Below are 72,089 nucleotides of genomic sequence, written 5' to 3'. Positions count from 1 at the left end.
AATATGCAGTGTAGGAATGGAAGAAAATCCCATGATTCTTGCATTGATTATAGAGGTACATAATTCGTCAAAGAGCACTCCAATCATCGTCCCAATCCAGATGACAAAATCTGTAACTCAAAATAAGCATAAATTTTTCCCACTAGTTTTCCTGTAAAAGGTTAATATCCAAAGTTCAGATGCATATCTGGCCCAGAAGTATGCAAAATTGTGAGAGACCTCATCTCGCAGACATCCCGATGTGCGTGATATTTTGGTTGGCAGGCGTGAGTGCGAAATGGATTTGAACATCAATTAGCCTGGATTTTATACAATCTTTAGGTCAGCACACAGACAAGTAACAATCTGTTTTTGCCAATTTAGCACCCAAGAGTGGCGGCCATGGAGGGAGTGGTCGCACAAGGGGAGCTCCGGCTTGAAGGTGTTGGTTTGAGCACTAGGCCAAGGGGAAAAGGTTTTTCTTCACATTTGGCATGCCTGCTGGCTACCCCACCCAGCTAAAGGCAGTTTAAAGACCTGGCTAAGGAGTTGGAGGAGACCAGTGATGCAGCAGCAATTTCGACAATGAAAGAGGGGGATGGATTGTCGTCGGTGGGAAAACCTCAGGTGGAGCAATTTCACCATCAAAGAAAGGAGATGCACAGTGGCTGGTCAAAAGCGATTGAGAGGGAAGTGCACCTCTGCAAGGGTTGCTGGACCGGATAGAGAAGCGCCTCGAGGCTCAAGGGCGACGATGCGTGAGGTGAAGAAGGTGGTGTCCGGCCGGAGCGATCTTTGGAGGTGGGATCCTCGGGGATATATGCAAGTCACTGCGGGTGAAGGTGGAAGAACAGGTAGCAGAATGCGCAAATTGTGGGTCTGCCAGAGGGTGTGGAAGGAACGAGCGCCACAAAGTTTGTGTCGAAGATATTGGACGGGTTGTTGGAGGAGAAGGTGTTGAACAAGGCCCCAGAGGTGGATTGAGACAGAAACCGAGAGTGCGAGTGCCGCCGCGAACGGTGATTGTGCAGTTGCACGAGTTCATGGTTAAGGAGAACATTTTGAGGTAGGCCAGGGCGAAGCGAGACTGCGAACGGGAGCGGAATTGTGTCCGGATATATCAGGACATCAACGCGGAGCTAGCGAAGAGGCCTGTGGGATTCAACAGGGCCAAGGCTATGTTGTATCAGTGGAAGATTCATTTTGGGATGCTGTACCCAGCGAGACTTTGGGTCGCACTCGACGACCGGGAGTACTAGGCATGCTTTCCTTCATCGGAAGGGGTATTGAGTACAAGAGTTGGCAGGCCATGTTACAGTTGTATAAGACTTTGGTTTGGCCACATTTGGAATACTGCGTGCAGTTCTGGCCACCACATTACCAAAAGAATGTGGATGCTTTGGAGAAGGTGCAGAGGAGGTTCACCAGGGTGTTGCCTGGTATGGAGGGTGCTAGCTATGAAGAGAGATTGAGTAGATTAAGATTATTTTCATTAGAAAGACAGAAGTTGAGGGGGGACTTCATTGAGATCTACAAAATCATGAGAGGTATAGACAGAGTGGATAGCAAGAAGCTTTTTCCCAGAGTGGGGGACTCGATTACTAGAGGTCACGAGTTCAAGGTGAGAGGGGAAAAGTTTAAGGGAGATATGCGTGGAAGGTTCTTTACGCAGAAGGTGGTGGGTGTCTGGAACGCATGGCCGGCGGAGGTGATAGAGGCGGGCACGATAGCATCATTTAAGATGTATCTAGATGGATACCTGAATGGGCAGGGAGCAGAGGGATACAGATCCTTAGAAAATAGACGACAGTTTTAGATAGAGGATCTGGATCGGTGCAGGCTTGGAGGGCCGAAGGGCCTGTTCCTGTGCTGTAATTTTTCTTTGTTCTTTGAGATGGTAGAAGAGGCGAATTACTTTGTAAGGGACCACAAACTGGGAGAGAACTGAGAGTTGATGTGAGATGGAGGAGTTAAGTCCACAACAATTGGGTGTTATGGCTGTTTTATGTTACCGGAGCATGGGAGTTTTTTTTTGACAGGAGTTGTAAGTTTATAAGAGGGTTGATCACCACCCCTACCCAATCCATCCTGCCTTCTGCTATTTGGGAGGAGGTAATTTGTGAATTTGAGTGCTTCCTGTTTCAGGTAAAGGGTGTGTATGATGTGGCCCTTCAGGTGGGGTTAGTGGTTAGGTCGGTATTCAAGGAGGTTAGGGGTCAGTTGCGCAAGCGGAGTTACTGGTGGTGTGGAGGGGTGTGCAAGGAGGGACATAGGACAGGAATTGCCACGCTACCGAGCAATACTAGTGAATGGAGTAAGGTGGGGGAAGAGGTTGCAATAGGTGGCCAGTTTTTTGAGGGGGGGATTGCGACGTGGCAGAGGTGGAGGCTGGGCATGGGTGGAGAGGGCGCCATCTTGGATGGGCTTGATTCAGGGCAGGATTAAGTGAGGCAGAATTGGTGGAGGATGATGGCAGACGGTAAAGGGAACGGAGGCATAAGCAGTGACGTGGAACATCCAGGGTCTGAATGGACTGGTTAAGAGGTTGTGTGTTAATAAGGCGTTAACAAACCTTATTGAGTTCTTTGAGAAGGTGACTGAACAGGTAGATGAGGGTAGAGCAGTTGATGTGTATATGGATTTCAGCAAAGCGTTTGATAAGGTTCCCCACGGTAGGCTATTGCAGAAAATACGGAGGCTGGGGATTGAGGGTGATTTAGAGATGTGGATCAGAAATTGGCTAGCTGAAAGAAGACAGAGGGTGGTGGTTGATGGGAAATGTTCAGAATGGAGTACAGTCACAAGTGGCGTACCACAAGGATCTGTTCTGGGGCCGTTGCTGTTTGTCATTTTTATCAATGACCTAGAGGAAGGCACAGAAGGGTGGGTGAGTAAATTTGCAGACAATACTAAAGTCGGTGGTGTTGTCGATAGTGTGGAAGGATGTAGCAGGTTACAGAGGGATATAGATAAGCTGCAGAGCTGGGCTGAGAGGTGGCAAATGGAGTTTAATGTAGAGAAGTGTGAGGTGATTCACTTTGGAAGGAATAACAGGAATGCAGAATATTTGGCTAATGGTAAAGTTCTTGAAAGTGTGAATGAGCAGAGGGATCTAGGTGTCCAGGTACATAGATCCCTGAAAGTTGCCACCCAGGTTGATAGGGTTGTGAAGAAGGCCTATGGAGTGTTGGCCTTTATTGGTAGAGGGATTGAGTTCCGGAGTCGGGAGGTCATATTGCAGCTGTACAGAACTCTGGTACGGCCTCATTTGGAGTATTGCGTACCGTTCTGGCCACCGCATTATAGGAAGGACGTGGAGGCTTTGGAGCGGGTGCAGAGGAGATTTACCAGGATGTTGCCTGGTATGGAGGGAAAATCTTATGAGGAAAGGCTGATGGACTTGAGGTTGTTTTCGTTGGAGAGAAGAAGGTTAAGAGGAGACTTAATAGAGGCATACAAAATGGTCAGGGGGTTGGATAGGGTGGACAGTGAGAGCCTTCTCCCGCGGATGGAAATGGCTGGCACGAGGGGACATAACTTTAAACTGAGGGGTAATAGATATAGGACAGAGGTCAGAGGTAGGTTCTTTACGCAAAGAGTAGTAAGGCCGTGGAATGCCCTACCTGCTACAGTAGTGAACTCGCCAACATTGAGGGCATTTAAAAGTTTATTGGATAAACATATGGATGATAACGGCATAGTGTAGGTTAGATGGCTTTTGTTTCGGTGCAACATCGTGGGCCGAAGGGCCTGTACTGTGCTGTATTGTTCTATGTTCTAAGTATTTTTATAGTAGGCTGTATGGGTTGGAACCCCCACCGGGGCCAGAGGGGATGAGGCACTTCCTAGGGGGGCTGAATTTCCTGAAGTGGACGGGGAGCTGGTAGAAGGGCTGGGGGCCCCAATTGGGATCAAAGAGATAGTAGAACAAAGAAAATTACAGCACAGGAACAGGCCCTTCGGCCCTCCAAGCCTGCGCCGATCCAGATCCTTTATCTAAACCTATCATCTATTTTCCAAGGACCTACTTCCCCCTGTACCCCGCCCATTCATATATCTGTCTAGATGCATCTTAAATGATGCTATTGTGCCCACCTCTACCACCACCGCTGGCAAAGCGTTCCAGGCACCCACCACCCTCTGCATAAAAAAACTTTCCACGCACATCTCCCTTAAACTTTTCCCCTCTCACCTTGAAATCGTGACCCCCTTCTAATTGACACCCCCACTCTTGGAAAAAGCTTGTTGCTATCCACCCTGTCCATACATAAGAACTAGGAGCAGGAGTAGGCCACCTGGACCCTCGAGCCTGCTCCGCCATTCAATGAGATCATGGCTGATCCTTTGTGGACTCAACTCCATTTTCCGGCCCGAACACCATAATCCTTAATCCCTTTATTCTTCAAAAAACTATCTTTTTCTTAAAAACATTTAATGAAGGAGCCTCTACTGCTTCACTGGACAAGGAATTCCATAGATTCACAACCGTTTAGGTGAAGAAGTTCCTCCTAAACTCAGTCCTAAATCTACTTCCCCTTAATTTGAGGCTATGCCCCCTAGTTCTGCTTTCACCCGCCAGTGGAAACAACCTGCCTGCATATATCCTATCTATTCCCTTCATAATTTTATATGTTTCCATAAGATCCCCCCTCATCCTTCTAAATTCCAATGAGTACAGTCCCAGTCTACTCAACCTCTACTCGTAATCCAACCCCTTCAGCTCTGGGATTAACCTAGTGAATCTCCTCTGCACACCCTCCAATGCCAGTACGTCCTTTCTCAAGTAAGAAGACCAAAACTGAACACAATACTGCAGGTGTAGCCTCACCAACACCCTATACAATTGCAGCATAACCTTCCTAGTCTTAAACTCCATCCCTCTAACTTCCCCCTGTACCCCGCCCATTCATATATCTGTCTAGATGCATCTTAAATGTAAACTTTATTGCATTTGATAAAGTTCCCCATGGTAGGCTTATGCAGAAAGTAAGGAGGCATGGGATAGTGGGAAATTTGGCCAGTTGGATAACGAACTGGCTAACCGATAGAAGTCAGAGAGTGGTGGTGGATGGCAAATATTCAGCCTGGATCCCAGTTACCAGTGGCGTACCGCAGGGATCAGTTCTGGGTCCTCTGCTGTTTGTGATTTTCATTAATGACTTGGATGAGGGAGTTGAAGGGTGGGTCAGTAAATTTGCAGACGATACGAAGATTGGTGGAGTTGTGGATAGTAAGGAGGGCTGTTGTCGGCTGCAAAGAGACATAGATAGGATGCAGAGCTGGGCTGAGAAGTGGCAGATGGAGTTTAACCCTGAAAAGTGTGAGGTTGTCCATTTTGGAAGGACAAACATGAATGCGGAATATAGGGTTAACGGTAGAGTTCTTGGCAATGTTGAGGAGCAGAGAGATCTTGGGGTCTATGTTCATACATCTTTGAAAGTTGCCACTCAAGTGGATAGAGCTGTGAAGAAGGCCTATGGTGTGCTCGCGTTCATTAACAGAGGGATTGAATTTAAGAGCCGTGAGGTGATGATGCAGCTGTACAAAACTTTGGTAAGGCCACATTTGGAGTACTGTGTACAGTTCTGGTCGCCTCATTTTAGGAAGGATGTGGAAGCTCTGGAAAAGGTGCAAAGAAGAAGATTTACCAGGATGTTGCCTGGAATGGAGAGTAGGTCTTACGAGGAAAGGTTGAGGGTGCTAGGCCTTTTCTCATTAGAGCGGAGAAGGATGAGGGGCGACTTGATAGAGGTTTATAAGATGATCAGGGGAATAGATATAGTAGACAGTCAGAGACTTTTTCCCCGGATGGAACACACCATTACAAGGGGACATAAATTTAAGGTGAAAGGTGGAAGATATAGGAGGGATATCAGAGGTAGGTTCTTTACCCAGAGAGTAGTGGGGGCATGGAATGCACTGCCTGTGGAAGTAGTTGAGTCGGAAACATTAGGGACCTTCAAGCAGCTATTGGATAGGTACATGGATGACGGTAAAATGATATAGTGTAGATTTATTTGTTCTTAAGGGCAGCACGGTAGCATTGTGGATAGCGCAATTGCTTCACAGCTCCATGGTCCCAGGTTCGATTCCGGCTTGGGTCATTGTCTGTGCGGAGTCTGCACGTCCTCCCCGTGTCTGCGTGGGTTTCCTCCGGGTGCTCCGGTTTCCTCCCACAGTCCAAAGATATGCGGGTTAGGTGAATTGGCCAATGATAAATTGCCCTTAATGTCCAAATTGCCCTTGGTGTTGGGTGGAGGTGTTGAGTTTGGGTATGGTGCTCTTTTCAAGAGCCGGTGCAGATTCAAAGGGCCGAATGGCCTCCTTCTGCACAGTAAATTCAATGATAATCTATGATTAATCTAGGACAAAGGTCCGGCACAACATCGTGGGCCGAAGGGCCTGTTCTGTGCTGTATTTTCTATGTTCTATGTTCTCTAGCAATGAAGGACAAAATTCCATTTGCCTTCTTAAACACCTGTTGCACCTGTAAACCAACTTTTTGCGACTCATGCACTAGCACATAAGACCATAAGACATAGGAGTGGAAGTAAGGCCATTCGGCCCATCGAGTCCACTCCACCATTCAATCATGGCTGATTTCAACTCCATTTACCCGCTCTTTCTCCATAGCCCTTAATTCCTCGAGAAATCAAGAATTTATCAACTTCTGTCTTAAAGACACTCAACGTCCCGGCCTCCACTGTCCTCTGTGGCAATGAATTCCACAGACCCACCACTCTCTGGCTGAAGAAATTTCTCCTCATCTCTGTTCTAAAGTGACTCCCTTTTATTCTAAGGCTGTGCCCCCGGGTCCTAGTCTCCCCTGCTAATGGAAACAACTTCCCTACATCCACCCTATCTAAGCCATTCATTATCTTGTAAGTTTCTATTAGATCTCCCCTCAACCTCCTAAACTCCAATGAATATAATCCCAGGATCCTCAGACGTTCATCGTATGTTAGGCCTACCATTCCTGGGATCATCCGTGTGAATCTCCGCTGGACCCGCTCCAGTGCCAGTATGTCCTTCCTGAGGTGTGGGGCCCAAAATTGCTCACAGTATTCTAAATGGGGCCTAACTAATGCTTTATAAAGCTTCAGGAGTACATCCCTGCTTTTATATTCCAAGCCTCTTGAGATGAATGACAACATTGCATTTGCTTTCTTAATTAAGGACTCAATCTGCAAGTTTACCTTTAGAGAATCCAGGACTAGGATCCAAGTCCCTTTGCACTTCAGCATTATGAATTTTGTCACCGTTTAGAAAATAGTCCACGCCTTTATTCTTTTTTCCAAAGTGCAAGACCTCGCACTTGCCCACGTTGAATTTCATCAGCCATTTCTTGGACCACTCTCCTAAACTGTCTAAATTTTTCTGAAGCCTCCCCACCTCCCAGGTTTCTCTGCACAGCAGCATGTTTTAATATTTTATCATTTAAAAAATAATCCCTTTTGCTGTTATTCCTACCAAAATGGATAACCTCACATTTGTCAACATTGTATTCCATCTGCCAGACCCTAGCCCATTCACTTAGCCTATCCAAATCCCTCTGCAGACTTCCAGTATCCTCTGCACCTTTTGCTTTACCACTCATTTCGGTGTCGATTGCAAACTTGGACACATTGCCCTTGGTCCCCAACTCCAAATCATCTATGCAAATTGTGAACAATTGTGCGCCCAACACTGATCCCTGAGGGACACCATCAGCTACTGATTGCCAACCAGAGAAACACCCATTAATCCCCACTCTTTGCTTTCTATTAATTAACCAGTCCTCTATCCATTCTACTACTTTACCCATGCATCTTTATCTTATGCAGCAACCTTTTGTGTGGCACCTTGTCAAAGGCTTTCTGGAAATCCAGATATACCACATCCATTGGCTCCCCGTTATCTACTGCACTGGTAATGTCCTCAAAAAATTCCACTAAATTAGTAAGGCACGACCTGCCCTTTATGAACCCATGCTGCGTCTGCCCAATGGAATAATTTCCATCCAGATGCCTCGATGATGGATTCCAGCATCTTCCCTACTACCGAAGTTAAGCTCACTGGCCTATAATTACCCGCTTTCTGCCTACCTCCTTTTTTAAACCGTGGTGTCACGTTTGCTAATTTCCAATCCGCCGGGACCACCCCAGAGTCTAGTGAATTTTGGTAAATTATCACTGCATTTGCAATTTCCCTAGCCATCTCTTTTAGCACTCTAGGGTGCATTCCATCAGGGCCAGGAGACTTGTCTACCTTTAGCCCCATTAGCTTGCTCATCACTACCTCCTTAGTGATAACAATCATCTCAAGGTCCTCACCTGTCATAGCCTCATTTCTATCAGTCACTGGCATGTTATTTGTGTCTTCCACTGTGAAGACCGACCCAAAAAGCCTGTTCAGTTCCTCAACCATTTCCTCATCTCCCATTATTAAATCTCCCTTCTCATCCTCTAAAGGACCAATATTTACCTTAGCCACTCTTTTTTGTTTTATAGGTTTGTAGAAACTTTAACTATCTGTTTTTATATTCTGAGCAAGTTTACTCTCATAATCTATCTTGCTCTTTATTGCTTTTTTTAGTCGCTTTCTGTTGCCCCCTAAAGATTTCCCAGTCCTCTAGTCTCCCACTAAATTTTGCCACTTTGTATGCATTTTTCTTCAATTTGATACTCTTATTTCCTTAGATATCCACGGTCGATTTTCCCTCTTTCTACCTCTCATAATTTTGTAGACCTCAATCTCCCCTCAACCTCCGTCTTTCCAACGAAAACAATCCTAATCTACTCAACCTTTCTTCATAGCTAACACCCTCCATATCAGGCAACATCCTGGTGAACTTCCTCTGCACCCTCTCTAAAGCATCCACATCCTTCTGGTAATGTGACCAGAACTGCACGCAGTATTCCAAATGTGGCCTAACCAAAGTCATACAACTAACATGACCTGCCGACTTGTACTCAATAACCAGTCCGATGAAGGCAAGCATTCTGTATGCCTTCTTGACCACTCTATCGACCTGCGTTGCCACCTTCAGGGTACAATGGACCTGAACTCCCAGATCTCTCTGTACATCAATATTCCCCAGGAGTCTTCCATTGACCGTATAGTCCGCTCTTGAATTAGATCTTCCAAAATGCATCACCTCGCATTTGCCTGGATTGAACCCCATCTGCCATTTTTCTGCCCAACTCTCCAATCTAGTGGAGGGTCTGAAGACCATGCATCTAGGAAAGCCCCGGGGCCGGATGGGTACCCAGCGGAGTTCTACAAAATGTTCTCTGGGATATTGGGGCCATTGTTGATGAGGACATTGAATGAGGCAAGGGAGAGAGGGGTGCTGCCCCCGACGATGTCACAGGCCATGTTCTCGCTGATTCTGAAGCGGGATAAGGATCCAGAGCTGTGTGGGTCCTACAGGCCAATATCCCCATTGAATGTGGACGCCGAACTGCTGGCCAAAATGTTGTCCTCTGGGATTGAAGATTGTGTTCCGGGCATGATTGAGGAGGACCAGACGGGGTTCGTTAAGGGAAGGCAGTTGGTGTCCAATGTAAGAAGGTTGCTAAATGCGATCATGATGCCCCCAAAAGGTTGGGAGGTGAAGGTAGTGGTTGCAATGGACGCAGAGAAGGCTATTGATCGAGTAGAATGGGAATATGTGTGGGAGGTGCTGGGACAGTTTGGATTTGGACAGGGCTTTATTGACTGGGTCGGGTTGCTGTATCAGGCTTCTGTGGCGAGCCTACGGACGAATAGGACGACATCGGACTATTTTAGGCTACACCGGGGGACGAGGCAGGGGTGCCCCCTTTCCCCACTGTTGTTTGCGCTAGCTATAGACCCTCAATAGGCTGGTTGGGGGGGGGGGGGGGGCGGGGTGGAGTGGAACACAGCGTCTCACTACGCAGCCGACCTGCTCCTGTATGTATCGGACCCAGTCGGGGGAATGGAAGAAATCATGAGGATTCTGGGGGAATTTGGCTGGTTTTCGGGGTACAAACTAAATATGGGGAAAAGCGAGATGTTCGCAATCCAGGCAAGAGGACAGGAGAGACGACTGGGGGAACTACCGTTTAAGGTGGTAGGAGGAGGTTTTAGGTATCTAAGCATCCAAGTGGCGCGGGAATGGGAACGGTTACACAAACTTAATCTGGCCCGTCTGGTGGACCAAATGAAGGATGATTTTCGGAGGTGGGGTGTGCTCCCGCTGTCACTAGCTGGGAGGGTCCAGACGGTGAAGATGACGGTCCTTCCAAGATTCCTGTTTGTGTTCCAGTGTCTCCCCATCTTTATTCCGCGCTCCTTTAAACGGGTTAACAAAGTTATCACGGGCTTTGTATGGGCGGGCAAGACCCCGCGAGTAAAAAAGGGGATGATTCAGCGGAACCGGGGAGAGGGCGAGCTGGTGCTGCCAAACTTCAGTAACTATTATTGGGTGGCGAATATAGCCATGATCAGGAAGTGAGTGGTGGGAGGGTCGGCATGGGATCATATGGAGGCGGCTTCAGGTAAGGGCACCATTTTGGGGGCGCTGATAACGGCGCCTCTGCAATTCCCGCTGGCACGGTATTCCACCAGGCCTGTGTTGGTGGCATCCCTGAGAGTCGGAGGGCAATGGAGGAAGCATGTGGGAGCGGAGGGAGCATCGGTCTGGTCCCCAATTTGTAATAACCACCGATTTGCCCCGGGAAAGATGGACGGGGGATTTCGGAGATGGCAGAGGGCAGGAATTGATAGGATGGGGGATATGTTTATAGAAGGGAGCTTTCCTAGCTTGAGGGAGCTGAAGGAGAAATTCTGATTGGCGAGAGGAAATGAATTTAGGTACCTGCAGGTGCTGGACTTCCTACGAAGACAGATCTCAACCTTCCCCCTCCTATCACCAAGGAAGATTCAGGATAGGGTAGTTTCCAGAGTGAGGCTGGGAGAAGGGAAGGTCTCCAACATCTATAAGGAGCTCATGAGGTCAAGAGGACATGCAGACTGGGGAGCTGAAGCACAAATGGGAAGAGGAGTTAGGAGGAGAGATAGAGGATGGTCTCTGGGCGGATGAGTAGAATCAACATGTCCAAAACATGTGCCAGGCTCAGTCTGATACAGTTCAAGGTTGTTCACCAAGCTCACATGTCAGTGGCCCGGATGAGCAAGTTCTTTGGTGCAGAAGATAAGTGTGCGGGAGGGGGAGGGGGAGGGGGACAGCAAACTATGTCCATATGTTCTGGGCATGCCCAAAGCTCGGGGGATTCTGGCAGGGGTTTGCAGATGTTAAGAAAACAAAAAGGGACGGTCAATAGAGAATTAAAGGTGCTATATTGAAATGCGCTCAGTGCACGGAACAAGGTAGATGAGTTTGTGGCCCAGATTGTGACTGGCAGGTATGATGTGGTCGGCATCACAGAGACATGGTTGCAGGGGGTTCAGGACTGGCATTTGAACATCCAGGAATTCACAACCTATCGAAAAGACAGAGAGGGGGGCGGGGTTGCCTTGTTAATTAGGAATGAAATTAAATCAATAGCACTAAACGACATAGGGTCAGATGATGTGGAGTCTGTGTGGGTAGAGTTGAGGAACCACAAAGGCAAAAAAACCATAATGGGAGTTATGTACAGGCCTCCTAACAGTGGTCAGGACCGGGGGCACAAAATGCACCACGAAAGAGAAAGTGCATGTCAGAAAGGCAAGGTCACAGTGATCATGGGGGACTTCAATATGCAGGTGGACTGGGTAAATAATGCTGCCAGTGGACCCAAGGAAAGGGAATTCATTGAATGGTTACAGGAGGGCTTTTTGGAACAGCTTGTGATGGAGCCCACGAGGGAACAGGCCATTCTGGACTTCGTGTTATGTAATGCCATACTTGATTAAAGATCTTAAAGTAAGGGAGCACTTAGGAGGCAGTGATCATAATATGGTCGAATTCAATCTCCAATTTGAAAGAAAGAAGGTAGAATCAGATGTAAAGGTGTTACAGTTAAATAAAGGTAACTACAGGGGCATGAGGGAGGAACTGACGAAAATCGACTGGGAGCAGAGCCTAGTGGGAAAGACAGTAGAACAGCAATGGCAGGAGTTTCTGGGAGTAATTGAGGACACAGTACAGAGGTTCATCCCAAAGAAAAGAAAGGTTATCAGAGGGGGGATTAGGCAGCCATGGCTGACAAAGGAAGTTAGGGAATGCATCAAAGCAAAAGAGAAAGCCTAGAATGTGGCAAATAGTAGTGGGAAGTCAGAAGACTGGGAAGACTGCAAAAACAAGCAGAGGATAACAAAGAGAGAAATAAGGAAAGAGAGGATCAATTATGAAGGTAGGCTAGCCAGTAACATTAGGAATGATAGTAAAAGTTTCTTTAAATACATTAAAAACAAACGGGAGGCAAAAGTTGACATTGGGCCGCTCCAAAATGACGCTGGTAATTTTGTGATGGGAGACGAGGAAATAGCTGAGGAACTGAATATATACTTTGCGTCAGTCTTCACAGTAGAAGACATGAGTAATATCCCAACAATTCCAGAGAGTCAGGGGGCAGAGTTGAATATGGTAGCCATCACAAAGGAGAAAGTGCTAGAGAAACTAAGAGGTCTAAAAATTGATAAATCTCCGGGCCCAGATGGGCTACATCCTAGAGTTCTAAAGGAGATAGCTGAAGAAATAGTGGAGGCGTTAGTTATGATCTTTCAAAAGTCACTGGAGTCAGGGAAAGTCCCAGAGGATTGGAAAATCGCTGTTGTAACCCCCCCTGTTCAAGAAGGGAACAAGGAAAAGATGGAAAATTATAGGCCAATTAGCCTAACCTCGGTTGTTGGCAAGATTCTAGAATCCATTGTTAAGGATGAGATTTCTAAATTCTTGGAAGTGCAGGGTCGGATTAGGACAAGTCAGCATGGATTTATTAAGGGGAGGTCGTGCCTGACAAACCTGTTAGAGTTCTTTGAAGAGATAACAAATAGGTTAGACCAAGGAGAGCCAATGGATGTTATCTATCTTGACTTCCAAAAGGCCTTTGATAAGGTGCCTCACGGGAGACTGCTGAGTAAAATAAGGGCCCATGGTATTCGAGGCAAGGTATTAACATGGATTGACGATTGGCTGTCAGGCAGAAGGCAGAGAGTTGGGATAAAAGGTTCTTTTTCGGAATGGCAACCGGTGACGAGTGGTGTCCCGCAGGGTTCAGTGTTGGGGCCACAGCTGTTCTCTTTATATATTAACGATCTAGATGACGGGACTGGGGGCATTCAGGCTAAGTTTGCCGATGATACAAAGATAGGTGGAGGGGCTGCAGAAAGATTTAGACAGTTTAGGAGAGTGGTCCAAGAAATGGCTGGTAATTCAACGTGGGCAAGTGAGAGGTCTTGCACTTTGGAAAAAAGAATAGAGGCATGGACTATTTTCTAAACGGTGACAAAATTCATAATGCTGAAGTGCAAAGGGACTTGGGAGTCCTAGTCCAGGATTCTCTAAAGGTAAACTTGCAGGTTGAGTCCGTAATTAAGAAAGCAAATGCAATGTTGTCATTCATCTCGAGGCTTGGAATATAAAAGCAGGGATGTACTTCTGAAGCTTTATAAAGCATTAATTAGGCCCCATTTAGAATACTGTGAGCAATTTTGGGCCCCACACCTCAGGAAGGACATACTGGCACTGGAGCGGGTCCAGCGGAGATTCACACGGATGATCCCAGGAATGGTAGGCCTAACATACGATGAACTTCTGAGGATCCTGGGATTATATTCATTGGAGTTTAGGAGGTTGAGGGGAGATCTAATAGAAACTTACAAGATAATGAATGGCTTAGATAGGGTGGATGTAGGGAAGTTGTTTCCATTAGCAGGGGAGACCGGGGGCACAGCCTTAAAATAAAAGGGAGTCACTTTAGAACAGAGATGAGGAGAAATTTCTTCAGCCAGAGAGTGGTGGGTCTGTGGAATTCATTGCCACAGAGGGCGGTGGAGTTCGGGACGTTGAGTGTCTTTAAGACAGAAGTTGATAAATTCTTGATTTCTCGAGGAATTAAGGGCTATGGAGAGAGAGCAGGTAAATGGAGTTGAAATCAGCCATGATTGAATGGTGGAGTGGACTCGATGGGCCGAATGGCCTTACTTCCGCTCCTATCTCTTATGGTCTTATGTCATGTCCACGGTGTTAAAAACAAGTGTGGCACCGAGTCCGGAGGTGACGATTTTCGGGGTGTCGGAAGATCCGGGAATCCAGAAGGAGAAAGAGGCAGACGTTCTGGCCTTTGATTCCCTGGTAGCCTGGAGACTGATATTATTAGCTTGGAGGGACTCAAAGTCGGAGTCCTGGCTTACTGACATGGCTAGCTTTCTCTGTCTGGAGAAAATCAAGTTCACCTTGAGAGGGTCACTGTTAGGGTTCACCCGGAGGTGGCAACCGTTCGTCGACGTCTTCGCGGAAAATTAATCGTCAGCAGAAGGGGGGTGGCTTAGTTTAGTTTAGAGTAGGGGGTTAATAAAGGTGGGACCTGCAAGGGTGGTAGCAGGCTTTTTTTTTTGCACTATGTTTATAGACATATATATATTGTTTATTTTGTCATTGTTGTAAAACCAAAATATACCTCAATAAAAAGAGGTCCTGGGTTTTTGCGCACCTGAGGGGTTTGAAAGTGGAGGTGATTTTTCTCCAGGAGATCGATCTCTGGGTGAAGTATCAGGTTAGGTTGAGGAAGGGGTGGGTGGGGCAAATATTTCACTTGAGGTTTGATTCGAAGTTGAGGATGAGTGGATATTTTGTTGAAAATGAGGACGGGGTTTGTGGGGACCAGGGAAGTGTGGAAGCCGGAGGGGAAGGAATATAATATTGAATGGGCTGCTGGAGGGGACGCTGGTGGTGCGAGTCAACGTATATGCGCGTAATTGGAACAATGCTGGGTTTGTAAAGGGGTTATTGGAACGATCCCTGACTTGGATGCGCACCAGCTGATTGTGGGCAGAGATTTTAATTGTGTAATGGAGCTGAAGGTGGACAGGTCGAGCCCCAAGTCAGTGGGAAGGTAGAGGATGGTGAAGGGGTGAAGAAGGTGCTGCTGTAACGGGGTCGAAGGGGGGGGTGGGTTAGCACTCCTAAATTTGATGAATTAGTAATGGGTGGCGAATATAGCCATGGTTAGGAAGTGGGTGGTGGGAGAGGGGTCGGTGCGCGAACGGATGGAGGCAGCCTCTTGTAAAGACACAAGATTGGGGGCACTGTTGACGGCGCCTTTACCGTTCTTGCCGGCCACATACTCCACAAGCCTGATAGTGGCCGCCGCCCTGAGGGTGTGGGGACAGTGGCAGCAGCAACTGTGGCTGGAGGGGGCCTTGGTTTGAGCACCGATTTGCAGAAATCCTAGATTTGCTCTGGGTGGGGGTGTGGCTAGGCAGAGGGTAGCAACGGATGGGGATTGAATGGTTTGGGGACCTATTCGTTGGGGGCAGTTTTCTGAGCTTGAGGGGTTGGTGGAGGAATTTGAGTTGACCGTCGGGAATGGGTTCCATATTTGAGTTGACCGTCGGGAGTGGATATTTGTCGGTGAGAGATTTTGTCCGGAAGCAGGTACCATCCTTTCCTCACCTGCCGCCCCAGGAGCTGCAGTGCAAGGTTAGGGTAAAAATAAAGGAGGTTGAGGATGGGGGCGGGATGGTGGGGTGTTAGGTATTTAGTTGGTTTGATTATTTGCGGTCCTGTTGGCTTGTTTTGTTTTATGGTTGGGTTTGATGTGTAAATAAATAAATGCCTCAAAATATTTTTCAGAAAAAAAGAGGATGGCAAAGGAGTTGGGGGGGAACTTATGGAATGGATGGGAATGGTCGATTAGTGGAGGTTCAGGAACCAGGGGAGTGAGTACTACTCCTTCTCGCATGTGTATAACGTGTAATCTAGAATTGATTTCTTTGTGGTGAGTCGGGTGGTGCTGATGGGTGTATGTGGGAATCAGATCATGTGCTGCATTGGCTGGAGGTAAGGCTTTGTTCGGGGCAGGTGCAGAGGCCAGGGTGGAAGCTAGATTCAGGTTTCCTGGGGCAGGGCTTTTCAAACTCAGGGTCACGACCTATGGGTGGGTCATGGGCACGTGTCACAAAGTGGTTGGTTGTGGCATTCCCAATAGCGGGAAGATGACCCCAACTGCCGTGACCGGCTCTTAAGAATGCTGGTTACGGGCAGTCCCCAATTGTTTGAGAGGGCGGGATGGCATGAGGCTGGGATGTGTGCTGGTCGCCATGCGTGGGGATGGTGGGGACTGGCTGAAGGATGCCCACGTCGGTGCACTATGCTAACAGAGGACGAGCCCAAGCTTGGCGCTCCGCTCTGTGATTCGTCCCCACCGAGGTCCAGTGCTGCAGGCGCTCAGCTTCTCGAGGGAAATAGTATTGTCCATTTACCAGATAATTGGGCCAGAGATAATCTCCAATTGTGTGCGGACACCAAATGCCGTGAAGATCATTGTGACCCTTAACGTTTATTACTCTGGATCATTCCAGAGGTCAGTAGGTGATCTTTGCGGAGTCTCCCAATCAACTGTGCATAACTATGTCAAGGTGGTGGGTGACACTCGGGTGGAAAAGCAGGTTCATCCATTTCAGTACAGACCAAGTCAGCTTGGCTGAGTGAGCCAGAAGCTTTGCCGCTATTGCAGGGTTTCCCCCGCATCCAGAGTGCCATTGATTGTATGTATGTAGCCATCAAGATGCCAACCGGGCAATAGGAAGTGGTATCACTCTATGCATGTTCAAATCATGTGGAAATACAGGACTCAGATTCTGCAGGTTTATGCAAGGTACTCTGGCAGCTCGACGATGCCTACATACTCTGCCACCCGAGTGCCGTGGATGTTCGCGGTTCCAGCTTGCTTCAACAGATGGTTGTTGGCAAGGGATATCCCTTGAAAAGGTGGCTGATGACACCACAGGCACCATAATAATAATCATAATAATCGCTTATGGTCACAAGTAGGCTTCAATGAAGTTACTGTGAAAAGCCCCTAGTCGCCACATTCCGGCGCCTGTTCGGGGAGGCTGGAACAGGAATTGAACCGTGCTGCTGGTCTTGTTCTGTATTACAAGTCAGCTGTTTAGCCCACTGTGCTAAACCAGCCCCAGAGGACACAGTTGTGCCTCCATAAGGATGGTGGTGGAGAGGACAATAGGTCCGCTTTAAATATGGTTCCAATGCCTGGGCCGCACCAGGGGGTGCCCTGCAATATTCGCCAGAGCAAGTGTTGCTCTTCATCTTTGTGTGCTGTGGGCTGCATAATGTTCCTCTTTCAAGGGAAGAACCACTGGACCAGGAGGACATGGAGACAGGTGCACATGCCTCAGAGGAGGAATCCAATGATGACTTAGATGGAGAATCCAGGCAGGCACATGGTGAGGACAAGGAACCAAAAATGAGGAACCTCAGGGAGGCTTTGATTCAACACTCCTTCAGCTCAGCAGCCAAGGCTAGCCTTCCATCCGAGCCCAAGGGAACCGCTTCCTTTGCTAACATTTCAGAAAACCATGCAATGAACCCAGTGTCATCTTGCTGCCTGTGGTGGTATGTATTAGGGGTAATACGGTACACCACGTGTCGACAGGTTATTGGTGGAGGGATGCCAGGTCTTGATAGGATCTGCCACCTACTGGACTCCACCCAGAAATGCCGGTATAAGAACCCAGTTTTTCCCTCCATTTCCCTCAGCAGCTGCATTCTGTAACCACGCTGCTGGGGATAAAGTTCTGCTTAATAAAGCCTTCAATTGACATTACCTCAACCTGCCTCGCATCATATTGACGGTGCTACACTGTCCCAACCATATTTTCATCTGGTGTTGATGAGGCCAAAACCCATCACATAGAGGACACTCTGGACATGTGACCAAAGTAGTCATTTATCTTTGAGAAACAAAAAAAAGCGTTAGCTGATAAATACATTATCCTGGGGGAAAAAACAAAAGGCACCTGCATAAAGCCATTGCTGCACTAACTGCTTAAGTTTATGTTTGTGATTGCTACATCTTGGTGCCTTCCCCTTTGCTGACAACAGCATTAGAAGAAGGTTGCTGATTGTGATGTCTAGTTGGCCCCGATGACCTTGGCGGTCGTCCTCTGGCTGAAGGAGTTCTGAACACATTCCAACTGAGAGGGTACGCTCAACGACATGGCTGGGTACCCTTCAGTCATCCTGGATTATGAGGATGACACAGTGACTAGCAGAGAGAGGGAGAAGCTTCCACCCTTATCTGGGGTATCGTGAAGGGACCCCAGAGACAACGTGCAGCTTGCCCGGCAGTGTGAGTTATTCCTGTATCTCCCTGCTCATCATTGATGGATGGGCACCTAGCTCAGAGATTGGGTGCCTCATCCATCTCACACACTGGCAGTGACCTCCTGAGTCATTGCCTGTGTGAGGACTTGCAGGTCAGACAGCAACCCTGGGAATCCCTGATTCTGCCCCTCCAGCTGCCTCACCATGAGAGTTGCCACTCCCTCAATGGAGGAGGTTGTGCGCTCGGTGCTTAGGGTCAGCACAATTATGAGGCCCCACATGAACTCGTCCATGACAGGGATCATGGCACGCAGACCCTCTGAGATCTCCGGCAGATTCCCCCCTTGCATCCTGCTGGACATCCAGCATTTGCCACCTGATTGATGACTCTAGAGGCTCGCCGTTTGCCTTGGACTCAGCATGGTCCTGGTCTCCAGCAATCCTCCGACTGCTGGCACCCTGGGAACACTCTGCCTCCACCATCTGCCCATGTAAGTGTGATGTGTTCTCCCCTCTGTGCACTGCCAACTGAGCACTTTTGCCCACTGACACACCAGTATCTGCGCTGGTACTTGTGTATCTCTTGTCCACGCCTGCTTTGGTGTTGATGCGGAGTTTCCGGCTGGTACCAGATATTGGCTCATCTGAGGGAGGAAAACAATTGATTAGGACTGTTGGTCATCGGACAGTCAAATCCGAGGGAGAGCTGCATCATGGCAGCAGCAACTGGCAGACACTCCAGGCGGGAGTTGGGCAACAAGCCTACTGTTTCTCGGATGATTCCATGCTCCTGTGTTTGTCCTTTGTTCATCTCGCAAATAAAGGCACCCGGGTAAAACATTTTCGTAATAAACTGGTTGAAGTTACAGACAACAGGAACAGCTTGGCCAGGTCCTGGAGCTCAAGTCTTCAGAACTATTGCTGGAATATTATCAGGACCCATAACATTTGCACTATCCAGTGCTTTCAGCCGTTTTTTAACGTCACGTGGAATGAATCGAATTGGCTGCAGACTAGTATCTGTGATGTTGGGAACCTCCGGAGGAGGCCGAGATTGATCATCTACTCGGCACTTCTAGCTGAAACTGTTTCAGCCTTGTCTTTTGCACAGATGTGTTTGTCTCTTCCGTCATTGAAGAAGGGGATATTTGTAGAGCCTCCTCCTCCAATGAGTTGTTGAATTGTCCACCACCATTTGCAGTCGGATGTGGCAGGTCTGCAGAGTTTAGATCTGATCCGTTGGTTGTGGGATCTCTTAGCTCTGTCCATTACATGCTGCTTATGTTGTTTGGCATGCAAGTAGTCCTGTGTTGTAGCTTCTCCAGGTTGACACCTCATTTTTCGGTATCCCTGGTACTGCTGCTGGCATGCTCTCCGGCACTCTCCATTGAACCAGGGTTGATCTCCTGGCTTGGTGGTAATGGCAGAGTGGAGGATATGCCGTCCATGCGGTTACAGAGTGTGGCTGAGTACAATTCTGCTGCTGCTGATGGCCCATAGTGCCTCATGGATGCCCAGGCTTGAGTTGCTAGATTTGTTTAACGTTTATCCCATTTCACACGGCCGTAGTGCCACACAACACGATGGAGGGTATCCTAAATGTGAAAACGGGACTTTGTCTCCACGATAACTGTGCAGTGGTCACTCCTACCGACTGACATGGACTTATACATCTGCGCCAGGCAGGTTTGTGTCATATGTCTTTGTTGCTGCAAAGAGAAAAGGTATGGAGGTGCCCAAACTCTGGATTCTTTCAAAATATGATTATATGTTTATTAAGAGGTGCTGCTTATACAAACTAAGATTGGAAGCTCTGCAAATCCCGCGCAACACTCTGCTGACATCATTATACATCAAGTGACACTTTAACAGGAGGGTGTTTCTCTAATACACAACACCCCTCCTCCTTTACTTCATCAGTGCACTGACAACAATAAACATTTATACGACAGATTAATTCTGCATTATTCTGTATATATTTACAATTCATCCTTTTTGATTGAACTTGGTATTGGAGAACTTGGCTACTCGATGCCTTGGAAGTGTCTTCGTCCCCTTCAGTAAATAGTATTCCCTGGGTAGTTTCTCCAGTATCTGTAACGATAGGCATTGGAAAGTCCACAGAAACAGAATCTGAACTTGTCTCTGTGTCAGGCTAGTGTTCCGAAGTATCGCTCTCTAGATTTCCCAACGGAAAAACCTTTTGAAGTTTTGGTGACTTCACTTCTTGAAGCAAGTAACTGAGCATGACGTCTCCAAACTCTTTCATCATTTCCCTGTACAGTGTATGATATTGGACCTGTCTTTGCTAATATCGCAGCAGTTACCCATTTCTCATTGGTGGTGTACCTCCTAACTGACACTCTTTGTTCCTGGTTGAATATTTGTTTTTTTAGAGATTTTCTCCACTAATATTTTGTGCTTGTTGTTGTCATTTCAGAAATCTCCGAAGTCTGGTGGATCATACTTGAGTTCATAGTTTCCTTTTGAACAACAACATTGCCAGTGAACTCTGCATTTTAACATGTACAGTGTTTCTCTAAGATATTAGGAATTTGTTTACTCTTCTTGCCAATGTCCCTTGGTCCTTCAACGCTTCATCAGATTGCTTTAATGATTGCACAAAACGTTTGGCCAATCCATTGGTTGCAAGATGATACGGAGCTGACTTGATATGATGTATACCATTTCCCTTCAAGTAGACTTCAAACCTTTGAAGTAAATTGAGTACCCTTGTCACAAAAGATCTGTTCTGGTATTCCAAAGCTTGTGAATATTTTGTCTAGTTTCTCAATGGTCTGCTCAGTCATTGTTGACTTTATTATTGTGACTTCTGGCCATTCGAGTATGTGTCCACAATCACTAAGCACAGGGGCGAGATTCTCCGACCCCCCGCCAGGTCGGAGAATCGCCGGGGGCTGGCGTGAATCCCGCCCCCGCCGGTTGCCGAAGTCTCCGGCACCGGAGATTCAGCGGGGCGGGAACGCGCCGCGCCGGTTGGCGCCCCCCCCCCCCCCCCCCCCCCCCGCTCAATTCTCCGGTTCGGACGCGCCAAAGTCCCGCCGCTAAAATGCCTGTCCCGCCGGCGTAAATTAAACCACCTACCTTACCGGCGGGACAAGGCGCGGGCGGGCTCCGGGGTCCTCGGGGGGGGGGGGCGATCTGGCCCCGGGGGGTGCCCCCACGGTGGCCTGGCCCGCGATCGGGGCCCACCGATCCGCGGGCGGGCCTGTGCTGTGGGGGCACTCTTTCCCTTCCGTCTCCGCCACGGTCTCCACCATGGCGGAGGCAGAAGAGACTCCCTCCACAGCGCATGCGTGGGGAGCTGTCAGCGGCCGCTGACGCTCCCGCGCATGCGCCGCCCGGAGATGTCATTTCCGCGCCAGCTGGCGGGGCACCAAAGGCCTTTTCCGCCAACTGGCGGGGCGGAAATTCGTCCGGCGCCGACCTAGCCCCTCAAGGTTGGGGCTCGGCCCCCAAAGATGCGGAGCGTTCCGCACCTTTGGGGCGGCGCGATGCCCGTCTGATTTGCGCCATTTTGGGTGCCAGTCGGCGGACATCACGCCGTTTCCGGAGAATTTCGCCCCATGTGTTCCTCCAGTGGACTGGCAGAATCGATGTGTATTCTCTGCCATGGCTGTTTTGGCCATTTATCAAGGATGTAATGGTTGTAATGGGGTGCGTTCCTTAGATTTTCACAGGATTGACATTACCCTCCTATCTCTTCAATTTGAACATCTAATCCTGGCCTCTAAAAATAACTGCATGCTAATTCCTTCACCCTCACAACACCAGGATGTCCCTCTAGCAGTTGGTCAAGGAATCTATTACGTAAGCACGGAGGAATAATCACACAGATTCCCCATAATAGCACTGCCACTGATTCTGCACTGCCAACTCAAGTAGGGCTTGAAGTCTGGATTTTTCCTATGAACGTCTAACAGCGTCCACCACCTTGCCTATCACTGGATCAATTCTTGTTCTCCCTTTGAATTTGGGAAGAAATCACAAATACATTATCCAAGAGTGAGAAATATAAAATATTGTAAATGTTCTTCAGGATCATGCTTAACTTGTGACAGCAATGGTGATAAAGCATCAGCATTCGCATGCTGCCCTGACTTGAGATATTGGATATCGTACATGTGTGCCAACGATATCAATGACCATCTTTGTAATCCATTAGCTGCTAAATTGGCTGTACCTTTATATGGCCCAAAGATTGTAATCAATGGTTGATGATCCGTCAAAACAGTGAAATGACGTACATAAAGGTAATCGTGCAACCTTCTTACCCCGAAAATGATGCTTAAAGTCTCTTTTTCTAGCTGGGCGTAATTTGTTTCTGTGCCAGGAAGAAGCAAATGCAATTGGTCCTTCCTCTTCTGAAGGCAGTGTGTGAGACAAATGCACCAACCGCATAGGGAGAGGCATCACAAGCAGGTTGTAACTTCAGCTTGGGGTTGTAGTGAATCAACAATTCTGACTCCAGTATGGCATCTTTTACCTCATTGAATGCATCTTCGCATTCATCTGACACATAGCAAAGTGTGTAAAGTCTTCAATCGTGTTGCTAAATTCAACACAAATATATCATAATAATTGATCAATCTCAAAAACGACCTTAATTTTGTCACATTTTAAGGACATGTTGTTTCTAAGATTGCTGACATTTTCCTCGCCTCCTTGTATAAGCCATTTTTTTCGATGATATGACGTAGGTAATTTATGGTGACTTGAAAAATTTGCACTTTTCCTTTTTAACTCTCAGATTGTGGCTCTGTGAACGCTTTGGAGTAGCTTCCAAATTCTCCATATACTCCTGTTCATTCGAAAAGGTGATGAGAATGTTATCTAAATAACAGCACACTTAGAATTTGATCCATGGACCTTTGAAAAAGAGCAGGAGCAGATGTTATTCCGAAAGGAAGTACTCTGTAATGATAATTAATGGTGAGTAGTGGCTTTGATTCAGCAGCCGCATTCATCTGCAGATATCCCTATGAAAAATGAATTTTACTGAATTTCTGTCCTCCAGAAGGTCCAGCAGTGGACCAGAACCAATCTTCAATCAGCAGCAGTGAATAATGATCTGCGCACAATATTGGGTTGATCATTGTTTTAAAAGCTCTTGATTCTCCCTGAGCTATCACATTTCAATACAGGAACAATTGATGTTGCTCAATCACTTGTCGCAACAGGTTCAATGATTCCTATCTTATTAGTGTTTCTAGTTCTTCTTCAACATTTGACCTCATGGCGTATGATACAATTCTAGCTTTGAGACATTTGGGTGTGCTGTCTGGTTTGATTTTTAGGTGCACCTCAACTCCAGTCATTGAACTTAGAAATCTTCAAACACTTTCTCATATTGCATCAGAAGTTGTTGCAAGTTGCTCTTTGAATCCACTAATTGATCTACTGCTTAAAATTAAACGTAGCCAACCATGCTCTATCAAATAGAGCAGAAACATTTCCACGGACAACACGAAGGGGCAACTACACTATCTGTCCATTTACTTCTACTTTCACCATAATGCACCTTTTTAATGGTATGACCTTTGGACAGCACGGTAGCACAGTTGTTAGCGCAGTTGCTTCACAGCTCCAGGCTCTCAGATTCGATTCCCCGCTGGGTCACTGTCTGTGCGGAGTCTGCACATCCTCCCCGTGTCTGCGTAGGTTTCCTCCGCGTGCTCCGGTTTCCTCCCACAGTCCAAAGATGTGCAGGTTAGGTGGATTGGCCATGCTAAATTGCCCTTAGTGTCCAAAAAAGGTTTGGTGGGGTAACTGTGTTACCGGGATAGGGTGGAGGTGTGGGCTTGGGTAGGGTTCTCTTTCCAAGGGCTGGTGCAGACTCAATGGGTCGAATGGCCTCCTTCTGCACTGTAAAATCTATGATGACCTCCTCCGTGCACTTCCTTAGCGTCATAGTTAATGGTTGTAAAAGCAGATGCTTCAGCTTTGGATAAATTGTCTCAAGCATTAATGATAAGCTCCACCCGTAACTACTTCCATTTTAATTTCATAACATTCGAGTTTTGGATATGACCAAAAACGTTGATCACCCTGCATTGACAAGCCTCCAAGCTTCAGCTTCTGCAGTAGCTCTGTTCTTTGGAGTGATCTTCAACTTCGTCTACCAGATGACAGACAAAACTAATATGTTTAGATGGGCTTTTTTTCATGTGCAGGAGAGATTTTCTGAACCCAACATGCCTTGGTGATGTGGTACTTCTTGCCAAAGTTCTGCATGCATTTGTTTTACTCCAGCATTCCCCGGCCAAGTGTCCAAATGGTGTACACCGGTGACATGGATTCACTTTTGCAGCCTTGTTCCTTGGGATATGCATTTAGTGGATCTTCGCTTCAGCCAATATCTGAGAATCTTCTCTTGTTGCTAATTCCATAGATGTGGCAACTTATGTAGCAGCCTTTAGAGTTAAATCACGTAGAGTAGGCAGCTTCCTCTGAATACCTTCAGTGCAAAGTCCACAAACCAGCCTATCACGAAGAGTGTCATCAATTGTTGCAACAAATTCACAATATAGATAAGGAATGAGAGTCTACACATCTGTACTGTACACGCCCCTGTCAGCATCAATGGGGCCAAGATGGAAATGGTTAGCAGTTTCAAATTCCTAGGGGTGCACATCTTCAAAAATCTGTCCTGGTCCACCTACGTCGATGCTACCACCAAGAAAGCACAACAGCGCCTATACTTCCTCAGGAAACTAAGGAAATTTGGCATGTCCACATTAACCCTTACCAACTTTTACAGATGCACCATAGAAAGCATCTTATCTGGCTGCTTCACAGCCTGGTATGGTAACTGCTTAGCCCAGGACCGCAAGAAACTTCAGAGAGTCGTGAACACCGCCCAGTCCATCACACAAACCTGCCTCCCATCCATTGACTCCATCTACACCTCCCACTGCCTTGGGAAAGTGGGCAGCATAATCAAAGACCCCTCCCACCTGGCTTACTCACTCTTCCAACTTCTTCCATCGGGCAGGCGATACAGAAGTCTGAGAACAGGCACGAACAGACTCAAAAACAGCTTTTCCCCCGCTGTTACCAGACTCCTAAATGACCCTCTTATGGACTGACCTTATTAACACTGCACCCTTTATGCTTCATCCGATGCCGGTGCTTATGTAGTTACATTGTATACCTTGTGTTGCCCTATTATGTATTTTCTTTTATTCCCTTTTCTTTCCATGTACTTAATGATCTGTTGAGCTGCTCGCAGAAAAATACTTTGCACTGTACCTCGGTACACGTGACAATAAACAAATCCAATCCAATCCAACATCTTAACTCGCTCAGAAGGAAGAAAAATTTAGGCTAGCACTTTAAATAGCAAGGCAAAGTGGGTTTGAGTGTTAAATTTCCCCTTGACTCTTGGTCTTTTTACTTATAGTTGTAGTCAAATTTCTTCTTAAAAAACCTTCAGTATCACTTGCAGTGCTTTGCCCAACGTGTGTGGTGGGGTTAGGAACATACAAATCCATCTACCTATCTATCAAATAAAATGCCGGTGAGACAGAAATGCCAACATGATCCAGTTCATTTCCACATTTTACTGGAGCATGTTCATACCTGGAGGTGTCACGTCTGTAATTTACATATGTTGAGAGACAATTAATTCAGACTTTACCCCAGCCTCCTTATCTTAAATCTATGCCCCCTGGTTTTCACCCCTTTACTCATGGGAGAGATTTTTTCCTTGTACCCTGTCTATATCCTTCATACTTTTGTACACCTCATTGAGGTCCCCTCTCAGTCTTCTCTGCTCTAAGGAAAATTACTCCAGCCTATCCAGCCTCTCGTCATAGCTGCAACTCTACAGCCCAGGCAAGATCCTGGTGAATTCCCCTGCATCCTTTCTACTGCAAACACACCCTTCCTATAAAGTGGTGACCGGAACTGCACACACTATAAACTGTCGCCTAACGAGTGTTTTATTCAGCTCCATCATAACTTCCCTGCCCTTGTATTCTATGCTTTGGCCAATAAAGGCCAGGATTCAATATGCCTTCTTAGACACCTTATCCACCTGCCCAGCTGCCTTCAGGGAAATCAGCACCAGTTGTCTTTAAATGTCTTGAGGAGATGGTTAAATTCTGTCCATCTGAATGTGGTCATTGCCTGACACTTGTCAGGCAATGATAGTGTGAATGTTACCAGCCACTTAAATCAGTCTGAACGTGAACATTGTCCAGGTCTTGATACATGTGGGCATAGACTGTTTCAGTGTCTGAGCATTGCAAATGGTACTGAAAATAATGTGCAGTCAACAGTGGACCACCCCACTTCTGACCTTATGTTCAAGGGAAGGTCATTGATGAAGTTGCTGAAGCTGGTTGAGCCTACAACACTACCCTGATGAACTCCTATAGCAATGTCCTTCAACTGAGGTGATTGGCTTCCAACTACTACAGCTCTTTTTCCTTTGTGCTAATTATAACTCCAATCAGAGGAGAGTTTTTCCGGTGATTTACATTGACTTCAATGTTGCTAGAGCTCCTTGATACTATACCTTCAGTCAAATACTGCCTTGATGTTAAGGGCAGTCATTCTCAACTCACCTCCTGAGCTGATAAAACAACAATTCCTCAGGAGGTCCAGGCTTTCACGGCAGGTGGCCGCTGTATCCCCCTGGAAGTAAACCTGCTTCCTAGTAGACAAGATGAACACACATTGCTATTGACCTTAAAAGACACCATGGCCTTGAATTTCTTCACTTCTTGCTCCTTCCAGGGGTCTGATGGTGATATTTCCAGCATTTAACAACCAATTGCCCAAAATGCATCTGGATGTGATCGACGCCATGTTTGCTAAAGCTGCTATTTACGTTCACTTGCTACTGATGAAACCATTCATAACCAGAGGGCTATTGCTTTGCTGCAGTGGCTGGATTCCCGCAGGTACAGGTCGTTATAGTCTGCACACATAGGTAAAATATGTCGGCCGGGTAACCTACTGCTTTCCCTTCAACCCAATCCACGGGATGGGTAAGGCACCCATTAGCCCGTCTATCTGTAGGCATATTGGAGCTCTTAAATGGCCAATTATTCGGCCTCCATTGCCATAATACACTGGACAGAAGGCAGGCAAGAGTAGGAAGTATAGCTATCCCCGTTGGTGAAAAGGTGAGAAAGACGGTGGGGGAACATCCTCCAGAGGGGTGCTCAATGCCCATCAGGGACACTTCCCATCCCCAAGATCATGCTCCACCTGGCTTCCTGGCTGCCCCTGTAAAATTCAGCTCCAGGTATCTTTGAGATGCCCATCTCTCCATCGCTAATGACCATGCACTCCAGAACCCTGGTGCTCTCCAAGGCCTCCTTTCCCGCAGTGGTTAAGGTGGCTATCACTGGAGGGTGACACTCGGCTCGCCGCCTCTCCCTGGATTACTGCCCACTCTTCCTCTGCAAGGAGATAAAGAAGAGATATGAGTGTGAGAAATGGAGGGCGGATTCTCCCTTTCAGAAGTGGGACTGAATGTGTGCACTTCCACGGCAACTAAATTGGCGCCGGTCCAAGAGCAATTCAATAACCGTTAATGGGCTGGTACCGTCGCCATGTGGAACACAATCGATTCCAATGAAAAATTAATGACAACACTCGAGAGGCTGACAAGCTGCAGTACATATTACTCCACTCCCCACACACATTCATTCCAGCCAAGAAAATGGCAACATGGAGAGTGGTACCCCGGTTTGCAGATGCCGAGCTGGAGACTCTGTTGGACGCGGTGGAGGAGAAGGGGGCTACCCCATACTCTGGGGTGGGAAGGAAGCTGCCACTCACTGCCATACACCGAGCTTGGATGCAAGTGGCAGAGGTAGTGAGCGCCATGGGCCCCACCCCAGGACCAGCCAGCAGTGACACAAAAAGCTGCATGACCTCCTCAGCGCGGCCATGGGTGAGTAGGCAGCACTGTGCCCCTGACAGTAATTCCCTTCCCACACACCCGTAACACCCCCCACCCCCCTACCCCCCCCCCTCTTCCTCACGCAGATGGCAACTGGACCCCACCCACCGGCAGTGTGCACGCACCCATCCTGCACCACATGCCATGGTGCCATGGCCGGGTGCTCTGGCCACGTAGGCTATCAGCTGCCCAACCCCTGTGCTGCATGCATCCGACTGCCTAAGACTGCTCTTTCTGTCTCTCTCCTCCGCCCCCAGGAGAAAGTGGTGCATAACCGCCGGGCAAGAGAGAAGACCAGAGGGGACCGCCAGATCTATGGCACCTCACCATAGTGGAGCAGCAGGCACTAGACCTGGTTGGTGTGCCAACGCCACACGGGTGGCGTTCGCAGTGGAGGTGTTGGGGGTGAAGACTTCGGCTATGGGTCAGGATGTCCAAGGCCAGGGGCATTCTGTGCTGGCAGTGACCAAGGCACAGGACAGGGCTGACCTGTCACAGGCAGCCATGTACCAGGGCCATCTGTAGCAGCGCTTCGTAATGTGGCCCAGTCATAGCGGGTCATGGCTGAGAGTGTTGGCGGCATTGCCCAGGCCCTGGCTGACCTGAACCAGTCCCAGAGGGAGGTGGCACAGTCACTGGATGATGTGGCATAGTCCCAGAGGGAGGTGGTCCACTCCCTATGCTCATGGCTGTGACCATTGAGACTCTGATCGAGATGGGAGCAGGCCTCCAGGACTGGCAGCATCAGGTGGCAGGGGAGCCCCAGGGGTTAGCTTCGGTCGCACCCCACCCCGAGGGGTAGCCCCGGGAACCCTGAGGGAGGATGAGGTGATGGTGCCGGTGATTCCCGAAAGGGTGGCGCTCCCCTCCCACCCACCCCCCAGTCCCTAGCTCATCTGATGGGCAGTGGGCTGAACAGAGTGGCACCGCTACCTGGGACAGCTGAGTCACTGCCAGGCCCATTCAGGCCCAGTTGCTCCAGAGAAGCAGCCAAAAGAGACCAAGGACACAGGGCGGGAATTGCAGCAGCCCGTCACCACCCCTGTTGTACCGCCTGGGGTTCTACCTAAATGTGGCCTCAGGGCCGGAAGGCCAGAAAGGTAGACACTAGTTAAATTTGCACAGAGTATAGTGATATAGGGGCTAGAGCACAAACCTGTACAAAAATATTCACCTTTTCAAAATAAACACGTGTTCATAACATTTCAATCTGCTTTGATGCTCTGTCAGAAGGGTGTGAGGGATGGGCTCTGCTGGGCTGGCTGCAGAGGGAACGCTGGGAGGGGCGGGGGTAGATAGGAGAACGCTGGAGGTGGGCTTGTGCCAGGGACCCCAGTTCAGCCACCGCTCACCGCTCTGGTGTCCCCCCTATATCCCCGTCCCTCTCCACCCCAAAGCCCTCCCCCCCTCTGTCCTCACCTCCACCAACCCAAGGGTTTGGTAGGAAAGTGTGACGGAATGGCCAACTCGCATGCAGAGATTACCGAGGTCGAAGGTGGAATGTGGTACCGTGTGCAGGAGTCATATGTTGTCAAACAATGCGAAGCACCATAGCTCATCACAGTGTGGGTCTTCATCATCCTCCATCCCATGGACCAGTCCCACTGATGCTGCCAACCGAGGGCCCGTGCCCCATAGTAACGCAGGTAGGAAACACGGGGGGGTTGCAAGGAGGGAGATGGTGCAGGGGAGGCGGTCATGGGAGTTGGTGATCGACTGGTGGGGTGGGGGTGGGGGTGGGGGGGGCGGCGGTGTCCGTGTCGCTGGCCAGGCCTCCTAGTCAGTGAACCTGGAGGTGATTAGAGCATGTGCGTCCACCCAGGCACACACATTGTGTGGCCTCCTGTGACTGCCCAGGCCCCTCCACAGAAGGGTCTCCATCGAGCAACCCCTGGCTACGGCGGCAGGATGATATGCCAACGGCATTTACTGCACGTGTGGAGTAGAATGCGTTGACGCTGCTGTCGAGGCCTCAGTGCATGGCATTCTGTTGGGCGTCTGGTGCCGGCCATGCTTTTCACCTCATACTCGATTCCCTGCTCACTCACGTTTCACAATTCCGATGCCGCTGGCCGGAGAAACCCGTCCGGATGGTATGGGGAGCATGCAATGTGCCTGTGAGGGACAGGTGTGAGATGTCAATAAGTGTCAGTGTTGGCTGTTCCGATGGGAGATGTGAGGAGGTTCCCTGAGAGAGAGGAATGAGTGGAGCTGCAAGGTGCATTGGTCTGAAGAGTGCGCCGCAAGAGAACGCTGTCAGAATCCGAGCGTGAGAGCTGGCACATGAAAATAGTATGACCATCTTCCCTTTCCTTCGGAGTTTCTTGTACCTTTTGTGGCACAAGATTCAATTGCAAGGGACCACACTCCTACTGTTCATTCACTACATTTGGCTCTTCATCCCTGCCTACTGGCCCTGTGAAGCTGGCCTCTTCTTCCTGTCCATGGGAATTCTACTGGGGGCTCTTACAGCCAGCAACACTAGACAGTGGGGTCGAGACAGCCTTCCCAAATTTGCCTCAATAAAAGATATAGAATGCAGTCACTCTGGCCCCTGTTGGAGTTCCTTTAACTGGGCAGATGCAGTTATCATCACAGTCACAGTCCTTGATTGATCAGACAACCTGGAGGCAGGATGTCATGGGTAAATTGAACTGCTGTGGGGCGGCATGAACTGCTGTGGTTAGCACTGCTGCCTCATGCCGCTGAGGTCCCGGGTTCAATCCCATCCTTGGGTCACTGTCCGTGTGGAGTTTGCACATTCTCCCCGTGTCTGCGTGAGTCTCACCCCCACAACCCAAAGATGTGCAGGCCATGCTAAATTGTCCCTTAATTGGAAAGAAAAATTAAATAGCCATGGCAGAATCCACTCCACAAAAGATTGGTATTCCTGACTCACTGTTAGTGCACACCACCCTGAGTCTGTATGGTGAAAATTCTGGCCTAAAGTTTCCATACCACCCGTCAAAGCACCCAACCTTTCTTGGGTCAATTGACCTTGACTTTTCCTTCTTCTCCTTGAAGTTGACCTTTTCAGATTTGTGTTCATGGCTGTTGAATACTGTATCAAATTGAACTTCATAATTGAGAAGGCTAATGCTATTTATAACTTGATGAATAGTGAATGCTTTATAGATAAATGTGCTGTCAATGAAAGTCTTTCCGGATAAATGCGTAGGATGTCAACAGTTGACAATAATGGCCAGAATCCGTGAACCTGAAGCGAAACAGTTTTGCTCATTTTAGTGACAGGAGGTAAAAAGTCCTGTTGTTTGCAATTAATCTTTGCTTTAGGGGGGGAAAAAAGTACTTTTAATGGCACATAGCCAGAAAAATGGTGTGATTGACTGAGTTTGTTTAAAGTTGTTGTGATCACAAGGAAATCAAATTCCATTAGTTACGTAAATGGAATATTGTCCAGTCATGCCCCATATCTAAAAGAATTTTGACTGAAGAAACTAATGTTGATCTTTCATAATGGCCGACTGAACAATTGCAGAGTTATTGAAAGAGCAGCACCACCAGTATGTCTCGAGATTGGAAGGTTTCTTGAACTTAGCAGATTGAAGGGTGATTAAAATGGTGAAAAAGGATTTGAGTAGTTAGAGAAACTATTTCCTCTACTGGGGATACCCAGTATAACAGAGCACAACTCTAATATTAGAACTTGGTCATGTAGGGGTGAAATCAGTCGTGCTTTTCATACAGAGTGTGGAAATGTGGAATTTCGCCCCTCAGAAGGCAATTGAAATGTCTAAGCCTGAGATTGACATAATTTTGTTGGGTAAGGGTACTGAGGGACAGAGAACGATATAAATACTGATATAAAACAACGTACCCCACATGTGCCTGCTGTTTGGAAAAGCAGTTAGTTCCACCCCACTCTTTCCCCATAACCTACATATTTATATCCTTCAGCTTTTAATCAATTCTTTTTTGCAAGTTCATATTGAATCTACTTCCATCACTTTTGCAGACAGCACATTAAATTTGTGCCCTTTCGTTACTGACGCTTCTGCTGCCGGAAACAATTTCCCCTTATTGAATCTATTAAACTCTTCATGGTTCTGCGAATATCCATTAAATCTCTCTTCCCATGTTCCTCCCCGAAGGAGAACAACCCCAGGTGTTCATATAACTGAAGTCCCCCCCACCCTAACTACCATTCCAGTAAATCTCTGCACTCTTGTCAGTATTTGACGTCCTTCCTAAATCCTGGTGGTCTGAATAGGATTGATTCTCCAGCTGGGTCCTAACCAGGATTTTGTAACGATTGAGGGCGGGATTCTCCGTCGGCTGATGCCAGTATCGAGAAACACGATTGGGCGGAGAATTCGTTGTCAGCCAGAAAATCGAGGTTGGGGCCAGACACCAAATGGAGTGCCACACCCCAGTCCCTCGACAGCGGTGTGAATGCGTTCAAACGCCCGCATGCCATGAACGCTTCCCCATGGTAGGCTACTGCAGAAAATACGGAGGCATGGGAATCAGGATGATTTAGCAGTTTGGATCAGAAATTGGTTAGCTGGAGGAAGACAAAGGGTGGTGGTTGATGGGAAGTGTTCAGACTGGAGTCCAGTTACTAGTGGTGTACCACAAGGATCTGTTTTGGGTCACTGCTGTTTGTCATTTTTATAAATGACCTGGAGAAGAGCGTAGAAGGATGGGTGAGTAAATTTGCAGATGACACTAAAGTCGGTGGAGTTGTGGACAGTGCGGAAGGCTGTTACAAGTTACAGAGGGACATAGATAAGCTGCAGCACTGGGCTGAGAGGTGGCAAATGGAGTTTAATGCAGAAAAGTGTGAGGTGATTCATTTTGGAAGGAATAACAGGAAGACAGAGTACTGGGCAAATGGTAAGATTCTTGGCAGTGTGGATGAGCAGAGAGATCTCGGTTTCCATGTACATAGATCCCTGAAAGTTGCCATCCAGGTTGAGAGGGTTGTTAAGAAGGCGTACGGTGTGTTAGCTTTTATTGGTAGAGGGATTGAGTTTCGGAGCCATGCGGTCATGTTGTAGCTGTACAAAACTCTGGTGCGGCCGCATTTGGAGTATTGCGTGTAATTCTGGTCGCCGCATTATAGGAAGGATGTGGAAGCATTGGAAAGGGTGCAGAGGAGATTTGCCAGAAAGTTGCCTGGTATGGAGGGAAGGTCTTATGATGAAAGGCTGAGGGACTTGAGGCTGTTTTCGTTAGAGAGAAGAAGGTTAAGAGGTGACTAAATTGAGGCATACAAAATGATCAGAGGATTGGATAGGGTGGACAGTGAGAGCCTTTTTCCTCGGATGGTGATGTCTAGCACGAGGGGACATAGCTTCAAATTGAGGGGAGATAGATAAAGGACAGATGTCAGAGGTAGGTTCTTTACTCAGAGAATAGTAAGGGCGTGGAATGCCCTGCCTGCAACAGTAGTGGACTCGCCAACACTAAGGGCATTCAAATGGTCATTGGATGGACATATGAATGATAAGGGAATAGTGTAGATGGGCTTTAGAGTGGTTTCACAGGTCGGCGCAACATCGAGGGCCGAAGGCCCTGTACTGCGCTGTAATGTTCTATGTTCTATGAATAGTACAGTGAAGGCTGTTGGGATATCATTAACGGGCCCGACCAGGCATTTTCCGAGCTTTCCGCCATGCTCCTCCTCCTCCAAGAGGAATTACCGATTTCAAGGTTCACTTCTGGTATTTCAAATTGGGAAACAGGTGCCATGGCTGTTGAGGGTGCGGGAGGGGGACAGTGGCCAACATCGCTATAGAGTGCTGATGGTTGTGCCGCTGGCCGAAGGCATACTCCCGGGGGGAGTAGCGGGGAGTGGATAGGAGGTAGGCTGTCGGGTCAGGGTGGCTGGGCATGGACTTCCATTGCTGCAGCCTGCAAAGCAGCCATGCGGCTGCACGCGCCCCCGACTGCCCACTGGGAACTTAGTGTCACGGGTCATAAGGGTCACCCCCCTCTGGTCCCAACCGACCCATCAATGGGATAAGCATGCACCAGCACAACAAGTGTCGTCATCTTCGCTGGAATGAGGGTTGGCATGCATTGGAATTGCATGAGTTCTAAGTGGCTACGGTTTTAGCCCATAAACAGGACCTGAATCGCTGCAGTACTGGCACCACATTCGTCCACGTAGAACACTCGCGATTCAGTCCTGGCATCACCACTCAGCCTCTCAAACAGAGAATTCACCCCGAGCTATATTGTTTCGTCTCATTCTTCCTCCCACAATGAATCACTTCATATTTCTCTGTACAGTCAAATGCAGCAGTCATATTTCCATTCAGTTCATCTGCCTGCCCATGGCATCCTATCAGTATTATTATCATTTCATGATTGTTATCCTATCACTATTGTTATACTATTGCATTTCAGGTCAAACTTTAAAATGATCCCCCGTATCTTCAAGTCCAGATCATTAATATATATCCATAAATAAAATGTACGTAATACTTTACCCCAGTCTGAAAAACAGCCATTCACTACTGCTCTCCACTTTCTATTCCTTGGCCAATTTCCTTTCTATGCAGCCGTTGCCCCGTTAATCGCATAGGTGTCAATGGAACAACTGCAGGCATCTGGAGTTGAATTACATGTCAGTCATAATCTAATTAAATAGTGGAACAAGCTCGAGGGGTGAGGTGTTCCAATATTCCTCGGCGTGCATCCCCTATAATGTTACTTGAAAAATGAATAGATTTAATTAGCAAAAAAGCCATCACAAAGAAAGAGTAATGACACACACAATGTTTTTAGAGTCAAAATTAATGGTTACACCGACCCCTGCACATTGTTTTGGCTAGTATTGCAGTTATTGAGATAAAAGACCTCTCTTTAAACATTTTGGGGAATATTTTTGTGTGAGGGATGACAACTGGAGATCAGAAAATTATTCCCTATTAGGTTCACATTTTGCACCTCCAGTCCCAGCGTAGCCTGGATCAGATAAAGCTCTTATTCTATGCCAACAATACACTGAGAAAAATGTAAGGGAAGGCAGAAATAAAAACAAAGGTCATTTGGCCCTTGACAGCTTTTCATTCTGATGCTTTAACTCCCCATCATGATGTCAGTCTTGGTTGACTTTGATAGGTTTTATCTATAACCCACTCATTTTTAAGCTTTCGGAATGCATTTTTAAACATTGGGTTGACACACAAGGTTCAGCTTGACGAGGCTGCATTGCGATATCGAGAAATGAGGTTCCAATCCCAGCAGCACCAGTGTGAGACATTCATTTCCTACACTGTCCATCCTTCTGGATCTGAGTGACATTTCCAATTCATTAACAATTATCGTTCAACTGTGTTTCAATTTATATTATGGACTCAGACTGACTAGAAACTGAGTTGAAACTGCCTAAGATATTTTTGCTTCGGACTCGTACAGAAAAGGGAAACCTCGGGGATTTGAATTCAAACCATTCCAGAGCGAGCGTTTTTATCCCATCAATCAACCATTTGATCAACTCCAGCCTTCATTCCATTCCTAAGTGCATATTTAGCTAGCTTCCTATTAAGGAATTGGCTGAGAGCATTAAATATATTTGTAGGTCATCCATTCCACTTATCAAATAATCTATGGGGAATCTTCTAGTTTTATTATTGCTTTAAACACATTAATTTTGTGCTTTTGACTGACAGATGTGCAATGCCCAAGTTGAATAATCTGCTTTTGTTTCCATGTCCATCAGTCTTTCCATGTTCCCATTGAGGAGGGATGCTTTGCTGCAATTGTACAGGGCCTTGGTGAGACCACACCAGGAATAGTGTGTGCAGTTTTGGACTCCTTATCTGACAAAGGATGTTTTTGCTACAAGACCATAAGACATAGGAGCAGAATTAGGCCACTTGGCCCATTGAGTCTGCTCCGCCATTCAATCATGGCTGATATTTTTCTCATCCCCATTCTCCTGCCTTCTCCCAAAAACCCCTGATCCCCTTATTAATCAAGAACCTATCTATCTCTGCCTTAAAGACACTCAGTGAATTGGCCTCCACAGCCTTCTGTGGCAAAGAGTTCCACAGATTCACCACCCTCTAGCTGAAAAAAATCCTCCTCATCTCTGTTTTAAAGGATCGTCCCTTTAATCTGAGATGGTGTCCTCTGGTTCTAGTTTTTCCTACAAGTGGACACATCATCTCCATGTCCACTCTATCCAGGCCCCGCAGTATCTTGAACGTTTCAATAAGTTCCCCACGCATCCTTCTAAACTCCAACGAGTACAGACCCAGAGTTCTCAAACGTTCCTCATACGACAAGTTCTTCATTCCAGGGATCATTCTTGTGAACCTCCTCTAGACCCTTTCCAAGGCCAGCACATCCTTCCTTAGATATGGGACCTAAAACTGCACACAATACTCCAAATGGGGTCTGACCAGAGCCTTATACAGCCTCAGAAGTACATCCCTGGTCTTGTATTCTAACCCTCTTGACATGAATGCTAACATTGCATTTGCCTTCTTAACTGCCGACTGAACCTGCACATTAACCTTAAGAGAATCGTGAACAAGGAGCCCCAAGTCCTTTTGTGCTTCTGCTTCCCGAAGCATTTCCCCATTTAGAAAATAGTCTATGCCTAGATTGCTCCTTCCAAAGTGCATTATCTCACACTTTTCCACATTGTATTTCATTTGCCACTTCATTGCCGACTCTCCTAGCTTGTCCAAGCCCTTCTGCAGCCCCCTTGCTTCCTCAATACTACCTGTCCCTCTACAGATCTTTGTATCATCTGCAAACTTAGCAAAGTGCCTTCAGTACCTTCTTCCAGATCATCAATGTATATTGTAAAAAGTTGTGGTCCCAGCACAGATCCCTGAGGCACACCACTAGTCACCGGCTGCTATCCTGAAAAATACCCCTTTATCCCCACTCTTTGCCTTCTGCCAGTCAGCCAATCCTCTATCCATGCCAGGATCTTACCCTTAACACCATGGGCTTTTAACTTATTTAACAGTCTGCTATGCGGCACCTTGTCAAAGGCTTTCTGGAAATCTAAATAAATCATGTCCACTGATTACCCTTTGTCTAACTTCCTTGTTGCCTCCTCAAGGAACTCGAACAGATTTTTCAGACATGACCTCCCTTTGACAAAGCCATGCTGACTCAGTCCTATTTTACCATGCACTTCCAAGTGCTTCGCAATCTCATCTTTAATAACAGACTCTAAAATCTTACTAATGACCAAAGTCAGGCTAACCAGCCTATAATTTCTCGTCGCCTCCCTCCCTCCCTTCTTAAACAGTAGTGTTACATTAGCCACCTTCCAGTCCTCTGGGACCCTTCCTGCCTCCAGTGATTCCTGAAAGATCATCACGAATGCCTCCACAATTTCCTCAGCTATCTCTTTTAGGACCCTGGGGTGTAATCCATCCGGTCCAGGTGACTTATCCACCTTCAGACCTTTCAGCTTTCCCAGAACCTTCTCCTTAGTAATGGTCACTGCACTCACCTCTGCCCCCTGGTTCTCCTGGAGCTCTGACACCCCACTGGTGTCTTCCACCGTGAAGACTAATGCAAAGTAATTATTCAGTTTGTCTGCCATTTCTTTAATTCCTATTATTACTTCTCCAGCCACATTTTCTAGTGGTCCAATGTCTATTTTTGCCTCTCTCTTACCTTTTATATATTGAAAAAAATATCTTCCTATCTTCCTTTATATTACTAGCTAGCTTGCACTCATACTTCATCTTCTCCCCCATTATTGCTTTTTTAGTTGTCCTCTGCTTGCTTTTAAAGGCTTCCCAATCCTCTGGTTTCCCATTAATCCTCGCCACTTTGTATGCTTTTTCCTTAGCCTTTATGCTGTCCTTGACATCCCTCGTCAGCCATGGATGCCTTGTCCTCCCCTTAGCATGTTTCCTCCTCCTTGGGATGAATTTCTGTTGTGCCTCCCTAATAACCCCCAAAAACTCCTGCCATTGCTGTTCCACTGTCTTCCCTGCTAGGCTCCTTCTCCAATCAACTCTGGCCAGCCCATCCCTCACGTCTTTGTAGTTACCCTTATTTAATTGTAATACTGTTACATCTGATTGCAGCTTCTCCCTCTCAAACTGCAGGGTAAATTCTATCACTGCTTCCTAAGAGTTCCTTCACCTTAAGTTCCCTAATCAAGTCTGCCTCATTACACATCACCAACTCCAGAATTGCCTGTTCCCTAGTAGGCTCTGTCACAAGCTGCTCCAAAAAAAACATCTCTCAGACATTCCACAAATTCCATTTATTAGGATCCCCTACCAACCTGATTTTCCCAGTCCACCTGCATATTGAAGTCCCCCATGATTATTGTAATATTGCCTTTTTTACAAACCTTTTCTATCTCCTGATTTATTTTCTGCCCCACATCCTGACTACTGCTAGGGGGCGTGTACATAACTCCCATCAGTCTTTTTACCTTTGCAATTCCTCAACTCTACCCACAGAGATTCTATGCCTTATGATCCTATATCGCTCCTTGCTATAGAGGGTGTGCAGTGAAGGTTTACCAGACTGATTCCTGGGATGGCAGAACTGATATATGAGGAGCGATGAGCTGGTCAGGATTCTATTCTCGGGTTTGAAGAATGAGGGGGGATCGCATAGAAACCTACAAAATTCTGACAGGCTCGACAGGGTAGATGCAGGAAGGATGTCTCCGTAGGTGGGGGAATCCAGAACCAGGGTGCACAGTCTGAGGATACCGGGTAAACCATTTAGGACAGAGATGAGTTGAAATGTCTTCACCCAGAGAGTGGTGAGTCTGTGGAGTTTTCTACCACCGAAAGCAGTTGAGGTCAAAACATCTTTTCAAGAAGAAGTTAGATGTAGCTCTTGGGCTAAAGGAATCAAAGGATCGCGCGGGGGAGGCGGAGGGGGGGGGGGGGGGGGGGGGGGCAGTGGGAACAGGTTACAGTGTTGGACGATCAGCCATGATCAGAATGAATGGCAGAACAGGCTCTGGAAGGGCTGATGGGCCTACTCCTGCTCCTATTTTCTATGTTTCAAAATGGTGTGAGTTGCTAGCGCAAAACAAAGCAAACTTTGGCAATGAAGTGTATCGCTGCCTCAATATCTTCCTGCCACCACTGGAACATGCGACATGATGTGGAGGGGAAGGGCCTCGTAGCATCCTCCCTTCTCTCCACTCTGGCCCCCTTTACATTTCTATCGCTGCCTCAATCTCAGGCAATAACTACTAAGCTGCTGAATCCATGATCTTTGATCACTTCAATATCCACTGCCTCTTCTGCTACAGGAATAGTTGTCCAACTGCAGTATTGTTTAGATTTTAGGACTGGAAACTAGTGTTCCCTCTTGCTGGTGGCAATTCAGCTGTGTGTGACTGCATCTCCATTGGCCACCGATTGTGGGAACTCAACCCTGAAGAGGACCATCCCCCCCCCCCCCCTCCCCCCACACACACACACACACTTTCTTTCTGCAATGAAACAACCCTTGGGATAAAGTCTATTACCAGCTTTAACAAAATATTCATTGGCAGCAAAACAAATGATATTTACATTTTCCATTATTCCTATTTATTATTAATGCAAACATTTGTATGAACATATGAAGCTTTGTTGATCTAAACTTGCAATTACATGCCCCGTAAGATATCTGAATTTGTACATTCATTCTTTACTCATCAGCTCGCATGTTGGCAGTGAAACTACTGCCAGGTTCCTTTGTCATTCAATAGCATTACATCACTGAATCCTCCACTATCAACATTCTGGGAGTTACCATTGACCACAGAATGAACTGGACCAGGCATATAAACACTGGTTACATGAGCAGGTCAGAGACTAGGAATCCTGCAGTGAGTAACTCATCTCCTGACTCCCCAAAGCCTGTCCACCATCTGCAAGATACAGCCCTGGAGTCTGATGAGTGCAGCTCCAGCAACTCTCAAGAACCTTGACACCATCTAGGACAAAGCAGCCCACTTGATTGGTACCCCATCCACTGCTGCCTCACAGTGCCATCGACCGGGGTTCGAATCTGGCCTTGGGCGACTATGGGGAGTTTGAATGTTCTCCCTGTGCCTGCGTGTGTTTCCTCCTGGTGCTCCGGTCTTCTCCCACACTCCAAAGACATGCAGGTTAGGTGGATTGGCATGCTAAATTGCCCTTAGTGTCCAAAGAAGGCAGGTTAGGTGGGGTTATGGGGATAGGGTGGGGGAGTGGGACTAGGTAAAATGCCCCTTTAGACGGTTGGTGCATATTCAATGGGCTGAATGGACTCATTCTGCACTGTAGGAATTCTATTCAATATTTACTCCCTCTGCAGCGGTTCAAGAAGACACCTTCTCAGGAAAATTAGGGATTCACAAAAAATGCTGGCCTAGTCAGCGAAGTCCGCATCCCTTGAATGAATAAAAAAGGGTTTCTACTCATGCTACATACATGACTTGTGTCAATGTTACCCCAATCTTTACAGTTTCACACAGTTCCAATCTTTATTAGTTGGAAGGTTAAAAGCTGCACTGTTAAGTGAGCTGGTTGTTCAGTTTGAAGGTCAAATTCCAATCAAGCTGGGTAATTTCCTGTAAGCTGCGATTGGAATAAAATAAGTAAAGGTGGCATATTCATTATTTTTTAGGGGGCAGCTAGGCATTGTTCAACATTTTTCTGCCAACTCACATACCAGAAGACTTGTACAGCATTTGAACCCACTATCTAAACCAAATAATGAGTCAAAGCTTTCGAGCAGCCATTGACCAGTCTAAGCCCCAAGTAACAACAACATGAATTTATATAAGCGCCTTTAATGTGGAGATATAATATCCCAAGCAGTTTCGCAGAGGTATAAGGAAAGAAATGACTGTAAAGTGAAGAAAAGCTTGGTCAAAATGGTGAGTCTTTAAGAGAATTTTAAAGAAACAGTAGTCAAAGAGTTCAGAAAAGGAGTTCCAGAGCATTGTACTTCAGCAGCTGGAGATAGGGCTGGCAATTGTAGAATTAGGGCGAGGAAGCTGCAGAGAGTCTGTGGAATGGTGAGTGTGGTAGATGGGGGCTTTAGGGTTGAAAAGATAAGGGGAATTTAATAAGGACATTGGGATCCCATACCGGGTAAGAAGGAAGAACAGTTACATTATTTACAGTTACATTCTAAACAACCCCGGCAAATCCCTACCAGGTCTCTCCACAGTCAGTGCCTTACTGGCCAGTCTTTTATACATAGCTGAATGGAGTTCCCCCGCCTCTCAGCTGGGGAGTTCGTACTCTGTGAGAACCACGGGGAAGTTAAATCATTCCCACCCTGCAAGTCCTGTGCGGGATATGACAGGGAACAGTGTGCAGGAATTTGCTGTTATAACCCACATGAGACCTATGGGGTGGGAGCAATAACTTTCCCCATGAGTCTCGCCGAATATGAGCACCCACACTAAGGGGGAGGGGAGCCCTAGATCATTCATGGTTAAGTTCAATATAAAGTCGGCCGAGGATCGAACCGGCAGGACAGGCCTAGTTAGGATCTGATGTCTGTTGTAAATATCTTTGTGTTGGTCCCTGTCCGTGTGGAGTTTGCACATTCTCCCCGTGTCTGTGTGGATCTCACCCCCGCAACCCAAAAGATGCGCAGGGTCGGTGGATCAGCCGCACTAAATTGCCCCTTAATTTGGAAAAAAAAATAATTGGGTACTCTAAATTTGTAAAAATAAAACATTTTTGCATTGCAAAAAAGCAACCTTCATTTTCTACCAACTTGGTTCGTACTCATTTCTGGTCTACACAACTGGCGACGAGGATAAAACTGGATTACTGTCGTTCACTGTCAGGGGAACCATCTCCTTTTTCTCTGCTGGACTAAGGTTGGGAAATATTTTTTTCAATATGCCTCTTGGGAAGGCTGGATGTGTTTAATGCAAGCTTGGAGGATTGGACACAGTACGCATGCGGTACTTTTTCTGGGTGAATAATATCACTGAGAATGAGCGACAGACAGTAATACTGCTGACTGACTGCGGTGCACATGCTTACGGAGTGAGGTGCTACCTTGGGGAGTAGCAGTGGCTCCGTGGAGCATAAGTCTGCTGCGCTTTCTCATGAGAAGAGTGTTTGTGTTCCCACCGCTGTTACTCCAACAGTGACCTTGCTATTTTCTGTCAGCCAGTCAATCCCCATGCTGAGCTGGTGCAATCTGAAACCAGGCCCTGAGCTGCTTGATGTTCTCCTACCAGGCCGTCTGCATTCCCCCAATGAAAGCTGCAACAACTGGGATAGCACTATGTAAGAACACAAGGTCCGATAAAGGCAGTGACTAAGGAAACACACAATGAGTTTGATTTGTATTTAATATTGGAAATGTTGTTGGGTGAAGCAGTTAAGGAATAATTTTGTGGGGGGGCCGTCTTTTATTTCAGGGTGTTGGCCAGGATGTGATGGCCCTTAGCAGAGGGATGAATAGGTGGGGAATTGCAGATCAGTGGTAAAGATGGATGATGGTTTTCTCCACGACACTCCTGGGGGCTACCTGCCTCTCCTAAATGCATTGTTGAAGTGTGGGGGTTGATGGTGTGGGGGAATCATGAGCCAGATTGTAGAATGGTGACCCCTTCTCACCAAACAGGCAGTCTCTAGTTCATCATTGTGGCTCAGCTACAACAGGAACGACTGACTGGTACAGGATGAAAGCATTGTAGCTGGGCCAGGATAGTGGGCATTCACTGACTTTATGGTCTGTGCATTGTTTTACACCAAGTGCGCATTAAGAGAATGGCCCATTGCAGTTCTGTTACATTTCCTGTTGAGATATTGTGCCCACAAAGTCACGTGGATGAGGTGGATGACTCTCTGCTCCTTTGAAAATCCAACTTTTCTGGTAAAGCCAAATGCCTGCACTTCCTGCTTCTCTTTGTGCCAGGCTTTTCCCTCAGTGTTGCTAGTGCTCCAAGGAGCGCTGAAACTATAATGTCCCTGAGTGAGAACAGCCTTTCTGCTGACAGGCCTTCAAAATCCTCCAACTCCTTGGAAATGTCCAACGCCATTTCCTTCTGACTCGATCAACTTTCCAGAACACCAACAAGGACACAGCGGGCAGGATTCTCTGGCTGTTCATTGGCAGCGGAATTCTCTGGTCCCGCTGGCAGTGCACCCCCCGTCCGTGGGTTTACTAGTGGCATGGGGTGACTTCAATGGGAAATCCCATTGAAAAGCGGCGGGAATAGAGAACCCTGCCACCAGTGAACAGCGTGGCAACATTCTCCGTCCTCGCTAGCAGCGATAGCGGGAGGACTTGCTACGGAGAATCCCGGCCAATATTTCCACTACCTCTGCAGCAGCAGATGAAAATCACAAACCAACCTTTCCTGAAAATCCCATGCTAACCACTTTAAATAATACTTGTCAGGAGACCCAATGTGGTTTTCATTCTGTAAAATCAAACAAAATAAGGACTTATATGGTGCAGGGAGTAGTACATTATGATGGATAGCAGATTGGTTCGTTAACAGGAAGCAGAGAGAAGATACACATGGGTCATTTTTGGTTTGGCACGCTGTACCTAGTGAAGAGCCATAGGGATCAGTGTTGGGGCCTCAACTATTTACAATCTGTGTTTTTTTTAATGTGCCCTAGAGTCTGAGACTGAGCCAGCACAACTTCGCTCTCACTTAATATGCAGATAAATTATTTTCGTCGGAAAAGATCTGAAGTAGTGGATGGATAATTGACTGACAGAAACAACATCATTGGCGAACTGTGATGCCCTCTTTGAAGATGATTTTTCTGACACTGCAACACTGAATGGGAAAGTGGCTATGTAAGGGGCTGGATTCTCTGTGCGGTGATGCCAAAATCGCGAAACGCAATAAGCCGGAGAATCGGCTCTGACGCTGAAAGCGGGCTTGACACCAGTTTCGCGCCGATTCGGAAATCTCCGGACCCCCCAACTCGAAGAAATTGCGGTGACCGCCGGGCAGCCCGGAAGTGCAGTATGCATCTCATTATGTGCCCTGACGACCAATTCTACGATTCTGCGCCCCAGGTGGGCCGATTTCCCGACGGCGTGTTTCTAACATCCTTTTTAAAATTGTGAAGGCGGCGTGATGGCTGAGATAGCTGCGAGAGGAGGTAGGAGTTGGCGTGGGGGGGACTGCAGGCCCCCTTATAGGATACCGGCTGTGCTTCCTGCGGGAGGGGGAAGGTTCTGCCAGGGCCGGGGGAGGGGAGGGAAAGGTGGGGGGGGGGGGGGAGACAGGCCAAGCAGCCGGGGAGCCCCCGACAGGACAGGGGCCGTGCCCAGGCATAGAGCACCATTACGGCGGCCATCCTGTTGGCCACCCACCCCGGCCCCTGGGTGGACGCCGTGAAAACGGCCAAATGGGTGGGTGCCACCCCTCTTCACAGCCACCCCACTTAACCGGCGACACCCACCGGGGGACCACCCAGGGCCACAACGACAGCAGCCCTCAGTGACGGCAGTGCCACCAAACGGTGGCCCTGGCAGCAGGGACGGGCGCCAGGACCGGGGGCATCATTGCAAGGGCGTGCGGTGACAACCGGGGCCACCATGTAGCCCATGGTACCTGGTTGCGCACAGGTGTATGCGCCATGATGACATGTTTTTCCATCACTCCCTGCCCAGACAATCATGTTTGATCATCAACCAGTGATGTTGGCTGCTGTGGCGGTGTTGCTCTTTTTAGCCTTAGTTTTATTACCTCTGATTATGTCACCTTTGCTCACGAATCACCAGGTATCTTTCTGATACCGCCACGTGGTTCAAGCTCGAGTTATGATTAATAAGTCAGCACACCGCTTAGTAAGATTGAAATCAACGGTCATTTATTATATACAACAATTAATGCTTACACAATAATCCTACTATCTATATCGAAACCTACCACTACTGGCCAATATTTAACTTTAGGAAGGGCCCACCAGGTCAGGGAAACGAATGGCTTATAGAATCGGATCTGGCCTGCTGGATTCAAAAGGCTGATACGGGTCGATGGCTAGGAGTCTTTATCGGGTAGCGATCGCTGGAGTCAAACTTACAGTTTCTGGTCGATGTTCTTGCGAAGGTCGCGAGCAGGAGAAGAAGGGAAAGAGAGAGAGATCTGAACTTGGCCCCTCACTTTATAGGGCCCAGGGGCTTCCCGCCTCTCGGGACGGCCCTTGACCCTGAGTCCCAAGTGATTGGACTTGTTCCCAATCACTGGATTCGATATGCTCCAATAATGGGGCGATTCCTCGATCGGGTGGTGGTCGTTCACCAGTCTTTGTTTTGGCCACTGCAGGCGCCGACAGGTCTGGCCCGGCATTCAATTGCTAATATGTTGCAATTGTTCCCGGGGATAGCCAATTAAACTGCAGACGTCTGGGTTGATGTGCTGCTAATAGTCTTGAGTGTCGATCTGGGCCGACTTCCCCAGAGCCGAATACGCTATTCTGTCTGCAGCTGTCCGTTGTGTCCTGTTGGCTGTTTTCCCATCAGCCTTTTCGGTTAGCCATTTTAAATCGGGTTTTGGCCAATTTAATAGGGAATCAGCCATTTTAAGTGGCTACAGTACCTCCTTGTGATCCTAACGCGAAGCGTGAAGGATCACATAAATTTTGTCCTTTCCATCCCCTGACCGGGGGGATACCTCCTACATGGCCACTACTCTGACCCTAGCTATGCACAAAAATTTACCTAAACAGTTCTTGAGGGTGCTATGTCAGGCAGGGGCATGTATCTGAAAAATAAAAAATTGGAACCCCTAATTTTACCTAAATACACTCATTACGCATTGCATCATCCTATCTCTCTAAAACATACAACAACAATCATAACATTCCATATATTCTTTCCTGGCTTGGCAGTCAAGCTCAGGATCTTACATTTTTTCTTGTTATAGGTAGTTTTGTACATCTTTTATTTACAGGAAAACGCAAGTGCTTGTTCTTTATTTTTGTATTATAGGTTGCGGGGGTCTGGGGTCTGGTCATACCAGAACATAGGGGATTGAATCCGATATACCGGGGTTCGAGCGCGGTACGCTCTCCTTCTCCACTTGCGGAGGCGCATAGTCTGTACTGCACAGCAGAGTATTGCCAACGCTAATAGTGCTTCAATAACATACGATAAGGAGTACCAAGTTATGAACTTGGCACACCAGGATAGTGCAGCGTGGCTGGTGACTGGGCCCTCGGTACTGCGGGGCAGTGAAACATTAACGGCAGGGGGGTTTGAAGTAATGGGGGCCACGTTCCCGCGCAACCAAATGTTCAGTATAAAAATCTTGATCACGATGAAAGAAGTCCTCATGGCTGTCCTCTTTCTTTTTCTTTCTTTGTGTTCTCTGTTTCTCCGGTCCTGGAGCTTCTGGAGTTCTGTAAAACAAGCATAGTATCTGTAACTACCTTGGTATAATATCTGGTATGTTAGTGTGTCTGTCCTTCGGGGCCAATTATTCCCTTATAATTGGTCACTCTATGTAACTCCCTCATTTTTTTTTTTCAAAACAAATGTTAGGACACGGCACACTTCCCAATGGTGGACCAGTGCTAAGTTTATCATCCAAATGGTCTAGGATGTAAATAGCATTTGGCAGCAACCCAAAGGTTGCCTAAATAAATAAAACTGTTTTTGAAAGGAAAAGGTCGAATGAGGTGCGTATGGGCCGCGACGGGTAAGATTTGGATGGAGTCCCCGGGTAGGACGGCTACCAATACCGTATCTCCCCTACCCGAGCGTTTTTGACCAACGGGGGGGTCCCCAGGCAGGGCGGGTCTCATGCCGTTTCTCCACTGCCTGAGCAACCGACAAGAATGGGCAAAAATGTAGTCATCATGGTGGGGTTGCTGCTGTGAGTCTCCCGTCAAATCAGATCGGGCATCTGGCCTTGAACCAGTACCAGCTGAAAAGCGAGTGCTGTGCTTCTACCATCGAATCAGAACGGGCGCCTGGCACTTGGACCAGTACCAGCTGAAAAGCTAGTTCCTCTGAACGAGCGTGTGGTGCTGACCAGGTATCTGTGGACAAGTTGGTACCATTGTGGTATCTGTGGACAAGTTGGTACCATTGTGGTATCTGTGGACAAGTTGGTACCATTGTGGTATCTGTGGACAAGTTGGTACCGCTGAAGAAGCGTCTGGCCGCGGTGGGTCTCTGAGGCAAGTCCTCAGAGGTTTCGGCAGAACGGGCGTGTGAGAAAAATTCTCCTGTCGGACGAACAACACTTAAACAAACATACAAACAACGTAAAACATCCTGCAGGTTCCATCAGGAAGGACAACACTTTTCACCAAGTGTCTCCTTTAAATCATCATGTGGACACCTCAGTTCTCTGTTGCGAACAGGGTCGCAAAGGGGTTGGCGGATTGGGGGTCTGACTCGGGGTCGTCCCCCTCTCCCGGGTGCCAAACTCTGGAGTGAATTAATGTTGAGAGGGCTGCGTGGTATGAGTTGGGGTTGCTCTCGTCGTTGCGGACGCGTCTGTAGGAGTTGTCGCGGTGCCACTGGCGTTCGTCAAGTTGTGTGGGGATAAAGCCGGGGTCGTCCGTGTGGTTCGGTGGTCGGTGGTGTGGTTTGTTTAAGAAAGTGATGAGGAAGGGGTCACTGGAGTCGAACTCGGAGTCGTTGGGTGTGGGACCAGGATAGTAGGGAGGCGTGCTGTGGCTGTCGTCGGAGTCACAGTCGCTGTCTCTGCTGCTGCAGTCTGTGGGCGTTCCGGGGCGGAGTGTAAAGTTTGTGGGTGGAGTTGGGGGCGAGTCCGTGTCTGGGCTGGACGTGGAGGGGGTTGGTGTGGTCACGTTGGCTGTGGGCGGGGTTTGGTCTGCTGCGTCAAGCATGACGTGGTGGGCGTGGTTTGACTGTGCTCCATAAGCCTTTAGCTGGTTTATGTGAAACCACGCAGTCTTACCATTTGGGTATTTGATTTTGTATACTGATGGGCTTACTTTATCCGTAATGGAGTACGGACTCGAGTATTTCGGAGACAGAAATGTGCTGGGGTGATACACAGACAACATCACTTGTTGTCCAACATTATACTCCGTTGCATGTACTGCCTTATCAAAACAGGCCTTGCTCTGTTTCTTTTTAATGCCCAATTTAACAGCGGCTGCTAACTGAGCCGTTTTAACATTGACAAGTAATTGTTCAACGGCTTTCTCATGGCTGAGGGCCGTAACTTCAGGGCTGGTCAGGTCTAAACCCAACAAGTACTCTGTCCCTTTCATGGGGCGCCCGGTCATGAGGGTGCGTGGGGTGAAACCTGTGGAGGTGGAAACAGTGTTTAGCAAAAACATCAGTGCAAAGGGGAGGACCGAATCCCAAGTGGTGTTGTTCTGCTGGACCATTTTTCTAACGGTGGTTTTTAGGGTCTGATTCATGCGCTCCACTATACCACTCGATTGAGGGTGGTACGCAATGTGAAATTTTTGGGTTATGCCAAATATCGTGAGGACGTTCTGCATGAGTCGTCCCGTAAAGTGAGAACCTTGGTCCGACTCAATACTGCGGGGGAGTCCCCATCTTGTAAAGATGTGGTGGGTTAGGATTTTGGCGGTGGTTTTTGAGGTGTTGGTGCGGGCTGGAAATGCTTCCACCCACTTTGTAAAAGTGTCTATGACCACCAGAACATATTTATAGCCATTCCTGCAAGGGGGCAATGGACCTATAAAATCGATCTGGAAGTTAGTCCAGGGGCCGTTAACGGGTCGGATGTGGCTGAGATGTGCCTTTTTGGCATATCTATCTGGGTTGTTCTGAGCGCAGATGAGGCAATTCTCAATGTAATGGGATACATCCTCTTTGAGATTTGGCCACCAACAAAGCTGTTTGAGGTGGGCTGCGGTGGGTTCGATTCCCTGGTGTCCATGACCATCATGGAATAAACAGATTATTTGGTTCCTATCCTGCTCAGGAACTACATAAAGGGTGTCCTTTAACACCACACCGTCATGTGTGGTTATTGCATTTCTGTACCTCTCGTATGAGGCTGGAAACTTCCCTTTCACGATTTCAGTGAGAGCGCTATCCTGCTTCTGGGCCTCTACTAGATCTTCGATCCTAGTCTGCGCGACCTGAACTGCACTCACTGGGGCGCTCTTGGGGGGCTTCCAAAAGTACCCATGCCTGGATCCTGCCTTAGCCTGTGCGTCGGCTTTTACATTTCCAGGGGGGGAGGAACGATGGTGGCTGCGGACTTTTATAATGCCAAAGGTCCGGTTCTTCGCTTTTTCCAAAATATGGCGGAGTAATGGGGCTGAGAGGAGGGGTTTCCCATCCGCGGAAACAAATCCTCTTGTTTCCCAGAGGGGCAGAAATTCAGTGAGGCTGTTGCACACGTATAGACTGTCTGAATATATGTCTGCTGGGCTGGGGAAAGAATCTGGGTGCTCTACAATGTAAGTGATGGCCGCAAGCTCTGTTGCCTGCGCGCCTAAGTGTCCGGGTAATTTTAATGCGATTTCCTCGAGGGCGCGTCCTCCACATAAATCCCACAACCTGTTATGCGTTGCCCATCCAGGGCTGTGGAAGATCCATCCACATAAATCCTAATGGGATCACACGTGTCCGGGTGAGGGGGGCTTTGAGATGGAGTGGCTAGTTTTCTGGGGGGTGTTTTCGCGATAAAGGGGCCTGTATTATGGTGGGGAGAGATGATTTCACACTCATGGCGGGGTTCCAGGGTAATGTAGATTGTCCGCTCAGTATGTGTGTGTTTTGGTCCGTTTGACTGTGATGTCCCATCCTTGTAAGAGAAGGGTCCACCTAGCAGCGCGGATTTGGCTGACGGTACCGTCTTTAAGTCGTCCGTCTAGTAAAAGTTGGGTGGGGGTGTGCTCGGTCAAAATGGTGATGGGGTTCAGTCCGGTAATGTATGAGAAGTACTGGACTGCCCAGAAAACTGCGAGCAGGTGCCTCTCACAGGCTGAGAATCCCTGCTCCACAGCATCTAAAATTCAGGAGGCCTTAGCCACGGGTCTTAGCTCCTCGTGCCGTTCCTGCAGGAGCACGGCTGAAAGGGTGCGGTCTGTGGTCGCTACCTCTATGGCGTAAGGGGAAAGCGGGTCTGGAACTTGTAGTGCGGGGGTGGTTATGAGCGCCTGTTTTAATGATTCCACAGCATCCGTATGCTGCGGAAGCCACTCCCAGGGGGCTCCTTTCTTTAAGAGCTGCCTTGCTGGCGAAACCGTCAATGTGGTTTCGGCAGTAGCCAACCAGTCCTAAAAACGACCGGAGGGCTGAAACGTTTTGGGGAAGGGGCAATTTAGCGATCGAGTCAATTCTTTTGTGCTCGATCTCGCGTTTGCCGTGTGTGATAATAGTACCCAAATATACCACTTTCTCTTCCAATATCTGGGCCTTTTTGGTGTTTACTTTACAGCCAATGGAATGTAGTAATTCCAGGAGTTTGGACAGAAGCTCAATGTGCTCTTCCTTCGTATCTGTCTGCAGTAGTAGATCGTCTACATACTGTACCAGACATTCGGGGCGAGAAAATTTTGCTAGTCCATTTGCCAGCTGTCGGTGGAAAATGGAGGGGGAGTTGTGGAAGCCTTGTGGCAGGCATGTCCACGTGTACTGCTGCGCTCTGAAAGTGAAGGCAAATTTATACTGGCCCGCCTTTGCCAATGGAATGGACCAGAATCCATTACTGACGTCCAAAATCGTGAAATATCGGGCATGGAGTCCCTGTTTGAGCATGGTCTCGGGACTTGTTGCAACGGTGGGGGCTGCTACGGGGGTGACTTTATTGAGTTCCCAATAATCTATGGTTAAGCGCCATGATCCGACGGGCTTCCTTACTGGCCAAATCGGGGCATTATTAGTTGAGGCTACCGATCATAGGACGCCCTGCTCTAATAAACTTTCTATAACCTTTAGGATTTCTCCCTCTGCTTCTAGGGGGAATCTGTACTGCTTTTGGGGTCTCGGGTCCGGTCCTGTTATTTGTACGGAACCGGTCATCCATCCACAGTCGTGTTTGTGGGTCGCGAATGCTGCCCTGTTTTTTTGCAGGACTGCCCTAACCTGTCGGTCCGTGCTGAGTGTGGTGGGGTTGAACCAATACTCGCCTACTGCGCTAATTTTGTTCCTATAATCCCCTATATTGAGCGTTGCGGGGACTCTAGCGGATTTCGCCATCTTCCAGACACACTGGTTGACTGGATTGAAGGAGAGGTGATGAGAATTCATGAAGTCGATCCCCAAAATGTGCTCTGCTGTTGGGGGCAGGTCGACTAACACTACGGGGTGTTTTGTATTAATGGTTCCGATTTGGATGGGTACAGGGGTTGTGATGTGTCCCTGCTGTGAGTGGCCTGTGAAGCCGCTGAGGGTGATAGTGGCTGTGGTGTGCCACGTGTCCTTACCAAGTGTGGAGGAATTTACAGTTGTGCGGGACCCTCCTGTGTCCCAGAAAAGCTCGATCGGCTGTCCCCTAACCTTTGCTGCGACTACGGGTCGTCCTGACCTATCCCAAAGGGTATCGAAGACCCAGCTGGGGGAGCCTGTACACCGTCAGTCCGTTCCTGTCAAGTCTGTCTGATCGGACTGGGCGCTAACGCTATGTATGGGTTCTGCTTTTTTGTTATTGATAGTGCTTGTCTGTTGGGCTCTCTGTGGCTTTTTAGGGCCATTGCATTCTTTGGCAAAATGTCCCAATTGTCCGCAATTGTAGCATTCTTGCGGCTTTGCTGGGGGGCTGCTCTTTCCCTCGTTTACCCAGGCGGGGTTGTGAAGAGTGGTTCTTACTGCCTGCACATCTGCGGCGGCTTGGTTTTCCTCGGGTGTTCTAGCTGCGGGTTTACTGTGAGCCGCTTGTTCCCAAACGCGGGACAATCTTTTGACCACCCACTTCTCATTATGAGCCTCCTCCGAGGGGGTCATAATTATTACAGGCATTCTGTCCTGCTTCCGTGGCATGGGAGATAAGGGTGCGGGTCCACTTGGCCATATTGTCTGCGGACAAATGGGCACGGTCTACATTTCCGAAAACAGCTTCAAAGTGAATCCACAAGCGTCCTGCGAACGCTGTGGGGTGTTCAGACTTTTTCTGTCTGCACTTATTTAGACCGTCTACGGGGTCGCCCCGGTTATACCCGATCGCATCCAGGATCGCGGTATGCATTTCTGCAGGGGTGCCTCCTCCTACATTCTGTGGGTCGGGAAGGGCTGCTGCGACCGATGGGTCTAAGCTGAGGACCGTGAGCTTTACCTGCTCTTTCTCATCCAGGCCGTACATGGTCGCCTGCTGTTTGACGGTGGCAAAGAAATGGCGTGGGTCTGAAGCGGGGAGGAACGGTGTGATTTTAGCACACGCATCCCGTAATTGGGTGACTGTGAGGGGGGTGGAATATAAGACTTCCGCCTCATCTGCTGTGGCGGTGCGGTGGGTTGTTACAGGATTCATGGGAGCCTGTATTACCTGCTGTGTGGGGGGTGGGGGTGCTCTCCTCCTTTGGGGCTTTCCCTGCGCACATGTTCCCTGAACATATCTCTGCGCTGTCTCTTGCAGTTCTTCCCAATCAGGGCCGTCTTCCTGTTCTAAACTTTCCCCAAAGGTGTCTTGGAATCCCTTTTGGACAGAAAGCATTGATTGCAGGTCTGCAATTTGCTTTCGGCACTTCGCATGGTCTAAGGTACTCTGCCTTTGTTCCGTGGTTGCAGCGTGGAGTGCTCTCAAGGCTGCTTGAGATCTCTACATTGCTTCTGTAGCGTCTCCACCTGCTTCTCTGTCTCTTTCTTAACCAGGACGGCATGCTGCGTGTCCTGATAAGCCTTCTCATACTGGGATTGAAAACTGCTTAAATGCGCCAGACAAGACTGGTGACCCCGTTTGGCATCTGCCACCTCTTCGTCCTTGGCTTCTATCTGCCTTTTCAATTCCAGGTTCTTTTTTTCCATCTCGCATACATCGATTTTACTCATACGATGTATGCCTTCTATGTCTTTTCGGAGCATCCTAACGACCTCCTCTGTGCCTCGCAATTGTGCCAGACAGGACACGATTGCCATCGGCTTGCGCGCTTTCGCTAAGCTTTTCTTATGAATCTCACTCATGTTCTCCCACCAAGTATGCCCTATACTTCTGGGACCTGAGTCGTCGTTATTACAGAACCCGCTCCACACGGGCCATCCTTTGCCCTGCAGAAATTTGCGAATTTCCACTTCCCAAATGGGACACTGTCCCACTTTAATGCTGCTGATCGGTGCGACCGCAAATTCTTCGGGGTTCATGAGGCGTTGCATTGCCTGCATTGCCTGCATGGCCATCTCTCTTATCTGCTCGCTACGTTCAAATTTGGAACAGGGGGCTAAGGTGGTGTCGTAGATGCGGGTACGGCTTGCGCTAATTTATGAAAATACCAACTTCCGACAGTTTTGAAGCAACAGGAATCTATCAGTTTTACCTTATAACCCTGTTAGTTACGCATGCATACACACACTTCCGAATTGTGAATTATTAACCAGAACCGCTTGAACACTTGTGGGGTTTTTTTTTGTTTCCGATTGGGTTCTATTCAAATTTCTGGGGTTCTCCCGGATTGGTTTTCCACTTCTATGTCGGGTCCCGGTGGTGTCGCCAATTATGTTGCTCCTTTTAGCCTTAGTTTTATTACCTCTGATTATGTCACCTTTGCTCACGAGTCACCAGGTATCTTTCTGATACCGCCACGTGGTTCAAGCTCGAGTTATGATTAATAAGTCAGCACACCGCTTAGTAAGATTGAAATCAATGGTCATTTATTATATACAACAATTAATGCTTACACAATAATCCTAGTATCTATATTGAAACCTACCACTACTGGCCAATACTTAACTTTAGGAAGGGCCCACCAGGTCAGGGAAACAAATGGCTTATCGAATCGGATCTGGCCCGCCGGATTCAAAAGGCTGATACGGGTCGATGGCTAGGAGTCTTTATCGGGTAGCGATCGCTGGAGTCAAATTTACAGTTTCTGGTTGATGTTCTTGCGAAGGTCGCGAGCAGGAGAAGAAGGGAGAGAGAGAGAGATCTGAACTTGGCCCCTCACTTTATAGGGCCCAGGGGCTTCCCGCCTCTCGGGGCGGGACTTGACCCTGAGTCCCAAGTGATTGGGCTTGTTCCCAATCACTGGGTTCGATATGCTCCAATAATGGGGCGATTCCTCGATCGGGGGGTGGTCGTTCACCTGTCTTTGTTTTGGCCACTGCAGGCGCCGACAGGTCTGGCCCGGCATTCAATTGCTAATATGTTGCAATTGTTCCCGGGGATAGCCGATTAAACTGCAGATGTCTGGGTTGATGTGCTGCTAATAGTCTTGATATCGATCTGGGCCGACTTCCCCAGAGCCGAATACGCTATTCTGTCTGCAGCTGTCCGTTTGTGTCCTGTTGGCTGCTTTTCCCATCAGCCTTTTCGGTTAGCCATTTTAAATCGGGTTTTGGCCAACTTAATAGGGAATCAGCCATTTTAGGTGGCTACAGCGGCGGCCGCTGCCCTGAACGCGGCCCTGAGGCAGCGTAAATGGGGGCGGCTCAGAGAGGTGGCTGTCATGATATGCAGACATGCGCATAATGAGATACAGACAGGCAGCTAATGAACACAGAGAACAGGACATAACCAATCAGCAGGCAGAACACTTTGGGGTGGTTTCCCACTATAAAAGGCACGAGGCACTGACACTCCGCCTCTTTCAACTAGGGACATCTACAGAGTGAGTCCGGTGTATATATCACGTAATGCATACAGCACGTGGCTAAGAGCTAGTCTGGTTCAGTCAGACAAAGAGATCACACTTAGGTTAGCAGAGAGTCGAACTCTCAGAGAACTGTTCTAACTGTGTGACAGGTTCAATAAATCAAATTGAACTAACTTCAAGGTCTGGAGTCTATTTCGGGTATAGCTGCATCCAGTTGCAGCCCGTGTTATCTCAGTGTGCTCAACACGACATGGTACCAAAAGACTGCTATCCTTAGGTGGTTTACCTCAATCTGTTCCGTGACGACCAGCAAAGGCATCGGGGCACCATGGAGAAGATCCAGCCTCCGCAACTGCTGCGGACCTCCGGCAAACTCCGTGCCAACTGGCGGACTTTCAAGCAAAGGTTTCTGCTCTACATCGAAGCCTCAGACCTCGGGGGTCCATCTGATACAAGAAAGATCGCGCTTCTCCTCTCAACTGCGGGGGATCATGCCATCCAACTCTTTAACTTCTTTAACTTCACCAAAGGCTAGGACAAGATAAAGTTTCAGACCATCCTGGACAAGTTTGATAGTCATTGTGAAGTGGACACCAATGAAATCTTCAAGCGCTATATATTTAAACAATGCCTACAAGGTAAAGATGAATCTTTCAACTCCTTCCCAACTAATCTCCGTCTACTAGCGCTGTCCTGCAACTTTGGTGATATTGCCGATTCCATGATCAGGGACCAAATCATTTTTGGAGTTCACTCTGAACGTCTGAGAGAGCAGCTTTTAAAAATCAAGCATATGACCCTGCCAGTCGCGATTGAAATGTGTACAGTGCATGAGCACACCAAAAACCGGTATTCCCAATATAAATCGGCTGAAACTGAAAAACTTGCCTCCCACGAGGCAGAGAATGTGCAGGCCATCGCCCAGATGCAGCACCTCTGCATTGATGAAAGCGGCCATTTCGCGCGCTCTTCCCGGAGCCCAACGCATGCTAGATGCAAATGGGATAACGAAGCGGCCGAACACCACTCTGTGCAGGTGCAAACGTCTGCTGACCGCACTGCGCATGTGCGACGACGCACAGAGCGTAACGACGTCATGACGTGCCTGAACTCTGGCACTGCCCACTTAAAGAAATACTGCCCTGCAGGAGGCAGGCGCTGTTGAATTGCGGGAAGCCTGGACACTATGCAGCCGTGTGCAGGTCTGCACCACCAGTCAAGGGCCAGTGCTCTCAATTCCAACGCAGGCGCGTTCGGAGTGTCCAGCACGGAGTACAGGATTCAGATCCTGGCAGTATCACAGATCCGGAGGACGATTGCCCGGAGTCCCCCTACCATGTGGACTTCATCACCACGCTTGAGCATGCTTCGCCAACAGCATCACGCAGCCTGCCCATCCTCACTGTGGATTCTGTGGACGAATGGCGTGCGGTGATCCAAGTAAATCAATGCTCTATCCAGTTCAAGTTGGACACAGGCTTCTGCCAATATCCTTTCACAGGCAGATTTCAGTCGCATCAAGAAGCCACCCAAGCTCCTTCCGGCAGCCTGCCAGCTCCTGGACTATAACAGCAATGCCATCACAGCACTGGGCTTCTGCCATCTGCTTGTCTCCAACAGGAGCATTCACGTAAGGCTAAGGATTGAAATTGTCAAGCCTGACAGTGCCTCCCTGCTCGCCGCACAGGCATGCAAACAGCTAAACATGGTGCAGCGGGTCTACGCAATGACCTTCCCCAACGTGGATCTTCAAGCGGCATTGACGACATCCTCGCTCAGTATCCGGATGTGTTTGACGGGATGGGCACTCTGCAATATCGCTACAAGATCCTGCTGCGGCCTGATGCCATGCCTGTGGTCCACGCTCCACGCCGGGTCCTGGCTCCACTGAAGGAGCGCCTGAAGGCACAGTTGAAGGATCTTCAGGACCAGGGCATCATCTCCAAAATCACAGAACCAACTGACTGGGTCTGCTCGATGGTATGTGTAAAAAAACCTTCGGGGGAGCTGCGCATCTGTATTGAGCCCAAAGATCTCAACCAGAATATAATGCGGGAACACTACCCCATCCCGAAGCGGGAGGAACTAACAAGTGAGATGGCACACGCCCGGTTTTTCATAAAGTTAGATGCATCACACGGGTTCTGGCAAATCCAGCTGGATGAGTCCAGCAGAAGGCTCTGCACCTTCAACACACCGTTTGGTAGGTACTGCTACAATCGTATGCCGTTCGGCATTGTCTTGGCCTCGGAGATCTTCCATAGAATCATGGAGCAGATGATGGAGGGCATTGAAGGGGTTCGTGTGTATGTGGACGACGTTATCATTTGGTCCACAACCCTCGAAGAGCATATCTCTCGTCTCCAGCAGGTATTCCGCTGTGTCCATGCCAATGGCTTCAAGCTGAACAGGGCCAAGTGTTGCTTTGGCATGTCGACACTGAAGTTCTTGGGTGACCAGATATCTCAGCAGGGTGTGCGAAGCCATGAAGTCCCCTGAAGACAAAAAGGCAGTGCTGCGCTTCCTAGGAATGGTTTATCCCAAACCTGGCCTCACACACCACGGCCCTCAGACACCTGGTAAAAATGTCTACTGCCTTTGAGTGGCAGGCAGCTCATCAAGCAGAGTGGTTGGAGCTGAAAGCCAAGCTCACCACTGCACCTGTGTTGGCTTTATGTGATCCTGACAGGGAAACGAAGATCTCGACAGATGCGAGCCAGGACTACATCGGCGCGATGTTGCTCCAGCGCGATGACACCTCCTCCTGGGCTCCGGTTACCTACGCATTACGGGCGATGACACCCAACGAGCAGTGGTATCTCCAAATTGAAAAGGAATGCCTGGGCCTTCTTACTGGAATTCTCAAGTTCCACGATTATGTGTAAGGCCTGCCGACGTTCACTGTCGAGACGGACCACAGGCCTCTGGTCCACATTATTCACAAGGACCTGAATGACATGACATCCCGTCTGTAGCGCATCCTCCTCAGGCTCAGACGGTATGACTTTGAGCTCGTGTGCACGCCTGGCAAGGAGCTCATTATTGCGGATGCCTTGACCCGCTCCATAACCATACCTGCCGACCCGCCAGCATTCATCCAACAGATCGAATCACTGGTGCAGCTGTGGGCCAGCAACCTCCCGGCGTTGGATGAAAAGGTGATTCGCATTCGCGAGGAGACAGCCAAAGACCCTCTTCTGCAGCGTGTCATGCACCGCCTCACCAATGGCTGGCAAAAAGGGCAGTGCCCTCAATTCTTCAATGTGAAGGACGACCTGATGGTAGTTGATGACATCCTCCTCAAGCTGGACCGCATTGTCATTCCACTCAGTCTCCAGAGCTTGGTGCTCCGGCAAATCTGCTTAACCACTTCCTTACCTTGCAGGTCAGCTGTTCGGGAGAGAGAGGGAGCCAGGACCTTGGAAACAGCGCGGGAGTTTCAAAAAGCGCGGGAGCTGCGAGGCAGAGGGGACAGTTTAAAAGGGCGCGCCGTGGGTGAGGTAAGTACTGCTTAACCACTTCCTTACCTTGCAGGTCAGCTGTTCGGGAGAGAGAGGGAGCCAGGACCTTGGAAACAGCGCGGGAGTTTCAAAAAGCGCGGGAGCTGCGAGGCAGAGGGGACAGTTTAAAAGGGCGCGCCGTGGGTGAGGTAAGTACTGCTTAACCACTTCCTTACCTTGCAGGTCAGCTGTTCGGGAGAGAGAGGGAGCCAGGACCTTGGAAACAGCGCGGGAGTTTCAAAAAGCGCGGGAGCTGCGAGGCAGAGGGGACAGTTTAAAAGGGCGCGCCGTGGGTGAGGTAAGTACTGCTTAACCACTTCCTTACCTTGCAGGTCAGCTGTTCGGGAAAGAGAGGGAGCCAGGACCTTGGAAACAGCGCGGGAGTTTCAAAAAGCGCGGGAGCTGCGAGGCAGAGGGGACAGTTTAAAAGGGCGCGCCGTGGGTGAGGTAAGTACTGCTTAACCACTTCCTTACCTTGCAGGTCAGCTGTTCGGGAGAGAGAGGGAGCCAGGACCTTGGAAACAGCGCGGGAGTTTCAAAAAGCGCGGGAGCTGCGAGGCAGAGGGGACAGTTTAAAAGGGCGCGCCGTGGGTGAGGTAAGTACTGCTTAACCACTTCCTTACCTTGCAGGTCAGCTGTTCGGGAGAGAGAGGGAGCCAGGACCTTGGAAACAGCGCGGGAGTTTCAAAAAGCGCGGGAGCTGCGAGGCAGAGGGGACAGTTTAAAAGGGCGCGCCGTGGGTGAGGTAAGTACTGCTTAACCACTTCCTTACCTTGCAGGTCAGCTGTTCGGGAGAGAGAGGGAGCCAGGACCTTGGAAACAGCGCGGGAGTTTCAAAAAGCGCGGGAGCTGCGAGGCAGAGGGGACAGTTTAAAAGGGCGCGCCGTGGGTGAGGTAAGTACTGCTTAACCACTTCCTTACCTTGCAGGTCAGCTGTTCGGGAGAGAGAGGGAGCCAGGACCTTGGAAACAGCGCGGGAGTTTCAAAAAGCGCGGGAGCTGCGAGGCAGAGGGGACAGTTTAAAAGGGCGCGCCGTGGGTGAGGTAAGTACTGCTTAACCACTTCCTTACCTTGCAGGTCAGCTGTTCGGGAGAGAGAGGGAGCCAGGACCTTGGAAACAGCGCGGGAGTTTCAAAAAGCGCGGGAGCTGCGAGGCAGAGGGGACAGTTTAAAAGGGCGCGCCGTGGGTGAGGTAAGTACTGCTTAACCACTTCCTTACCTTGCAGGTCAGCTGTTCGGGAGAGAGAGGGAGCCAGGACCTTGGAAACAGCGCGGGAGTTTCAAAAAGCGCGGGAGCTGCGAGGCAGAGGGGACAGTTTAAAAGGGCGCGCCGTGGGTGAGGTAAGTACTGCTTAACCACTTCCTTACCTTGCAGGTCAGCTGTTCGGGAGAGAGAGGGAGCCAGGACCTTGGAAACAGCGCGGGAGTTTCAAAAAGCGCGGGAGCTGCGAGGCAGAGGGGACAGTTTAAAAGGGCGCGCCGTGGGTGAGGTAAGTACTGCTTAACCACTTCCTTACCTTGCAGGTCAGCTGTTCGGGAGAGAGAGGGAGCCAGGACCTTGGAAACAGCGCGGGAGTTTCAAAAAGCGCGGGAGCTGCGAGGCAGAGGGGACAGTTTAAAAGGGCGCGCCGTGGGTGAGGTAAGTACTGCTTAACCACTTCCTTACCTTGCAGGTCAGCTGTTCGGGAGAGAGATCAGTTTTGGGAGCAGGCCTATTGGCTGACTGTAAATCAGGAAGGATACAAAGGGTGTGGCTGAAGTGCCTATAGAAACAGAGTGCTGAAGGCAAACAGAGTGTATCTGAGTTTGGGTAAGGCTGAGTTCGGGTAAGAGGGGAGTGACAAAAAAAAAAAAAAAAAAAATCAAATTAATTAAGTAAATTAATTAACTAGTTAAGGGAATTTGGTGCTCACCTGAAGGAGGTGCAGAGAAGCAGACCTGTGAGGGAGTCTCTGGAGCAATTGCATCACAGCCAGCAGGTAAGTGATTGGCTTGTAACTGGTAAGTGATTTCTCTCTCTTTGACTTTCTCTTAGCTGTGTAGTGTAGTTCAAATTTAACTTCAGGTTTAAGTCATGGCAGGAGAGCTCAGACCCGTGTCATGCTCCTCTTGTGAGATGTGGCAAGTCAGGGACCCTTCTGGTGTCCCTGACTCCTTCATCTGCAAGAAGTGTGTCCAACTGCAGCTCCTGTTAGACCGCTTGACGGCTCTGGAGCTGCGGATGGACTCACTTTGGAGCATCCGCGATGCTGAGGAAGTTGTGGATAGCACATTCAGTGAGTTGGTCACACCGCAGATTAAAATTACTGAGGCAGATAGGGAAAGGGTGACCAACAGACAGAGGAAGAGTAGGAAGGCAGTGCAGGGATCCCCTGCGGTCATCTCCCTCCAAAACAGATTTACCGTTTTGGAAACTGTTGGGGGAGATGGCTCACCAGGGGAAGGTGGCAGCAGCCAGGTTCATGGCACCGTGGCTGGCTCTGCTGCACAGAAGGGCGGGAAAAAGAGTGGCAGAGCTATAGTGATAGGGGATTCAATTGTAAGGGGAATAGACAGGCGTTTCTGCGGACGCAAACGAGAATCCAGGTTGGTATGTTGCCTCCCTGGTGCAAGGGTCAAGGATGTCTCGGAGCGGCTGCAGGGCATTCTGGAGGGGGAGGGTGAACAGCCAGCTGTCGTGGTGCATATAGGCACCAACGATATAGGTAAAAAACGGGATGAGGTCCTACAAGCTGAATTTAGGGAGTTAGGAGTTAAACTAAAAAGTAGGACCTCAAAGGTAGTAATCTCAGGATTGCTACCAGTGCCACGTGATAGTCAGAGTAGGAATGACAGGATAGCTAGGATGAATACGTGGCTTGAGAGATGGTGCAAGAGGGAGGGTTTCAAATTCCTGGGACATTGGGACCGATTCTGGGGGAGGTGGGACCTGTACAAATTGGACGGTCTGCATCTGGGTGGGACCGGAACCAATGTTCTCGGGGGGGTGTTTGCTAGTGCAGTTGGGGAGGGTTTAAACTAATGTGCCAGGGGGATGGGAACCGATGTAGGAAGTCAGTGGGGACAGAAACAAAAGGCAGGAAGGGAGAGTGTGTAAAGCATGACCAGAGAAAGCAGGGCAGAGAGCAAGGAAGGTCTACATTAAACTGCATTTATTTCAATGCAAGGGGCCTGACGGGCAAAGCGGATGAACTCAGGGCATGGACGGGCACATGGGACTGGGATATTATAGCTATGACTGAAACATGGCTAAGGGAGGGGCAGGACTGGCAGCTCAATGTTCCGGGGTACAGATGCTATAGAAAGGATAGAACAGGAGGTAAGAGAGGAGGGGGAGTGGCGTTTTTGATTAGGGAGAACATCACGGCAGTACTTAGAGGGGATATATCCGAGGGTTCGCCCACTGAGTCTATATGGGTGGAACTGAAAAATAAGAAGGGAGAGATCACCTTGGTAGGACTGTACTACAGGCCCCCAAATAGTCAGCGGGAAATTGAGGAGCAAATATGTAAGGAGATTACAGATAGCTGCAAGAATAATAGGGTGGTAGTAGTAGGGGACTTTAACTTTCCCAACATTGACTGGGACAGCCATAGCATTAGGGGTTTGGATGGAGGGAAATTTGTTGAGTGTATTCAGGAGGAATTTCTCATTCAGTATGTGGATGGACCGACTAGAGAGGGGGCAAAACTTGACCTCGTCTTGGGAAATAAGGAAGGGCAAGTGATAGAAGTGCTAGTGAGGGATCACTTTGGGACAAGTGACCATAATTCCATTAGTTTTAAGATAGCTATGGAGAATGATAGGTCTGGCCCAAGAGTTAAAATTCTTAATTGGGGCAAGGCCAATTTTGATGGTATCAGACAGGAACTTGCAGAGGTAGATTGGGGGAGACTATTGGCAGACAAAGGGACGGCTGGTAAATGGGAGGCTTTTAAAAATGTGTTAACCAGGGTGCAGGGTAAGCACATTCCCTTTAGAGTGAAGGGCAAGGCTGGTAGAAGTAGGGAACCCTGGATGACTCGAGATATTGAGACTCTGGTCAAAAAGAAGAAGGAGGCATATGACGTACATAAGCAACTGGGATCAAGTAGATCCCTTGAAGAGTATAGAGATTGTCGAAATAGAGTTAAGAGGGAAATCAGGAGGGCAAAAAGGGGACATGAAATTGCTTTGGCAAATAATGCAAGGGTGAATCCAAAGAGATTCTACAGATACATAAAGGGGAAAAGAGTAACTAGGGACAGAGTAGGGCCTCTTAAGGATCAACAAGGGCATCTATGTGCAGAGCCACAAGAGTTGGGTGAGATCCTGAATGAATATTTCTCATCGGTATTCACGGTGGAGAAAGACATGGATGTTAGGAAACTAAGGGAAATAAATAGTGATGTCTTGAGAAGTGTGCATATTACAGAGGAGGAGGTGCTGGAAGTCTTAAAGCGCATCAAGGTAGATAAATCCCTGGGACCTGATGAAATGTATCCCAGGATGTTGTGGGAGGCTAGGGAGGAAATTGCGGGTCCCCTAACCGAGATATTTGAATCATCGGCAGCCACAGGTGAGGTGCCTGAAGATTGGAGAGTGGCGAATGTTGTGCCCTTGTTTAAGAAGGGCAGCAGGGAAAAGCCTGGGAACTACAGACCGGTGAGCCTAACGTCTGTAGTAGGTAAGTTGCGAGAAGGTATTCTGAGAGACAGGATCTACAAGCATTTAGAGAGGCAAGGACTGATTCGGGGCAGTCAGCATGGCTTTGTGCGTGGAAAATCATGTCTCACAAATTTGATTGAGTTTTTTGAGGGAGTGACCAAGAAGGTAGATGAGGGCAGTGCAGTAGACGTTGTCTACATGGACTTTAGCAAAGCCTTTGACAAGGTACCGCATGGTAGGTTGTTGCAGAAGGTTAAAGCTCACGGGATCCAGGGTGAGGTTGCCAATTGGATTCAAAATTGGCTGGACGACAGAAGGCAGAGGGTGGTTGTAGAGGGTTGTTTTTCAAACTGGAGGCCTGTGACCAGTGGTGTGCCTCAGGGATCGGTGCTGGGTCCACTGTTATTTGTGATTTATATTAATGATTTGGATGAGAATTTAGGAGGCATGGTTAGTAAGTTTGCAGATGACACCAAGATTGGTGGCACAGTGGATAGTGAAGAAGGTTATCTAGGATTGCAACGGGATCTTGATCAATTAGGCCAGTGGGCCGACGAATGGCAGATGGAGTTTAATTTAGATAAATGTGAGGTGATGCATTTTGGCAGATCGAATCAGGCCAGGACCTACTCAGTTAATGGTATGGCGTTGGGGAGAGTTATAGAACAAAGAGATCTAGGAGTACAGGTTCATAGCTCCTTGAAGGTGGAGTCGCAGGTGGACAGGGTGGTGAAGAAGGCATTCGGCATGCTTGGTTTCATTGGTCAGAACATTGAATATAGGAGTTGGGACGTCTTGTTGAAGTTGTACAAGACATTGGTACGGCCACACTTGGAATACTGTGTGCAGTTCTGGTCACCCTATTATAGAAAGGATATTATTAAACTAGAAAGAGTGCAGAAAAGATTTACTAGGATGTTGCCGGGACTTGATGGTTTGAGTTATAAGGAGAGGCTGGATAGACTGGGACTTTTTTCCCTGGAGCGTAGGAGGCTTAGGGGTGATCTTATAGAGGTCTATAAAATAATGAGGGGCATAGATAAGGTAGATAGTCAACATCTTTTCCCAAAGGTAGGGGAGTCTAAAACTAGAGGGCATAGGTTTAAGGTGAGAGGGGAGAGATTCAGAAGGGCCCAGAGGGGCAATTTCTTCACTCAGAGGGTAGTGAGTGTCTGGAATGGGCTGCCAGAGGTAGTAGTAGAGGCGGGTACAATTGTGTCTTTCAAAAAGCATTTAGATGGTTACATGGGTAAGATGGGTATAGAGGGTTATGGGCCAAGTGCGGGCAACTGGGACTAGCTTAATGGTAAAAACTGGGCGGCATGGACTGGTTGGGCCGAAGGGCCTGTTTCCATGCTGTAAACTTCTATGATTCTATGATTCTAAATCCACGAGGGGCATCTGGGTGTCGAGAAGTGCAGGCGCAGAGCCAGACAAGCTGTCTACTGGCCTGGGATTAGTCAGGAAATCTCAAATATGGTCCTCAACTGTCCGACCTGTCAACGCTTCCAGTCAGCACAGGGCAAGGAGACGCTTCAGCAGCACAAAATCGTGACCTCCCCGTGGTCCAAGGTGGGCATCGACCTCTTTCACGCCAATGGTTGTGATTATGTGCTCATCATCGATTATTTTTATAACTACCCAGAAGTTGTGAAGCTCTCGGACCTCACATCAAAGACCGTCATCAAGGCCTGTAAGGAGACGTTCTCCAGGCATGGTGTTCCACTCACTGTCATGAGTGCCAACAGTCCTTGCTTCAGCAGCCAAGAGTGGTCAAGATTTGCCCAGGTATATCAGTTTCATCACGTCACCTCCAGCCCGCATTACTCGCAGTCCAACGGGAAGGTTGAGAAAGGGGTGCACATAGTGAAGCAGCTCATCTGCAAAGCTGCGGATTCTGCTTCCGACGTCAACCTTGCTCTGTTTGTGTACAGGGCAACCCTTCTGTCTACCGGCATGTCACCGGCTGAACTCCTGATGAACAGGGACCTGCGGACGACTCTTCCAGCCACACACTTGCCTGACCTGGATCACCTCCCGGTGCTGCAGAAGGTGCAGCAACTCAGGGACCGGCAAAAGCAGGGCTATGATGCTCATGCCACCGATTTGCCTGTGCTATTCCCGGCGGATGCTGTTCGGATCAAGCTACCTGATGGAGGCTGGTCAGCTCCAGAGGTTGCTCCTCGATCGTACATTGTGCGTATGGCTGATGGCTCTGTTGTGCGGCAAAACAGACGGGCACTGCGAACAGTTGCCCACCCCCAGCCACATTCTTTGTTGTTTCCTGACACCTCGAACCATGAGGCAATCCCGCCCATCAAGGCTCCGTCGTCCCCACCACCACCTCTCCGGTGATCGACCAGGATCAGACGCAAGCCCCAGAGACTGGACTTACGAACATTTGTTCTGTTTGCTATGTTCTGTGTTCTCGCATTAGACAGCTGTTTTCACATGTACATATGTTCACATCCCTGCATGTATATATGTTTTCGCACATTAGACACTTGTTTTTATATATACATATGTTCCCATCTGCCGTCTCATGAAAATACGTTAGTTTTTCGGCCTACACATGTAAATACTTTCACATAGGCTGCAGAAAAACATTTCAAAAGGGGAGATGTCATGATATGCAGACATGCGCATAATGAGATACAGACAGGCAGCTAATGAACACAGAGAACAGGACATGACCAATCAGCAGGCAGAACATTTGAGGGTGGTTTCCCACTATAAAAGGCACAAAGCACTCACACTCCGCTTCTTTCCACTATGGACATCTACAGAGTGAGTCCGGTGTATATATCACGTAACGCACGTGGAGAAGAGCTAGTCTGGTTCAGTCAGACAGAGTAACCACACTTAGGTTAGCAGAGAGTCGAACTCTCAGAGAACTGTGCTAACTGTGTGACAGGTTCAATAAATCAGATTGAACTAACTTCAAGGTCTGGAGTCTATTTCAGGTATAGCTGCATCCAGATGCAGCCCGTGTTATCTCAGTGTGCTTAACATGACAGTGGCGGAGGCTGCAGTAGAGGAGCGGGCTGCAGAGGTGCAGGTGGCAGCCGCTCAGGCTGGGTGGCCGCCCGCCGAACAGGACGAGGAGGAGGAGATAGTGCCAAGGAGGTGCTGGATGTGGCCACGGGTCTACTGCGACCGCATGTCGTTTGAGGGACCGGGCATGCAGGAGGTGACTGTGAATGAACAGAGAGACAGTGAGACACATCTGCCACACGATGGCACACCTGGCACCGCATGGGAATGGGGGAGGACACCCACTCCCAGTGGCCGTCAAGGTGATGGTAGCCGTCAACTTCTACGCGACAGGGTCTTTCCAGTCGCCGAGTGGGGACCTGTCCGGTATCTCCCAGACATCGGTGCACAGGTGCATCCGCGCCGTTACGGATGCCCTGTATGCCCTTGTGGACCGGTACATCCAGTACCCAGTGGACCGCGCCCACCAGGATGCCCAGACAGGTTCGCTGCTGTCGCCGGGATGCCCCGGGTCCAGGGGCAATCGATGGCGTGCATGTCGCCCTGCGACTACCGGTGGATAACAGGCCGCTGTTTACCAACCGAAAGGGGTACCATGAATGTTCAGGTGGTCTGTGACACCAGGGGCGGGATTCTTCGGAAACCGGCGGAGCGGGCAACTCCGGCGGGAAGGAGTGGCGTGAACCACTCCCGCGTCGGGCCGCCTCGAAGGTGCGGAATCCTCTGCACCTTCAGGCGCTGGCTGGTGCGGAAGGGGCTTGGTGCCACGCCAACCAGCGCCGAAGGGCCTCCGCCGGCCGGCGCAAGTTGGCGAATGCGCGGGAGCACCAGCGTGTGCTGGCGTCATCCCAGCGCATGCGCTGGGGGGGTTCGTCTCTGCACCGGCCATCGTGGACCGGTAAACCAGCCCACACGGAGGAATAGAGTGCCCCCACGGCACAGGCCCGCCCGCGGATCGGTGGACTCCGATCGCGGGCCAAGCCACCATGGGGGCACCCCCTGAGGCCAGATCTCCCCGCGTCCCCCTGAGGACACCGGAGGCTGCCCACACAGCCAGGTCCCGCCGGTAAGTACCTTTTGTAACATACGCCGGCGGGACCGGCCAAAAACAGGCGGCCACTCGGCCCATCGCGGGCCGGAGGCTCGTCGGGGGAGGGGGCGCTGCCAATGGCCCCCAACCAACGCGGCACGATTCCCGCTCCAACCAAATCCCCGGCGCCGGAGAATTCAGCAGCCGGCGCGGGTGGGATTCACGCCGCCCCCCGGTGATTCTCCGACCCGGCGGGGGGGTCGGAGAATCCCGCCCCAGATGAGGATCCTGCCCATCTGCGCCCGGTACCCGGGCAGTGTACATGACGCTGTGGGGCTGGTTGCTGGGCGACAGGGGTTACCCGTACCCTTCATACTGCCACAATCTGTGATCCCCGACATGTTCGGGGAACCACCCCTCTTCTCCCCCGCCACCCCTCTTCTCCCCCCCCTCCCTCCCCGGCTGAGGGGCTGGTTGCTGGGCGACAGGGGTTACCCGTTGCGGTCGTGGCTGATGACGCCTATACGGAGGCCACAGAACGACGCGGAGAACCGCTACAATGATGCCCATTGTGCGACCAGGGGTGTGTTGGAGAGGTGCTTTTGGGTCCTGAAGATGCGCTTCAGGTGCCTGGACCACTCTGGAGGGGCCCTCCAGTATGAGGCTAGGAGGATCGGCCGCGTTGTGGTGGTCTGCTGCATCCTCCACAATATAACCCAGCAGAGGGGCGATGTGCTGGAGGAAGATGAGGAGGAAGGTCAGGCATCGTCAGACGAGGAGGATGAGGGGGAGGGGGACAGTGAGCGGGACATGGGGGCTCGTTAGGCATGGGAGGCCGGACAACGGTACCGCCAGGGCCAGCGAGAACGAGACATATTAGTCGACATACATTTCACCAACTGGGGAGGAGGAGCTGGAGCATGGACACTACAATACCACACCCCTTCACCACCAGACACCCTCGCCTCCCACACCACCGAACCACCCGCATGCGTAACCCCCTCCGATATATGTACTTGCAGCACTGCGAGCCGGGGGGCACTGTGTTGGCAGCGTCAGCGGGTCTGGTCCATGGGGTGGCGGATGATGACAGCCTGCTCTGCAATGAGCTCCATGCTCAACATCGTTAGACAATGTCTGACTCATGCCCACAGTAGCACCTTCCACCTGGACGATCCCTGCTTGCGAGCTGGCCAGTCCATCACATGACCCTGTCATATCGCTGGGGATGGAGTGATGGGGACGGTCGGGGGAGGTGGGGTTGGCTGCGCGGTCCACCCATTGGGCCTCACTCGTCCAGCACCCCTCACTCCCAGTGGCCATCACTGACCGCCCCACCTCCACCCCAATCAGACAGAGCACAGAGGCAGGTTTCAACGGTGTTAACAGGTGTTTAATGTGAAGAGTTATATAGTCTGTGCCCTAACCCCTATAATTAAACTGTGCCCTGCGCCCGTGCCAACTTAACTGCTGTCTAACTTTCTGGCCTTATGGGCCCTAACACTAGGCTGAGGTGGTTCCCCAGACGGTATAGCAGGAGTGGAGGCGGACTGCTGTGACTCCTGCCCTGCGAAGAGGGACTTGTTGGCACATTTCTTCTGGGGTGGCCTGGCCTGGATGGGCCTGGCTGGTCCTCGGACGTCCCAGGTGGTGTGGTGCGACCCTGTTCTGCCCGCTGCCCAGCAGATGCACCAGGGACAGAAGGGGTGGCGGGGGGGGGGGCGGGGGGGGGGGGTGGAGTTCGAGGTGCTGCAGTGTTCTGGGACCTCCCCTGCAGGAGTCACCGGCAATGGCCCCATCACCCTTTCCTCCTTTGGGGTGCCTGATGGGACCGGGGTACAAGAGGAGCCATCTCCCGACGCCCCCAACACCTGGCGCTGCCAGTCCTGGATGCCCGCTCTGGTATTGACAAGGGGCTGAACGTTAGCAGCCATGGAGCATAGGGAATGGGCCACCTCCCTCTGGGCCTGTGCGACGCCGGCTAGCACCTGGGCAATGTTGCCGATTCTCTCACCAGTGACCTTCTGTGACTGGGCCACGCTGAGGAGCGCCGCTGCAATCTCCAGTTGGCTGTGGCACATAGTTGCCTGTGAGCGGGCAGCCCTGTCCTGGGGGCCGGCACAGAATGCCCCATGCCTTGCACACGCTTACCCCATGTCTGACACCGTCACCCCCATTGCCTCCACCGCGGTCACCACCTGTGCAGTTTCGGCCTGGGTGGCACGCATGACCAGCACCACTCCCTGCTCCTGCAGGGTGATGGACTCCTCCACCTGCCCCTGCAGGTTCTGGAAGCCGGCCGTCATCCCCTCCTCTGGTCCCTGGGTCTCTGACTGCACCTGCACTGTGGGTGGGACTGGATGTTCCAGGAGTCCGGGACTCGTCTGGGCGGCAGCTGGTTGCTGGGGCCGGCCTGCCCTCCGACTGTCCGGTCCCTCGGCTGCTCCTACCTCCACCTGCTGTACCAGATGCGATGTGTGGTGTGCACCCGTGAGTGTCCCAGAAGCCTCCTCACTAATTTGCCCAACCGAGGTGATAGTCTCTGAGATGTTGGAGGGTGTTGGAGAAAGCTGTGATGGAAAGTCAGTGTCCTCCTCCGACCCGAAGTCTGGGGTCTCCTGGGTCGTCGTGTCCTGGGCCGTCGTGTCCTGGGTTGTCATGTCCTGGGTCGTCTCGGGCAGAGGGCTGGTGCTCTGGCTGCTCTCCCCGTCAGTGTCCGGGGGCCCCGGCTCCGGCACTCGCCAGATGGAGAGAATTTTTTTTTTCTCGACATGTCATTAGTCTGTGGCATTGCCTTCCCCAGAGAGTAGCGGAGGCAGGGTCAGTGGGTGTTTCTCAGGCTGAATTAGATGGATTCATGATTGACAGGGGAGTAAAATGGAATTGGGGTTAGATGGGAAAGTGGAAATGAGGCCACAATTAGACCAGCCATGATCTTATCAAATGGTGGAGTAGGCTTGAGGGGCAGAATGGCCTGCTCCTGCTCTTAATTCATATATTCATACGTAACAACAGTTCATGATTAATCACAACTGCAAGCAATAGATTGGAGACAATGAGTGGAAAATGTAAAGAACAATTTTTAATCTTCAAAATATTTGCAAGCATGCACCTAAAGCCACCTTTGCAAAATATATCTGAAAATTTTAGTCACAAAGCTATTTTCAATCCATTGTAAGGTCAGAAGTATCTCACTGCCTGTATTCAACAATTGGTTACGAGGGAAATGAACGCTTTTGAGCTGTCAGCTAATCCCAAAATTACATCTTTGTATTCATCAGTGTTTCTCAATAATTCCTTGTTACCATATTCCATTACTATTAAAACTGGTTAATGGCAGCCCTTTTGTGAAAAGTTCCCTCCGGTATGACATTGTGAAGTTCTGCCTCAGTGACACGGTGAATAAGAACAATTTCCTTCAGGCCAACATCCCCACTCCACAAGAGCACCTCCCACTATCACGTCAGGGACAGCTTTATATACAATGCTTGCTCCCAGGCCATCTCAAATTTACAAGGAGTGACTGAGAACACCAATTAGCGTAAACATACCTTTCTGTCTAACGTTAAGGATTGCCCGTCAGTACAATGCAGGACTCATTCCACGTAATAATGCCATGTTAGAATTCCATTGAAAGCTAAAAATGTGGGGATCTAAAAGTATTTGTGTTCTCAGCACCACAGCAAGACTGGTCAAGTTAATGAAATGAGAGGTCAAGGGTAAGATTTATCTGGCTCCACGTAATTACCTGGGTGATTTTATGCTTCAATTGACAGAGTCTAGGGATTTGTAAAGTGCTCATAAATGGACGAATGAGCAATAATTATGCACTAGATTTCCACAAGTGTATTAAGTGTTCCCAGATGTATAATTAAATACAGCAGATCCACAATACTGCTATCTTTGTAAACTCTACAAGAGATATATTATCAAGATGTGGTGCAGAAAGAGAGCTTGTGTGATTCCTCAACTAATGGCAGAATCATGAGGGATGCATGTTGTATCAGATAAAATGGTAATAAGAGTTATACATGGTAATAAATGTAACAGTAAAGGAGCTATTGCAGAAAATAGAATTTTCCAGTAATGTACTGGAAATATTTTCCCATCCCAGCTGGTGTAATAAATCATATCTTCACTATTCTAAGCTAAAGCAGCAGACCTAACCCCGGCTCATTGCCAATCTCTGCCAGACCTGTCATAGGGCATCCACGTTTTTCATCAGCATTCTGAGTAAGGGAGGGGGAAAAAATAACAACCACTATTTAAATTGCTGATTGCTATTTTGTTACTCTAACTGCCAAATACAGATCCGATGCTCCCCACAATCAAATAGTATGCTAACGTATACCGTCGAGACTCAAACATGAATAATGTCCTGTTGGGTGAGTTGACTCATGCAACTACCCAGACAGCAGTTTCAGGAGCAGAACTGGAAGAATCCCTTGGCCATACTTGTTCATATTGTTGCCCAGTATAAAACCAGACTTGTGCAAAGACCAATGATGGGAAGGTCTGCAGTCTGACTATGAAATGTATTGAACTTGTTAATGTGAAGTTTAATTGGAGTGTGTACATCACATAGCAGCCAGGTTCTGTTGCCTTATGAATTGTAACAGGCCTAATTTAAACAGTTATCCCACACGCACTGTAATATATTTGTGAGGTAGATTACTTTGCATTTCATCTCCTTTACTGAAAGTCTTTGCAGCTTTTATGAGGCAGATTTAAGAACAAATATGAAGAAAGAAGCTCTGTAATCCATCAGTCTGTTTTCAAACCAGATGGGAATGAAAGCTCATTGCCTCGCCCACTGCATTGCCAAAACCCCCTTGCTGCAATTTCTAACTGTCCCTACAGAAAATATGGACGTCTGGTAGAGTAATAAGTTCTTGTTTATGTGACCAGGCGTGTTCTTCTATTTTGTGACTGTGATGGAATTTTAATAATCAAACCTGGTTAAACAACCGGATAAGTAGTTGTGATTGTGTAGTACATGCAGCCTGTGTTCATTCTTTACGCTTACTTCAGTGAATTCCTTCAGTTATATTTCTATTAATACAGTTCCTGGGAGAGTACCAGGAAATTTAGGGGTCCAATAATTATTTTCTTTAGATAGTCAACATTTATTTAAAACCGTTAGGATGAAGACTATGTA

The sequence above is a fragment of the Scyliorhinus torazame genome, chromosome 4, assembly GCF_047496885.1.
Source record: "Scyliorhinus torazame isolate Kashiwa2021f chromosome 4, sScyTor2.1, whole genome shotgun sequence".
In the NCBI taxonomy this organism is placed as follows: Eukaryota; Metazoa; Chordata; class Chondrichthyes; order Carcharhiniformes; family Scyliorhinidae; genus Scyliorhinus; species Scyliorhinus torazame.
The sequence above is the reverse complement of the archived record's forward strand: the minus strand, read 5'-3'. Positions refer to the sequence as shown.